At 38.2% G+C, this 68,473-nt stretch overlaps 2 protein-coding genes across 4 annotated transcripts in view; both read right to left on the bottom strand.

The window, feature by feature from the left end:
- The window catches only part of tnfsf11 (TNF superfamily member 11), a 15,806-nt gene extending 6,042 nt beyond the window's left edge, over window positions 1–9,764 (bottom strand). Inside the window, exons 1-2 of the mRNA XM_067444927.1 lie at window positions 9,558–9,764; window positions 4,094–4,129 (exon numbers count right to left, since the gene is read on the bottom strand). Coding sequence (XP_067301028.1) covers window positions 4,094–4,129; window positions 9,558–9,743 — 222 coding nt within the window. The 5' untranslated portion in view covers window positions 9,744–9,764. The remainder of the gene's footprint in view (window positions 1–4,093; window positions 4,130–9,557) is intronic.
- A 14,953-nt stretch (window positions 9,765–24,717) lies between these two features.
- On the bottom strand, window positions 24,718–59,641 carry akap11 (A kinase (PRKA) anchor protein 11). Of its 3 annotated transcripts, none has more exons than XM_067443345.1 (12): window positions 59,513–59,641; window positions 53,325–53,421; window positions 53,130–53,240; window positions 46,513–46,566; window positions 44,846–44,977; window positions 44,103–44,343; window positions 38,353–42,511; window positions 38,052–38,207; window positions 33,232–33,318; window positions 31,842–31,888; window positions 31,286–31,467; window positions 24,718–29,979 (listed from the first exon to the last, which is right to left on the bottom strand). In XM_067443345.1, the coding sequence occupies exons 2-12, from the start codon at window positions 53,385–53,387 to the stop codon at window positions 29,812–29,814; spliced, it is 5,400 nt and encodes a 1,799-aa protein (XP_067299446.1). In that variant the 5' UTR covers window positions 53,388–53,421; window positions 59,513–59,641; the 3' UTR covers window positions 24,718–29,811. The 3 variants fall into 3 exon arrangements, with proteins under 3 accessions (XP_067299446.1, XP_067299447.1, XP_067299448.1); XM_067443346.1 differs by having other exon boundaries at window positions 33,232–33,315; XM_067443347.1 differs by lacking the exon at window positions 33,232–33,318.
- Window positions 59,642–68,473: the final 8,832 nt, after the last annotated feature.

Genomic DNA, 68,473 nt, shown 5'->3' with positions numbered 1-68,473 from the left:
TTTCTACTTTCTGATGAACACAATCAGAGTTATGTTAATAAATATCCTGATGTTTCCAGGCTTTATAATGGAAGTGAACGGGGCTCACGAGTTTGAAGCTTATACAAGTGCATCCATCCATCATAAATGTACTCGACACGGCTCCAGGGGGTTAAAGAGTAAGTTCACCCAAAAAAAGAAAATGTGATGTTTATCTGCTTACCCCCAGGGCATCCAAGATGTAGGTGTGTTTGTTTCTTCAGTAGAACACAAATGAAGATTTTTAACTCCAACAATTGCTCATATAATGCATGTCAATGGAGTCTAATTTTAATTCTGAAGCAATGCATTTGTGTAAGAAAAATATCAATATTTAACAAGTTATGAAGTTAAATAGTCACTGCTTCATAAAGCTTATAAAGGATTATAAACAGGGCTTGACATTAACACCTGCCAGCCTGCAAATGCTGGTCGATTTAGGCAGTTACTCCCACCAGCCACTTTGGCAGGTTGAATATAATTTCAGGCTACAGCCAAATTAAATGGCAAGATTGTCGTATTGCAAAATTTGTCGTATTAACTTGCAGTTAGCGAAGGTGGGATATGCAGAACTGATATTTATTAATATAACTCCGATTATATTTGTCTGAAAGAAGAATGTCATATACACCTGGCTTGAGGGTTAGTAAATCATGGGATCATTTTCATTTTAAAGTGTGCTAATCCTTTAATGGAGGGACAGAAAGCTCTCAGATTTCATTAAAAATATCTTAATTTGTTTTCCGCAAATAAACAAACGTCTTGAAGGCGAGTAATAAATGACAGAATTGTAATTTTCTGCTTAAATTATCCCTTCAATGTGAGGTCACATTTTTTAAATTTCCCTCAATGCAGATTTTGCATTGGGTTCAGTGTGTCGAATTTGGCCAGTTGACAAACAAAGCTGCTTGGTTAGAAACTAACTTCTGTGCGAGTTGCGTTTATAACTAATGTGACTATGCAGGAGATCAGCACCGTGTCTCAACTTAAATACTGCTCTACTATATAGTATACCAAAAAAGTAAGCCAAAAGAGTAGTATGTCCGAATTCATAGTAAAACAGTAGGCGAAAGGAACCCAGATGACCTACTTCCGACTACTTCCAGCCCAGTATGCAAATACCTGCAGGCAATAAATCAGATTTGCAGTTTCCTCTTTGCAGTTTTACTTGTTCAGGTATGAATGAAACGCCTCTTTCTTTCAAGCGTTTTTTGAGAAAAAAAAACAATGTCTCCTAAGGTGTTCAAATTGCAAGTGCCTTTAAAATGAAGCCAATGATCCAGCAATTTAGGAAAACACCCAATTTACACTTACACAACTTTCAATACTTGACTACACTTAAATAACTGTGAAATCTAGTCTGACTTGTGGGTATATGGGAATATGTCATGCATAAGTTTCATCCCACAAAGAGATTTATATAAGTGGTAGTAGATTATGGCCAAAGTAAAAGCTATATTTATGAAATATGAACTAAATATCAAAATTTTATAATTTTAGGCTTTTTGTTCCAGACTAGTAATAACAAACAAACACAATAATTAGGTCTTTCAAATGCAGAGTTCTGGTTTTTGTTCGATACTCTGATCTTCTTAACAACTTTGGTACACCGCGAACAAAGCAGGCCAGTGCAAACACGCTCTCAAACTAAACTGCATTTGAGCAGCATTAAAAAAGCCAAGATATAACATATATTTAAACACTTAATACGTTGTCCCAGGGTAATGATAAAAACAGTACACTTCTCCTGACCTGGGAAAGCAAGCCATCAGAAAAAGACTTCATAAAGCCCAGGAGAATATGAATAGAAATTTTATATAGCATTATAGCCACAATATAACAACACGCCTTCACATCCTAAAAAGACTAGTTCATAAATGTATTTATTTTCACACAAAGTCAACACACCTAATCTCTCCTCTGATCTCTCATCACAGTTTCGAGACTCTTTTTCTAAACCGCAGCCAAATGTCTTTTACAAATTCCACTGTAAACACAGGCGAACAGAAGAACTGCATCCACACGTACCATATATAGACGTTTAAGCAGGTAATGTGTAATTATGATAATATAATGCAAGATTATTGCCTGTAGCCACGAGACATGGTTAAATATCCTAACTGAGTTCCTGACAAAGAAGTTCTAAGAAGTTCCAGAAAAGTTCCAGGGTATTCTGCGTTGTGCTTATGTTTATCAATGGAACATGGTACTGTTAATGCAAGAAGCACATTATATCAGTCCAATAAACACTATTTGCCAGTCATCGTTTTGGAATACATTTGTGTTAATAGGAGGAAATGCCATGTAATGATCAAGTGGAATGGATATAATTCTAAGAATAAATGCCAAATTTGCCTAAAGGAGTTTTTAGTAGACCGGGTCAACACCACAGCACATGGAGTGAGGGGGCTTGTATAATTTTTGGAGTTGCGTCTGGGAGGGTATGGGTGATTCGTCAGTTTCCCCTGTTTACTTTGAAAAAAATAACACCTGTTTCTGAATATTGATCTAAATAATGTACACTACTTAGATGAAGCAATATTCATTAAAAATATCACAAGCACAAAACTTAAATAATAACTTAAATAAGTAAAATGTGATATAATCCCGTCTCCGGCACGACGACTCTGATCTTTCAAATATTCATATTCTTGAGTAATCGACACGCCATCCTCAATAAACCCGTCTCTTGCGTGATACTCAGAAATGTAGACTATTTAAATCTAATATGATTTATGACCTGTAAGGTTGCCAGAATAATAATCATACACTGTTTGTTAATAGGCCAGAGGAGAACTGGCACCCCGACTGAGTCTGGTTTCTCCCAAGGTTTATTTTTCTCCATCATGCCCTGATGGAGTTTTGGTTCCTTGCCACTGTCGCCTTTGGCTTGCCTTGCTCATTTGGGGACACTAAAATTATGATCAAAGTTATTCAACTAAATATACAAATAAAATTAATAAATTAGGTCTTCTTTAATTCTATAAACTATAATACTGATCTGCCAATATTGTCCCTGTATGATAAATCACTGTTTTCTCCAGAACGACTGTACAGCCAAATCTAATTTTGTTGCAATATTGTCCTGTTTGACACTGAGAAGCTGCTTTTAAACAATCGTCATTGTAAAAGCGCTATAGAAATAAAGTTAATTGATAAACACAATTGAATAACAGTTTTATAAATGCATTTGTCATTCGTCAACTGAAGGCATGCGGTCCGAGTTTCCAGTGTTGACAGCTCCATACAATAGTCCACTGGAAATTTCACAAATAACTACTGTTTAAGATAATAAAGCAGTAATTTATGTCATAATACACAAGCCTGATTTAGTTTTAATTGTCAGAATCGTACATGACGAATAAAACAAAAATCACAAACTTGATGCTAAGCTTGCCTAATAATTTAATAAATAAATCAACAATACAATTGCAAAAATTGAATCCAAGGAGCTCTAAAAGAATTTTAGACTCATTATATATAGCTAACGGCAGCATCCATAAAATGTTAAATACCTACACAGATTATTAGCAAAATACTCATTATAAAGCAGATGCTATTTTGTTCTCTGGAACCTGAATTCCTTTTTAATCTATGTATTTGACAGTCTACACCCATCCACTTCTAAGTGGGAGACTTTCCCAGGGCAGTACTGCCTAACAAACTGAAATCAGATCTGGGGGGGTTTCGATCAGAAGTGAGGGGACACAGTGACTGAGGTGGCCAGGCCGGGACCCTCCTTGGCACCGACGCTGTTAGTAGATCATCACACCCCAATATCGGTTAGTGTTAGCTATGTTAAGTATCACTGAAGAGCAAATATCAATTCAGATCCTCACAAAGCATATAAAAAGATCTAAAGACTAGGGCCAGGGTTAGGATCAAGTGAGATTCAAGATTTAATCATTGCATTTAATTCCTTTTAAACGATTTCAAAACCCATTTTGTGTTGTGTACGGAAAAAAATGAGGAAAAGAATATTTCTGCAAACTGATGCCGCTCCAAGATCTGAGTCTGAGCCAAACCGCACAAACTTGAGGAAAACAGACTCATCTTTAGAAGTTTATTAGCTCACCTCATTAGGATTCTGCTGGGCTGAGGCAAGGTCGACCTGTAAAAAACAACAAACACACTTCAGTTACACAACTGCATCCAGCTGGATTGCTATTTACTAACAAGTACAACTGCACACTGCATGATTTTAATGAACTTACAGGAAAGCAGCATTATTTTTAACTGCCAAAAGAAGAAGTGATTAAAGATATACTTTATCCAATACAGCGTGAGCTAAAACAGAGTCCTAGATGGCGGAGGCTGATAGCTCCTTCACTCAATATGTTTGCAATTACACCATTCTCTATAGGGCACAGCTGATTGGTTCCTGATGTATCAGTAGCCAATGAGCTCACTGCTCAACCTTCAAATACTCTGTCAGCCTTTTCTGTAGCAGTTGCAGCACGCTTTCAGAAACACGCTTTCCCTCCACCTTCCCCAGCCCCACCTGTATAGATCTACTTCAGTTTATTTGTGTACGCTCTATTGTACAGCAGCAGCATGTCTTACTCGCTCACAGCAGCGTGTCGTGTATGTATTGACAGTAGAAAGTCCTTTACTTGGTCTGCAGAAGCAGCCATAACAGCAGTAGCGTAGCAGATCTATTCCGCCAAAACCAAACATATCAACATTGTCATATCCAACACTGTCATGACAGAAATGCGTTAAGCAAGGTAAAACATCCTGGTTATTCTCTTCAGCACTGTCCTTCAACATTGGCTGTAAAACAGAATGGTATTATCAAATGGGGTTTAAATAAGCATATACAAACAATTTTATCTATAAATGATGGATAAGGACAGTGTTGCCAGATTGGGCATTTGTATTGACGTCGCCAATGAGCATGCACTTTTAGCCAACCAATCAGCATACAGATGTGATCATTCGTTTTTGCAACTTGCAGCTGTATATTCAAGTGGCCACTGTGCCAAAGCGGCATTAATATACAGTAATTTGTATCTACAGTAACAAGTGGGACCCAACTCTTAATTTGGATTAGACAGAACTACCTCTGAGAGCACAGCTGAACGACTTAATTGAAATCGAATATTGGATGACTCCAGTCTGTCATCATACGCGCACTGGCCTGACCTGGACATCTGCAACTTTTAATCTGTCTAGACTGCACACTTACTTGTCCTGACCAACACATTCTCACACCCAACTCGTCACATATGGACGCTTGACCAGGACCCCTTGTCGTCACTTTTCAACGAACTGGGCGTACCTTTATCATGAATTTTCGACGTGCTGGGTGCTCCATTCATTTCAATGAGAAACCTTTGGCGTCATACACAGACGCACTGGGAATGGGAATATTATTGTCATGGTGAAATGTATTAATCAGCAAGCATAATTTCATTTACATTTATTTTATTTACGCTATTTAGACGCATTTTAACATGATTTCATTTACATTTATTTTATTTACGCTATTTAGACACATTTTAATATGTAACCCAACCCCACCCCATCCCTAAACCTACCCATTTGTGTGAACATGATATAAAACACAGGATATAACAAACGTCTGCATCCACGAGTTATTCAAAAAAGTTTAATAATCCAAGTTTTCCGAGGCCAAACGATTGATTTGCATGAAGAAAATCCCCAAAAGCGATCAGCATCTCCATCCGCCGAAGATCGTGAACAAACACATCAAATTTCAAAGCCGCCCGTACTTCAGATTTCATAGTGAAATTGCATTGGCTCTCATATGCCTTGTGACCAATTGCCTCATTACGTCAGCATTGATTGTAAAATGTCATTGGCTCTCCTGTGTCTTGTGACCGATTGCGTCATGCTCAGGAGTCTTTTGAATTATTTGAATGAGTTATGAATGAGTTCGTTCACGGGGCAGCGGGATCATCATTTCAGCGATTAAAACATCAAAATCAACTCTGTTCTTCACATGAAGACATCGTAGGACTTCAGAAGACTTGAAATGCAACATGAGCTAATACTTTTATACTGTTTTGGTCAGATTTTGCAATAAATACTTGTGCCTGGTATGTGTTTTATATTGTTAAGATGTGGGTAGGTTTAGGGTAGGAGTTGGGTTAGTTGCTCCAAAATATAAAAGTAGGCTTTAAATATTAATAAAATCATGTCTGCTTTTACAAACGCAAAGAATTAAATGCGTCTGTGTATGACGCCAAAGGTTTCTCATTGAAATGAATGGAGCACCCAGCGCGTCGAAAATTGACGATAAAGGTACGCCCAGTTCGTTGAAAAGTGACGACAAGGGGTCCTGGTCAAGCGTCCATATGTGACGAGTTGGGTGTGAGAATGTGTTGTCCCGACAGCTGTGAAAGAGGTCTGAATGAATGATTAATCAGTTTTGACTGTGCCAAGTGTACTTCAAGAAAAGAAAAAAAAATACGTACTTGTTCTGTTTGAAGTTAAAGTGCGACACAAAGGTAGGTGGTTACTATTTTGTTGTCAATTTTCTGAACTCGAGTGACACATTTTTGGCTTTTAAAGTGTGTGTGAGGTTTAAAGTCTTACTTTAAACTTTAATACTTTAATAGGTCTTACCTGTTTGGAATTTGACTGCAGTTCGATCAGTTTTCCTGTTCTCCTGGCGGGAGATTTAATTCATTTTGTATAATTTTATTCTGTAATCATTTTTTAGCTTAAAGGAGATAAATGGTACTTCTACACCTTTGTTGTCATGCGAATAGAATCACTTTTGGCGATGAATGATTTGGGCTGGTTTTTAAGAGCTTTTGGTCTGGAAATCGTCGACATATCTGGCAACACTGCATAAGCAGGCCCACATAGAATCTACACCCGCAGAATGCAGCAAAATGTTCCAGAATTCTGCAAAATTGGAATGCTTGCCCTTCATGAAATCCAATTGGTGGTGTAAATTCACTAGTGCGTTCACTTGTTGCATATTTTGGCTAAAAATGAGACATGACGTCCTACATGCATGAATCCATAGTGTTACAGCGTGAGGTAATTTAACAGCGTCTCTCGTGTTGTATAGGAGGTGTGGCATTGGCGACGCTCTAAGGGGAGGGAGAGGGATCTCATGCTTTCAAAGCTAGCTTGCTATTGCTAGCCTGTCTGAAAGTACCCACCCTACCTTTAACTATAAGGGCCCTATTTGAATTATCTAAGCGTATGGTGAGTGTGCACTTAGGGCAGGTCCGAATGCACTTTTGCTAGTTTAACGACGGAAAAAAAAAAACACACCTCGTTTTCAGACCAGCAGACCACGTGAAAATATGATATATATATATATATATATATATATATATATATATATATATATATATATATATATATATATATATTATATATATATATAGCTGTTATAATAGCAAAATATATATATTATATATATATATAGCTGTTATAATAGCAAACTAGCAAAAAACTATTTGCCTGGCGTCGCATTGCGTTGGGTGTAAGGAAAAAAAGTCAAATCTATGCTCAGAATTACACAGATCTTCCCTCAACAACAAAAAAAAATCCCTTACCTATCACTAACCTAACCTTATTTGCATTTGAGTCTAATGAAGGAGGAACACTAAAGTATTTCTTCCTCAAGTATATCCTCAAGCACAAACTAGTTTGTCTACTATTTTTACATCGGCCACATTTCTGGAAGTAAAATGAACCATTGTCACAGACCTTGGGCTACAATCAGGAGTTGATACGGTAAAACTAGAGCCTAAAGAACCCATCTTAAACTATAAAAGGGGCAGGTGCTCAGTCAGGATGTAACATAATACACTGCAAAATTCTTTAGAAAAAAATGTCCAAAACTTAGTGTAACAGTGAGTGATGTTATTCCTCTCCTTTGATAAACCGAAGTGCATTTGAAAGCATTTGAAGCATTTCGTTATCATATATGGTTTGGTTCAGTTAAGTACGGTCTTCTGCATTCATTTCTGAGGACAACATGAATCATGCGCCAAACACAACTGACATTCAACTTCCTTGCATCTGTTTCTTTGGCCCTCCACCAGCACACAAGAAGCCTCCGACATACACCGCTACGTCTGTGCCAAAGCCTCATCACAAAACAAGATGTCATAACAGTGTCCACAGCTTTCACACTACAGGAGAGAGATCTGGGCACGACAACATGTGAGAGCTCTTTCTCAGCATCCCATTCTTTGCAGCTCTGCCAAACATTTAAGCAGACCACAGGATGAGCACATGAAGCTGGAGGGAATGTTTTGGTCCTTTGTAGCAGCAACTACAGTGCCAGTCCAAAGTGCAAACGTTTTGAATTCCAGGAAATTATGTTCAGTACTCTTCAAAAGCATCTCAGGATGCAGTTCATAAAGTTGGTTGAGGAAATATTTGTCCAGGATTTGTGCAGGGTAAGCAGAGATGAAATCTAGACAAAGATGAATCTTTGATTTGTTCAACATGTTTAGGTCCCATTCATCACTTTATGTTATAGAAATATTATAAACTTTAATTTATTTATTTTTTCTCTCCTAAAATTGACAATTAACAGACATTTCGACAGACCTTTTAACGACACTGTACGTGTTTGTATCACTTGTGAGAGACCCTCAAAAATATTCGGTCAATCCCTGTTTTTTCCATATTTCTGGAAAATGTGAAAAAAGGAAACCAGTGCTGGACCAAAAACACATTCATGAAGATCAGCATTGCAAAACCAAAATGTCCTGTGTCAGCAATTGGATTAGACTGATACAGTTCCTTTTTCCCCAGAACAAACTTAGAGTACAAAACTAAGCTTTAAACATTCACTGACCAGCAAATTAAACGACATTAACGTTTACGAGTGAATTTGGAGAGAATACTACAAATAAAACTTCGCATATTATCTTTTTGAGGTAATATTAGTGTCAGCAATGAAACGTGTTAGGCAAAAGTGATGCTTTTTTATATATAGTTAATTTAATAACTTGAATCAATCAGTGAAGAATTATATATATATATATATATATATATATATATATATATATATATATATATATATATATATATATATATATATATATATATATATCCAGAAAGCATTTTTATAACTTCAATAATTCAATGTCAAAAGTCATACGCTGGAGCGACAGTGATGCGAGAGTTCAGATACCTGATAAAGGTGGGATTCAAAGAGACGGACCAAATTCATACTTTTCTTTTTCTTTTTTAAGTCAAACACTTTTACTTTCCAACAGTCGTACAGCATGTAAAATATAGACCTTTTTTGAAAGTTACGTTCAAAACCCACTTGGCACAAAAAGCACTGAGTGGGCACAAGACGCTTCAGCGAGAGCGCGCTCCTTCTGATGTTCAAACAGAACAGACGCGGCGCGTTTCACACACTCTGATCCGTCCTGCAACGCTTGACATTCAGAGTTCACAACAGGTTAAACGGAACCTGGTCTCAAAACTGCTGAAACGCACAGATGCATGCAGTGCATTTGTACCAACTCCAGTAGGCTATAACGGTTGCACTGAAAGAGTTTATGAAGAATGGGTACATGTTTTCTTACCTCTCGGAGATAACCGGTTAAGTGCAACAAAATCGCCACACTCGACGCGACCTGCAGCAGTCCCATGACAGCGAGCGTGCCGAATATGAGCGCTCTGTGCGTGGAGCCCGTCTGCGGAGCGCGCGCCGGAGCCTCTTCCATTTCGATATGATTCCGCAGGTACGCGCGATAATCATTAGCTGCCATGAGCGCTCGATCGCGGCACAAATCCTCTCTCAGTGGGAGGACTCGACAAATGATCAACGATTCATATAAACTTGGGGGTGGGCAAAGCAGTTGGCTTCGGAGACAGCCAATCAGATAATAGACACAGATGATCTCGCTTTTCATGCGTCTTTTTTTCTTTCCTCCACTTCTTTTTTTCGCGAGTTCAGTCAAGAGCAGGTTACATTTCAGAGCACATTTCAATCTAAAGAGATTACTAACTTTCTAACTTTGATATTACTTTCCATTTATGTTTTTTTTTTTTTTTTTTTTTTTTTATAAATCAAGGCAGATTTTGTGGTTATTAGTAATCTTTCTCGCCACAAAATAGGCCTACCATGCAAACCGTACTGAGATTAAATTGATAGCTTCCTAAAACCAGTGAGATTAGCATGACTATAGAGTAATAATAAACCACGTGTACTTTAAACCCACTGTAATGGCTCTGTGTTTTTGAAATAGCCATTACTTCCTGGAGTGATGTAATATTGTTGGCTCATGTCTGAGACCACACACTGTGTCAAGAAAACCTGTCTACCTAGGCTACTGCATTTTTTGGATGTCATGCCTGCCTAGTAATCTGCCTACCAAGACAGCAGTTTTGGGCATCATGACTAGTTTGCTGCCTATACCTAAATCCATCTTGGCCATCACATCTATCTGCCAATGTAAACAACAGTTTTAGACAATGAGTTGCCAAACTACACATTGCCAAGATGTCTACACATAATTCTGATTGAGTGCTTTATCAGGAAAAAAGTTTTGGGCATCATCCCTAGTAAACTGCCTACCTATCATTTTTGGGAATAATGTCTAGTGGGCTGGCTACATAGAGATCATTTTGGATGTCGCACATATTGACCCAGCTAACAGAGAACGCTCTCATAACTTGCACTAACGTTCTTTATGACAAAATGTTCTTAAATCAATGTTTATGGAACGTTCTTATAATTTTATCAATAGTTAATATACATTTTCGTAATGTTCTTAGAATAATATTCTTGGAACATCCCTATAATGTTATTTTTCATAACGTTATAAAACATTTTGAGTGCAGCATTCATAAGATCGTCCTTACAATGTAATTTGTACTTAATCAATGCTCTCATGATTTATTTATTTATCCTATTGAGATATTAATATTGACATATTGAATATTCCTATTCAATAATTGTTTACTCGACACGTCATCCTAAATAAACCTCCGGTGTGATGACTCCGATCTTTCAAATATTCATATTTTTGTGTAATTGACGCTTCATCCTCAGTAAACCCGTCACTTGCGTGATACCTCAAACTTTTGAATATTCCGATCTAATATGATTTCTGACCTGTAAGGTTGCCATAATCATAATCATGCACTGTTTGTTAATAGGCCAGAGGAGAACTGCAACTGTACAGCCAAATCAAATTGTGTTGCAATATTTTCCTGTTTAACACTGTGAAGCTGCTTTAAAACAATCATCATTGTAAAAGAGCTGAAATAAAGATGACTTGACTTGATTAGATCTCTTCTTCCAGGAAGACCTGGCCAAGAGAGTTTCATACATAACCACAAAAACAATAATCATACAAAACCATTAATAAAGATAAAATCATGAAAAGCACTTACAAGACTCGTTTAAAGCACTTTGCAAAAGGCATTTAAAAGTACTCGGAGTCGGCGGTATCTCTCGTTTAACTATATTTTACAGATCATTCCAAGCCCAGGGAGGATTAAAAGAAAAAGCATGATTTCCAAATTCTGAGTATACCTTTGGAATTTTTAAACAAATGTACAACAGGGATCTAATACAATAACTATTTGAATAAAAAGTTAAAAGTTTTGAAATATAAGAAGGCAATTTACATACACTGTAAAAGCATTTTTTAAAAGTAAGTTACCTGGTTGCCTTAACATTTTCAGTTCATTAAAATTGAAAAATTTGAGTTAATACAATTAACATTTTTGAGAAATGACATCACCTTTTATTCAAACGTTATTACAAGACTTTGTAAGCATATTGGATAATTGTGTCCATTTTATTTGTGAAAATGCAGTGAAGCATGCCAAATTGTTCTATTTTTATGATTTATCAAAAAAATGTATGTGGTTTAGATACAATCATATTTTGAGTTTCTATTCATTAAACCAATTTCATTGTATCAACTCAAAAAAAATATTTCAATAAACTCAAAATTTTAAGGCAACCAGGTTACTTACTATTTAAGTTTTTTTAAAGTCTTTTTAAAACAATCAACAATATTTTTTGACAGTGTAGACAGTGAAGACATGCAATTTCCTCCTGTGGTCTAAAGATGTACATGCCAATGATTCATATGCAATGATGTAAGTTTGCACCACTAACAAAGCGTCATGCTGCATGATAAACCGAATTCAGTTTCCTTAATAAAGATAAAGAAATGTTGAGAGAAAACCTTGTGGACAACATTCATGGAATGTCGTTACAATGCTATCTTTACAAAGTTTTCTCTCGCTACTCGTCATTGCATACTATATGAATCATTGGCATGGACATCTTTAGACCACAGGAGAAAATTGCATATGCAAATGTTCAGAGAAAATGTTGTGAGAAAAATTTTCATGGAATGTCCTTACTTTTACTTGAACATTCTCATAACATTGAGAAAATGTTCTTAGAATAACATTCCCGGAACGTCTTTAATGTTATCATAAAACATTCTGAGTACAATGTTCTTACGACGTAATTTGTACTTGATTAATGAAAAAAACACTGTGAGAAAAATGTTCATGGAACATCCTTACAAGGATATTTTTACTTGAACATTCTCATAACATTAAAGCTGCAGTCCGTAGTTTTTCCTCTTTGTCGCCATCGCTGTTCGAAAACTGCAATTGCAGTTTGTACTTTGTGGCTTGGTCGGTACAGCGCGGAGGAATCCAAAGTTTAGAGGAGAATGTGCAGCTGTCACTTACCGCACCGGTGTGGATACTGTCATTCAAAAAACACAGACTCTACTGTTTGAGAGTATGACAACATAATAAGGAACACGTCTAAACATGTAAGTAGCTAACAATCACTTTTGTTTTGACAAACTAAGCGGGGAAAGCATTGCAATAAATCACGATGATTAAATCTGACAATGTTTTTTATCAGATCACGTCAAATCATGTAAATTATACTTCTTCAATGTTAATGTTAACATCAGCAATGCGTGACTACATTTAATGTCCATTAGGGCTACCAGTAGTTCAGTTCCCATTTCTGTGCAATGTGGAGTAACGTTAGAGGTGAATTGCTTCCTCTCAGAGCTAGCACAAAATAATTGATGTTTACCATAACGCACATAGCAAAATGAGAAAAATAATTTTAAACCCCAAAAAGTTACGGACAGCAGCTTTAAGAGAAAACATTGTGTGGCTATCACCAGACCAAACTCAATTTAAGATTGAACATTGGTCTGGGGAGTCTGCTCTGTATTTTCTACTGCACAAGAGGCGTGATAAACGAGCATTATTCAAATGACGCAGTACGCAATTGGATAGTCCTTCAGCCATTCAGACCACAAGTGATCAACAGACAACGACCCATCGTTTCTCTATTCGGCATCATGTTAAACCCGCCAGATGGATAAGCCGGTTTGTGATTGGTTCCTGAAAAAGTGTAACAGAAGCAGTAGAAATGAATAAATCACCCGGCAGATCAGGCTCGTAGAAAAAACATTCTTTAAAAAACATTCTCAAACGTCTTTAAGTAAAATGTATTTAAGTAATTTTTTAAATATAAAAAAAAAAAGTTAATTAATACTTGCTAAATGTTGGAATGCTGCATAAAAAGTGAGAATTTCTTTTTAACATTATTTTTATTTGCTGAATGTTTTCATAATGGTATCAAAAAGTTCTGAGTGCAACGTTTATGTAACGTCCTTATGATGATGTAAATTGTTCTTGTGATGTAGAGAAAAAGTTTTGAGAACAATGTTCATGAAACATTTTACATTTTTTTGATAAGTTCCATGTTTTGTATGTATTTACGATGTAATTTGTATTTAATGAATGTTCTTGTAATGTGGGGTAAAACGTTGTGAGAACAACATTCATGATTCCTTACTATGTTATTTTTTACTTGATGAACATTCTCATAACAGAAAAACATTCTTGGAATGTCTTCATAATGGTATTAATATTTGCAAAATGTTTTTAAATGTTTGGATAAAACATGAGAATTTTTTTAATTAAACATCCATAGAATGTTTTTTGTCAAAGTCTAAATCAAAAAAATATGTATAGAACTTTTCAGAATATTGTTTCAAAGCAGATTTACAGAAAATGTATCTTATAATGTTTATAATATCTTAAAATCTTCATGTTTTAAAGTCACATTTAGCAGATTCCCGGCTAACTGGCAAAGTTCTGGCAAGATTCTCTGAACTATCGTGAACAAACGTTATTCCAATAAAGCTAACAGAACATTTGTTCAATGTTATCTGGCCTTTAAAAAAATGTTTAAAAAATGATATATTGTTCATGTAAAAAAATGTTTTAATGGTTTAGTTAGATGCTCATCTAACATATTTGAAATGTTACTAATTGTTCAATCATTAAAGAGAACTGAAGAGAACATGACGCCACAAGACACATGCATAAGGAACAAACAATGAATACAAGTTGTACATAAAATATACCAGCATCCCAGCTAAAAATATGTTCTTAGAATGTTTAGCTAATGTTCCCATTAAAGGTGCGGTATTTAGGATTGAGCTAGTGGTCGAAATTGGTACTGCAGTCCAAATGTGAAATATTGGAGGCACTGTTTCCACCACCCCCTTCTCCTCAGACTCAACACTCATGCGGGTTGCCAGCTTGAGGACCCTAAGAGCGAGCGCAACTGACAATGAAATCCACACTGTAAGTTGATGAGTTGGTTTTTCCGCGTTTTAATATGCTCTCGTTCATTGAGATTTTTAGATGGATGCTGAGGCTTTTTAGGTCGGGTAGAATCTGCGATCTCTGACCCAGTTTGTTTGCTGACTTCCATGGCTGCTGCAATACACTGTGTTTTCTGCCAACTGGCAACCTGTGGTGGCGAAATACTATTGGGTAACATGCGGTATAGCATAGCCCAAAAAAAAAAAACAGACATTCCGACACGGAATGCAATTTATTTTAAGTAGAAAAACTGGCTGTAGCATTGGTTTTCTGAAAAACAAGTAAGGCAAGGCAAGGCAATTTTATTTATATAGCACATTTCTTATATATACCTGCATCACCCCTATCTTGAGTGGAAGAAAAAATGAGATTTTACTATTTGTATTTATCAGCTACCTGTGTGTTTAAACAGTACCCTTGCAGACAAGAAGGTAAATTTAGTTTTCCTAAATATCTGCAAGCATATTATGATATTTTTATGCTTAAGTTAAGTGAAAAAAGTACAGCCCCTTTAAGTTATGAAAATGTTATTTCTGAATGCTTTTTTGACATAAGAACGCTTTTTTTCTTGGTTTACGTGAGCGTTAGAGGAACATTTCATTCTATCATTTTGACAATGTTATGAAAAAATTATTTTAAAAATGAATTTACAGTCCAAAAAAACTGATTTTCTAAATAACGCCCATTTTGCGGATCAGCATCCGTGATATTCTTGAAGAAAATCAACGAGCCACTGAAAGTTTATCTGAACTTGTAAACACTTGAAATTCCTCTTTTTATTGCCGACCTAAAGCAATGTAAAAAAAGAACAGAGCTTTGTAAACGAACGCCTGTTCACGCTCAAGTGATTACAAATTCCAGCAGAGAAACCTGTTTTAAAGCAGCTACTTTAAACAGCTGCGGAGAAAATGCGAGTTTGCATAAGAGAATTGATGAATATCAACAGAGTTCATGTGCTTGGCTTTCCCCCATTCACCCAGCCTCCAGCGCTGAAAGCTTGTAATGCGCCGCCATTATATCACAACCACAATTATTACTCTGGTTGCAAATAGCACCACACTGGCGTTTGTGTGACTTCTGCGTTGACTCCTGTACGTGCGCAGTGTTCTGCCAATGCGCATTCCTGCGGATGACGATTGGGTCACCTGTATTCCCCTCACGAAATAAGGGCAAGGCCAGACATGCTCGAGCACACTTCATAACCTTATGAACTTGGCTGACCTCGCAGGGACCGCCATCCCGCAGCACGCCACGTTCGCTCCAGAGTCATTAATATACCGTGAGAACCCTTGTTTTGCCGTGGGTTTCTCGTGCCTTCAGCTATTTTCCACAGAATGCAGGCGCTGTGGCAGGAAGGTTTGGGTGGTATTTATACCCTTTTGTTTTGCCATGTGAGCTGTTCTTGCCCAAGCCAGTAGGTAGTTGAATACGCCGAACCCAGCACTCCATCAGAATATGACAGACGGCCAAAACCAAGCAGTGTTGAGAGCAAAGCAGCCGAAACCACTGGCAGGCACTTTCCTTAGTGCTGAGCAGGCCCCGGGAGCGTATTATTAGCTCTCCTGTAAGCGTGGTAGTGTACACACAGGATGAGCAAGAGCACCAGGCCAGAATCCTTCCCATGTTTCACAGACTGTGGAGTCACCGTGCGGATGCTTTTTTTCCGGCTGCAGACTCCATGCGGCTATGTCTCGGGCCGACTGCTTTTTTCTTTTTTTTCGCATGAACTTCACAATATTTCAGCACTCAAGGAGAGGCAGGAAGTTCGATTTGAAATATTAGCTTCACCGCAGAGCCGCGCTCATGGGAGTTTGAATCCCATGGAAATTTTCATTGTCCTTTTAGCCTTTGAGATTGCATATTCAGAGCCCTTGAGGTGCTTAACAGAGAATCGGCACTGCGCTCATCGCTCATATTCATCCGTGATCGGGGTCAGGGCTGCACAGGCACCGAATTAAGAAGCCGCCATGTTACAGACTGCAAAAAAATAAGACATGAAAGAGTGCAGTGTTGTCCTTTCCCTTCTCCGCCACATCCTGTGTGGTAAGTCATCCCAGAGCACACAAAGAACACCCGCCTCTTCCTTCTCTCTCCTTCCTCACTCTCTTTTATACACCATAACACAAGAGGTCTTGAGAAGGGCACTTAAACTCTGCTCTATGTCTCCGCGTTATATATTAAGGCTAATGGAAATATAATCATACCCACATTAACCTTCGCATGCATATTGCACACAAACTTGGCAGGTGCTCCAAAATATGTGTTGTGACTGGCTGGGTTTGTGCAGGATTTACAGGTTTTTAACAGTCAGATGTCGAAATCGAAGTCTCAATGTGACTGCAATAAGGAAAAACCAGCTGCTGGATTTGCCAACGTTTATTGAATTGATAGGCAAAATAAATTCGCTTTGAATAGAGATTGGTCCCCTTAAATGTCGGTCAGACGGCCACTTCCTGTCTAAGTGGGCTGTTCTTGGCCTACTAAAGTGCTAAGTGGACTAGACATTATGTTGTTAGTAAAAAAAAAATGTGGCTACTTGAGGTCAAGGGGGAATGCGGTTTTGACCAAGCACTGATTTGAAAACATCACTTGCGAAATAAATGTGCCAAAAATATTTAGGCGTAATGCATATATTCAGTTACAGTTTATGAGTAGTTTCAGTAGTTGGAACACAATGCAGATTATTAGAGCAAAAGTCAATGGTTTGTCGGACAAAGACTGGTGTCATGCCAGTGGAATCACAATAGTCTAAGCTCAGTCTAGGGATTATGTCTAATTGCTTCTAGTATTTCTAGGAACTGTTATGAATCTTGTGCCAGCCAGCCTGCGCTGTGATCAGGTTTACCATTCTGGATGGGGAAAATGGCCAGCAGAGTTTTGATATGTGATATATTGTTATGGTTTGTAGAAGACAGCCCATAAGAATACTTGGATTTAATAGTAGGGCCTACAAGAGCTTTCAAAGATCACATTATATTGTTCATTGAGCATTTGGACAAAATCCAATAGTAAAATTTTGTATTTAGGAAAATATACAGGCAATATAAAAAACCGCTGGAAGGAAATATTGAATTAAATGAAACTTGATCGTATTAGATCGTATCACATATTTGCTCTGTTCCAAAACCGGCTGAGCTGCCAACAGAAGAAGCATTTTAAGGCATCAGGCAGGCTTCGACGCTAAAGCCCAAAGTATATTTTCCCCTGTCAATGTTTTGCTCTGGTTCACAGACAGTCCGCTTGACATCATTTTCTGTCATCAGCACAGTCCGCTGATGTCCGCATGGTACAGCCCATTTTATTTGGTCTACGCGGACAACAGTGCACGTGGGAGTGATTGAGCCACTACAGAAAAAAGTCCACTAGATATTATTATAAACAATATTTTTGTATCACACACAGATCTGTCACTCTGTGAGGTTTCAAGACGGTAGGCAGCAGACAGCGAGGCAGCACAATAGGTTTTAGAACAGCGCTAATATAAATTCAGGTGGTGCTTGCTGTATCACTATAGGGCGATGATTTTAAGATGAACAGTGCGGAATAGGGCAGTGGTAGACCATTACAGCTAAACCGTCAGTTAGAGGCTGACCAGTCTCTTATTATCCCAAGATAAATTGCAACTGGCTCCTCAGTGAGTGCGCAGCCGCATCCACGACTCCTCTCGAGACCGAAGCATGCTGCTTGTCACCAGTTTAGCACTGCCTCCCTGCCTTTTCCTGCACTCCCCACAAACGGCTTCCTGCTTGTTTTTCCGTTAGTTAGGGCCTAATTCAGGTTGCCACAGCGCTGCCCATTTAAGCCACTGACAGTTTTCCCCAGCCCGCGTCTCTAGAGCTTTCCAGTTGGCAAAGAGTTCCTGCACTACTGACCGAGGTATTACCACTGTGAAGATGCGGCTGCTGCATGATACATTACTGGTTATTTACTAAAATTTTTGGAGATATGATTCATGCGCGGTGATTAAGAACGACTCCCCGTTCATTTGAAATTCCCCCCAAACTAATCCGTACCATTAACATGTCAACTTGCCCTTTAGTATTACAACTGGGACGACTACAGGAAAGTTGATGTCATGATAGACGACTGTTTTTCATATTATGACATGTATGAGTCAGGAATGACTTCGTCAGGAAAGATCAATATCAAAGGACTGATATTATGATATGTCAGACTGATGTAAGTCCGGTGTCTACGACAAGGTTTGCCTTGTCTCACCCACACGAGATTAATGTGTTTTCAGTCACTTGAATAAAAACATGTTCGACCATGGGAAACACTGAGTCTTCTCCACAGCAGCAAGGGGTCACTTTCTCATGTAGAGCCCCAGTAAACACTGATATTTTGAAATGACTCAGCTGCTCTTCGAGTGAACGAGGGGTCTTGAAGACCTCTTGAAGCTGACGCTCTCCCACCGTGGGACGATTCCATGGTAAACAGGGCCAACATTGCAAGCTCAGGGCTGTGGGAGAGCCCTGTACCACCCACACAAGAGCTCCGTTTCAGCCCACAAACACAACTGAAACCACTGCCATGTGCGTCGTCGTGTTGTCTGAGACGTCCTGGTTACGGCCACTCGATACTCCTTGCTGTGAGGTAAAACAATGGGCTGTGGTCACGAATGGAAATTAACTGCTAATAGATTCAAAGACATTGGCACGGGGTGTTAGCTTACAGCCGTCCTGCCGAGTTGCTGACTCCTTTCACGAAAGGTGATGGGTGACGATCATATTGTCATGGTCAAATGCCATCTGGTTCATGTTCTGAAAGGCAGAAACAAATCGGGTGGCTGTTGGAATCTCCTCAAGACATTGCTATCTAGCTTACCCACCAACCTTTAACTAATATGGAAAACGCCACTGCACTGACTTGACCTTATTGACTGGATTTTTTTGTGGCAGCTATTGTATTCATGTCGAAATGAAATGTAGTGTGCCATAAGAAATTACTTTTATGACTGTTTATACCCTTTATGAATGGAGGAAATGAATCTGAAAGGCTTTCTACACCCAGCTGTCATCAGAATTTCGGCGATAAATCACGGCAGCTTGACCGTCGCATTGGACCGCGTGCTAATTATTGCGAGTCAGCGCATAGCCAAATGTGATTTGTCAAAATCCACTAAGAAAACATACATCTGGTGCTGCTAGTGATGCAAACTGAGCACGTTCCAACTGTGTGTGGTTAAGTGAAGTTTTATTTTGAACAAAACATTCATTAAGTCTCTTTTATTGGGGAGACAAAATAGAAAGCGGTAAGAATGAGGTAGGTGGAGATTATTTACCATATGCCATGAATGTCAGAGCTGCTTCCCCTCCACAAAGGATTCACCCAGCAACACAGCCGTTGTGTTCGGGTTGGGAAGGAAGTGATATCATAGCCTGAATCATGGCAGACCCAAAGGGGGGATTCCAGTCTAAGCCTCTGATGTCAGACCACACCAGTTGGGACGTGAGGCCAACCTAATAAAGTCAATGGGTCTCTGCTTGGGTTGGCTGAGCCGCTGCTGAGAGTCACCTTGTGTAATTATGCGAGGGCTGGGTGTGGAGGACAGCACCGAGGGCTTTCATCGGCGCGTTAATGGGCGATTCATTGAATCTGCTCTATTGTATGTCTTGCTGCCATTTGCATTCTTTCGCCAGCATGTCATTACAAAGCCTGAAATTACCGTGAACCTCATCTCTGCCTAACAAACACCGAAGCTGTTGTTTCAGCTCCGGAGGATAGCACATTTTTCCAGCTTTAGTTACAGTAAGGAGTGGCGGTACTGGGTGAAAAACAATACTTGGCAGCTTTTGCTTGAAGGGGTATTGTCTTATTTCTTTTTTATTCCTCTAGAGGTCAGCTTATAATGTTAGAAAAGTGTTTTTCTGTGTTGTTAGACTTTTTTCCTCCCTCTCACTGACCCTAAGAATAAATGTTTCGTTTTAGTGAATCATGAGAATACATTTTTCCGTTTTAGTAAATCGTGACCACAGTGAACTAATAGATAAATGGAATATTATGGGTTTTTTTTGCTTTTTGCTGCTACCATGCAAACGTATATATGCACTGCAATACAACTCCCTTTACTTGCAAGCTGTGGCCAAAAGGTTAAACTTTTAATCAAAAAAAAATCAGAACTATAATGAAAGCGAAATACACTGGTGTGTACACCCCCCCCCCCCCGATTTTTGTTTTGCTGCTCCTAATGACTTGAATTTAGTACAAAATTCACTGAAATTGGAATCATATATTTCAATTTCAGCATTCAAAAAAATACTAAGAAGTGTCTTTATTACAGAATGTAAATGTATTAAATGAATGTTTTATATGTGTGTACTGCAGAATATGCTTGCATGTCTTTCAGAAGATCTAATTCTACTGCCAGGCTGTTGTTGAAAATAAGAACTTGTTCTTAAGTAACTTGCCTGGTTAAATAAAGGACATAAATTTAATGAATGAGCTGTTCAAACTGATAAGATCAAGGTCTGACCTAAATGTTCTCACATTTCACTCGATGCTAGGTCTACATCTAAGTATTAACATACTGTTAGAGTATCATCATCTATCTACTTTATTGCTATTACTATCACTGGTATGCATCTTGAGACAAAACAGTGGCACCAACATTTAAGATATGTCAGTGCAAGTTGCTTTCAGCTGTAATAACTCAAACATGCATTGTCTGTGACTCTTAAGCCTTGTCTGTCAAACAGGGGTAAAAGTTCAATCTTTTCTACAACAAAAAAACCTTTATGTCAAACAGAAATTGTCCCAGTTTAATTTTTTGCACAGTTGGACTGACATAAGGCAATTGTATTTCAACTTCATCCAGCAACTACACATGCTAGTTGCATTACAATTTTTCATTGTGTCTTATATACTTGGGTAGCCTAGAAATCTAGACGCACCCTAGCGGCAGCAAATTTAATCTGCCCGCAAGTGTTGTCTAGGAACTCTCAATACCCTTCTGAGCTGTATTCCTCACAATCTGGACGGGCCAATCACATCATGTATAGAGTAGGCGGGCGGGGCCATAATGACGACGACCGAGTTGCACTTGCGTGCTTCTAGTAAACACAGAAACTGGCGGACGGCGGCGGTCTTTCGAATCAGACTTCAGTGCCAAGTACGGCGAATGTTTAATCTGTCAGTGAGCCCTGCTTCACCTTCGTTGCTCTGGTTGGTGTAGTGCTATCCGATCGCGTGCAGAGGGAGTTTGAAAGACAACCGTTAATCCCGCCGCTCGGATTGAGCCCTGTCTATGGTGAGTTTCCAGAGTTGGTGGGCGGGGCTTAGCATGATGACGGCAGAGTTGCGTGCTACTAGTAAACACAGAAGCTGGTGAACGGCAGTGTGGTGTGGCAAGCAGCGGGGCGAGGGACCGTGAGAGCGGGCCGGTGACAAGTGGTAACGTTAATGAGTACCACCTGCGTGACACACCGATCTCGTCTCACGGCCAAGGGACTGGAGCATAAAAGAAGGAGCGAAGGCAGCGGAAGACGAGAGAGGACCAGGCCTGTCACCCCACCTCGACCCAGGGGCACGGCAGGGAGCTCTCTGTCCCATCGGTCTTCACTCGCTCCAGCACCACCACCTCAGGTAGCCACTCGCAGTCTTTCCTCATCCGCGCTGGCCGAACTCCTCAGCACCGCGATCCTCCTCAGCAGCGAGTGCTCTCCGACAGCGCATCCCTCCTTCCTCCCGGGCTTCGGCACCAATGTAATAAAGTTTGTAGATGGGAAGGAAGGAGGCGGGAACCGGCGAACACTTAACTTTTATTTGAAAATAAACAAAACGAAAGTAAACCGCGGGCAGCCCCTTATGGACGACTGACTGCCCGCAAATAAACGTAAACAAAACATAACGTAAAGTCCAGGCCTGGTCCTCTCTCGTCTTCCGCTGCCTTCGCTCCTCCTTTTATGCTCCTGTCCCTTGGCCGCGAGACGAGACCGGTGTGTCATGCAGCTGGTACTCATTAACGTTACCACTCGTCACCGGCCCGCTCTCGCGGTCCCTCGCCCCGCTGCTTGCCACAACACAGGCAGTTTTTCGAATCAGCTTTGGCCACGACTCTGGAAAACTTCCGAGTTTTCCTTGAGATATCAACTATCTCCGCTTCATGTTGTTCTGGTTGGTTGAAGCATTATCTAATTAGGTGCAGAGATGCGTTTATCCCTCCCCTCGGATTGACCCCCTGCCAATGGTATAAAGGATAAAACAATACAATTTTAAAAGAATGCCTGTTTTCCCATTCATGATTTGTAAAAAAATAAAAATGTGTAGGGTCGCTAATGACCCGAGGTGTGTAACACTAAGTATTTTTTTTCCTGCACAATATTAATTGAGTCTTTGATGACTGAATAAGTGCAATGTCTGATACACAATGACGAAGTGACATCTCACTCATAGTTATCTCAGGCCTAAAAAAAAAAAAAGATTAGAAAGTATCATCAGCAAAACTTGAAATGGCTTGATTCAACGCATTCAAATATTAGTGTCACTGTCACTTGGTGGATCTGGTGAAGAGGCTGTCCTATTTTGAGAATAGGTTTGAGATGGCATTCATGAGGCATATGCTGAATGTACTGGGAAATGAGACAGTGGGGATGGTATAAAACATCTGCTCAAATTAACACCTTCCAAGCTCCAAAAGGTAACAAAATATGCCTAAATGTATTCTTCTGTACTTGTTACTCTAATATCAGGAGTTTTATGAAAGTAAATTGATGCCATAAAGAATTGCATGCGCAGGGTAAAATTTGTGAAAGTAAACATAAGATTGCAAGTGTAAATTAAATTTGCATGCGCAGGATACGCTTTGTAAAAGTGTAAATCGTCTTTCAAGTGTAAGAAAAAATATTTCTAGCGTTTTTGTAACAGTTTTTTTTACACAAAGGTTGGTTTTACATGATCAATCAATTTTGCAGTTTCTGACTGTAGTTTTCACATGCACGTTCATGTTCACACGCGTGCAATGATTTTGGCCGAATTTTGGCAAAAGTGTTAGCACAGAATAATGGAAGTCAGAAGAATACAGATCATATTTATTTGCGTTAGCATGAAGCTGCAGTTTCACAATACATGAATTACACTTAAGAATAACAGTAAAATGCTGCAAATATTTTTTTTTACACTTGAAAGACGATTTACATCTTTACAAAACTTATCCTGCGCATGCAAATTTAAAGGTCCCGTTCTTTGTGTGTTTTCAAAGCTTTGATTATGTTTACAGTGTGCAATATAACATGAGTTCATGTTTCGCGTGTAAAAAAACACAGTATTTTTCACACAATTTACTTATCTGTACAGCGCTGTTTCCTGTCCTAAAAACGGCCTGATGATTTCCTTGTTCAATGCAGTCCCTCCTTCAGAAATACGTTACGAGTTCTGATTGGGCCAGCGCTTCCTGTGTTGTGATTGGACACCAGCTTAGCGCACTTTGCCCGGAAAGGTCCCGCCTCTTACCATAACGGGGAGATGCAAGCGCTGAATGCGCGCTCTTCTCCACATGGGAGAGCAACAAGACCACGAACCCTATTTTGCGTGTTCTAGTGACGTCATTACATCCCTGCACTTCCTGCTGTAGTCCAAACCGGCCGTTCGCTGTAGGCTTTGAAAGGGAACTTCTGATAAATAAAATATCTCGCTTGGCATTGAACTTTGAGCTTTATAATTTTACAGGTATTATTTATGCTCTAACAGCAACATTACACACGGGACTTTTAATTTACACTTGCAATCTTATGTACACTTTCACAGATCTTACCCTGCACATGCAATTCTTTATGGCATCAATTTATGTTACTTATATTATCATGACAGATAGAGATCCGTCTGCATTAGATATAGGTCCGGGTCACTAAAGACCCAAATATGTAATAATAAATGGTGAAACAACGAATTCTGTGATAGGCCCCTGAAGCTCAAAGAATTCTTTATCCGTGTTTCACTCCTTCTTGTGCATAGTGCACAACGCAATTTTTTTGTCACAAGCACACGGCAATGATGTCTGTACATGATAATCGAGAAAAATATGATTCCTCGTTACACGAGTCAAAAGTAAATAAGCACACATCAGGATTCAAATGAAAAAGCTTTATTACCCACAGCTTTTTACAGTGTACAGGTGTAGTGCATTAAGCTTTAAAGTGTAAACTACTCAGCAACTTCACTGGGGGGACAAGTAGTGTAATCACCAACGCAACTTATACTTACATAAATTATTAAATATCTTATTTGGCAAGATTATACAAATGGGCAGGAAGAAAATAGAGGAGTCAGTGTGTCATTTGCCCACCGATATACTATAAGACAGAATGGAGAAACACTGCACAAGTAACAAAATATTCATCTGTTTAGTATGGTGTGTACTCTTTCATTATACATGTAGCATTACTTAACAAAATAGCAATAGATCATTTGTGAAAGATAGGAATGTACACAAAAATAAGGTGAATAAGAACACAAGGGCAGAACATCTATAGCATTAATGTTTACAATTACTGCAAGAACACGGATGCATGTACAATCCCACTAATAATGAGGCAGCGCTGATGGTCATGACGTACTTGTGCCAACTTCTTTTCAAGCTTCAATGTTCATATACAGTATTAAACTTCTTTTGCCTCTCTCACGTTACAGTTCAAGTGATACTGCGATCATATGAAAATGTCTAACTCAGCAGTGTACGGCAGTTTTTTTGTTTTAACATTACATTTCAAAACGAATGTGAACAAATACTGTGTAAGTGCAGATCAAAACATATTTGGCAGCGCTCATGTTATAACAGCATGAATACAGAAATACATTTTTTCCTCATTTTTTTTTTATAGTATTGAGTGTTAGCATATATGGTGTCAGCCAGATTTAAACCATGCACATGATAATGAATCGCCATTGAAGAGCACATCATGCACACGTAAAGAGAAGTACATGAAGCATGGACTCAAAGCGCATCATGCGTGTTACAGGGCAAAGACGTGAAAGAAACCAGAAGATAAAATGATCTTTACAACTCTGATTGCCTGTATATTGTTTCTCTTACCATCAAATCACACTGTAGCCCGTATCTGGGCAAGACAAAATCTAAGAAGGATCATGTAAATAAAACTGAAAGGAACCGGCCAGAATTCTGTCATTATTTACTCGCCCACATTGTTTTTCCAAACAACGGACCCCCGCACATGACACACGGATAAAAGTATATTTATATCGTGACCACAAATGAAAGGCACAATATGTAATTTTCGCCACCAGAGGGCGCTTATTCAAAACAAAGGCGTATCTTGATGATGATTTTGCGGAAGTTGTTCACCTCTACAGTCGGTGGAAAAGAATCCGACGGGACTTGGGCAGAAATCATATTCATCGATGAGCTAATGTATTAAAGATTTATTAACGTTACTGTAGTGAGAATCTGGGTGGGGCTGAAAGCTGTTTGCGCAGAACAAGACAGCTGGAGCGAGTGCTATTGAGAGACAAGTGGCTGGAGAGCAGCCGAGCTTTTATTATACAGCAGACGAGCGCTTCCGCTTCTTTTGGTCACGGGGTAATGCCAAAATGCTTTATCATATTAGATAAAACACTAACGAGTGTGTTGAAAGTTATGCTACCCTGTGCATTTGCTGGGCGGAGACACTTGTAGCACCCCGCAGTGAGCTATATCAATATTAGGCATGGTAAAACAGACTAAGACAAAAAAGAATAAGACTTACTGTGTTGAGCTACTATATAACAATAATTCGTTTTCTGTTGATGAATGTATCTAAACAGTTGCTCACCTCTCTAATATAACACATAATATATTAAAGCGTCTTTGGTGTTTAACCGGAAATAGAGGGTAACACGGAAAGGATGTCATTGATGGGCGACGCACAACATGGTTCGTTTTAAACAGTCTTGGAATCAGTGTTGGGAGTAATTGGTTACTAAGTAATTAGTTACTGTAATTTAATTACTCTTCTCTTGAAAAAGCAAGGGATTACTCTTATTTTTTACTCTGTAACTTAATTACAGTTATATCTGATGTAATTGAACTAAATACTAAATTTAATTATACATAATACAATAGTGGAATTAACATCAACATTAAAATGCATGTTTTTATACATCCTTTATACATTTGTAATACTTTGGACAGTTAATATTATGCATTTGAATAAATTAAAAGCCGTTTCATGTCTAACCTTGAATTGCTTAACTCGAGTTTGATATCGGATTTAGAAAGTAATTAAAAGTAATAAGTAATAAGGAATTAAATACTTTTTGGAGAGAGTAATTTGTACAGTAATCTAATTAAATTCTTGAAGATGTAATTAGTAACTAGTAATCCGTTACTTTTTTAGAGGAACTTACCCAACACTGCTTGGAATCATTTAATAAAATGCAAGTACACAAGTCATTTTTCAAGTGTTTTTTGGATATTTTAATAAAAAAATCATACATATTGTGCCTTTAAGAATCTATTTTTCCGTTTTAGTAAATCGTGGCCACAGTGAACTAATTTGTTCCTCTGTTTGGAGTTTACTAAAAATAAGCAACAAATTTGTGGCCACAATTTAGTAAGTCAAGGGAACAAATTATTATATTGTGTGCATGGCTTAATAAAACCAAGTGTGCCGAACAAGTCCTGAAAAATGAAGCAAATACGTTTCAGGAGGCTGGATGCAGTATAGCTAATAAACCCACACTCTTTATGTAATCAAACTAAACAATCAAATTACACTTCAAATGATTTTGTTTCAGTCATTTTAAGTAGTTTTTATCTGATGCAAGTTCATGTGTTGTTGTTGTTTTATTAAAAAAATAAATGTGGTTTTAGTTAGTTATTTGATGCTATAAGAATAGGAGTGTGATGTCATGATTGACAGCTTCTGTAAGCGAAATAGTCACTGAGGCATCAACAGACTTTTTTGGGATCTTCGCGAGGAGATTGGAGCTTTAATTTCTACATTTCCATAAGTTTACTTCTCACCGATGTGTGAGCGGTCCTTGATAACGTGGCTCCACTTCACTAATGCGCAGATATTGGACATTGGTGGCTTCACTTTTCTACAACGGTAGAGAGTGAAGCTGCGTCCTCCATCTTTTTTTACACTCTATACTAAAAACTAAACAAATCCGTAAAACTGAGCCGGGCTGATGTATTAGTAAGTCATAGGAACAAATTGTTAATTTGTGGTCACAATATAAATTTTTTTTTTCCTGAATGTCATGTGCAGGGCTCCATATCATATCCATATGCTGTTTTATTTTTCAGTGGAACGCATAAATACATTTTTTGAAAAATCTCAATGTATCTCCTCTATACTATACAAGAGTTCAAATTGACCAAAAAACAAACAAACAAACTTGTGCACTATATTCCAAGATTTCTAAAGCCACATCTTTATTTTTCTTTACCATTATATCATATGTATATCATCCACTCTGCCAAAACTCATCTACAATTCATACATTCAAAAATGACCTTGTGATTGTGTAATAACTGAACATCATACACAATTATTTAAATCTTGGATGCAAATTTGGCCTATATAATTTAAAGTTTGATAAACAAATTGTATTTTAATCATTTTAATTTTAAGAATACTGCTCACAAGTCATATGGACTACTTGTTTTTCTTGCCCTTTTGCAGTCGTGGTCAATACAAATGTCTTTTTTAATGGAAATAGCGGCATTAAGTTTCCAAAATGTACGTGTTCCAGAAAAAAAAGAAGCAACATACAGAATTAGACTGACATGAGAACGTGTAGAAAATGACAAGGTTTCCTTTTAACCCAAAATTGCAGTGAAAATATTTTTCATACAGGACACTTGTCCCTTGAAGCTACACGTGCAAACACCTGCTAGCTGTTGGCGAACTGTTGTTTATGCATTGCTATAATACGGCGTTGTTTTTTTGAGGTCTAAACAAAGATATAGGGAAAGGCCTGTCTGACCGTTCCTCAGTAAAGTGCAATATTCGACGTAGTGCACACTAAAGGGCAGGCAGTGAGTAAGAAGGTCCACGTAGAAGACTGTAGCGGTGGTGACTAGCTCAGATTATACTCACTGCAGATGTGTCCTCATTTAGTAATGCACTGCCAGTGCGTCACAGTAACCTCCAATGAGTGGACGACGCCAGGAGGAAATTAGAGAAAAGTCCCCCGTAGAGAACGCTCAATAGTTTAAAAGCTTACTGTGGGTTTCCTCTTTTGGCAAAGGGGGTTTACATGTTTAGCAGCTTTTTGAAGTAGGCTTAAAAGTATAGTTGTGTTTTTCTGTAAGTTGGCAACACAAACCCCTCCACTTTTTAGTGATCTTTATGGGCGTTGGATCACGTGGAGTCTAATCGAAGCCTCTGCTGTAAACAATTCATTTCAATTTGAACTTCTAGAAAAGCATATTTACAGGTATACCGATTCATTTCAAACAATTGTGAATGTACATAGCTAAAGGATTTTTATCATCCAGAAATGAATTGAAAAATGTCTGAGTCACAACAGGGGAATGTAAAAGAGACTACATATTGATGGGTTCATTCAACAGCAACTATCTATAATGTCTAATTATCAACAGAACAATATTTTTAAACTGTAATGACTGGTAAGTGTTGCTGCCAAAAATGTGAAATATAATTAGGTAATTATTAGAATTACTTCTGGCTGTGTTCTTATACGAGTTATGTGTCATGAGAATACTTTCCAGTGACCTGGAGCGCTGCTGGAACGCATGGCTGGTCCCTTCAACAAGTGCAAACATCACCGTAAAGGAGAGGTATGGAGATGACATAAGCTTTCCTGCGGCCATGGGGATTCCTAACAAGAAATCAACTCATAAATCCCATCAGTCTTTTGAGTTGCGGCAGGGTGCGAAAGCAAACCTCAGTGATGGCGTGCCAAATGTGTGATATGCAATCTTATCTTAATAAAAGAATGTAAGCAACAATGAAAAGCAAGCAAAAAGGGACTCTCGGTCACGGCATGCAAAACACACTTGAACGAACGGCTCTTAAGATTACTTCAGTTGTTTCTATGGCGCCCCCTGGGTGGCCACTGGTGCACAAGCAATACACAACACAAACACATTCCACTGGGTATGCCTCTAGGTTTGGCAGATACATGGCAAATCACTGTAAAGTGACAGGAAACTTCATCTTTAACGGCTGACGGGTGTCAGTGTGTGATGATAATTTACGCTTGTTCTAGGAGCCACTGGAAGAGGTTCTTGTGTCCACGCCTCGTGTCGCAGGTCTCAGGCACTTCCTCGGTGCGACACTCTTCGAAGTATCTCAGCAGAGCCTGCAGGAGGTCGGCGACCCGGAACTCCCTCTCCCTCAGCCTCTGCGCCACGGCCGGCAGCTGGAGCCAAGGAAAAACACTCATCAAATCAAGCTAAACTTTTGGACTGAAATCATCCTGATAGATACTGATGGAGTTGGGTGATGGAGATAAAACATGAACTTTAAGCCTTGTTAAGTGACAGCTGACTGGCTTTAAGGCTTTTTAACGATACTCTGGATTTTTAATTGTGAATATATTTATTCAACAATTTGCATTATTACTCAAAAAAGCCCCTGTGTGGAACGTTACATATACATGTGACCCTAGACCACAAAACCATAAAAATATATATATGCATATTACTACTATTATTAATAGTAATATGCATTGCTTAGGACTTCATTTGGAGAAGATTAAAGGCGTTTTCCTAATGTTTCGATTTGTTTGCAGCTTCAGATTCCAGATTTTCAAATAGTTGTGTCTAGGCACAATATTGTCCTATCCTAACAAATCACACATCAATGGGAATCGTATTTATTCAGATGATGTATAAATTCATATACAAATACATACATACACATGCATACATGTATATACATGTATATATGTATATATACACATATAAATGTATACTTTTATTCAGCAAAGAAGCATTACATTTATCTATAAGACTTCCATTTCCGATTTATCAAACAATGTGAAAAAATGTGTATCAGTTTCTGCAAAAAATATTAAGTAAATCATCATATCAGAATGATCTTTGAAGGATCATGTGACACTAAAGACTGGAGTAATGATGCTGAAAATACAGCTTTGACAATCCAGGAAGAAATTAAATTTTGAAATACATACTAAAATATATGTAATAGATTATTTATTTTTAGATTATATATACTTTTTTTTTTTTTTTACCGACCCCAAACTATAGCAGTATACTGTATCATTATTAAACAAGAGATGATGTTAAAAATCTATTAATTCTATATTTATGTAATCATACTCTTAAGAGAATTAAATTTCGATTTAGTTAAATTTAGAATCTTGTTTAATAATGTTACAGTATACCTCTATATTTTGGGGTCGTTAAAAAATAGTAAAAAAATAAATAATTTAGACTTAATTTTATATCACCAAGAAAATTACTGCAAATATATAGTGATAGTAATATAAAAAAAAACATTTCTAACTAGCCTGACACATAAACAGCAATCCGATCAATGTTTATCGTTCATGTACGTTCGGATTCATCAATTGGAATGAATAAATTCAGATTGAAACAAAAGCAAAAATAGCCAGTGTGGACAGCCAGTAATTAAGATTAAATTCCAATTAGACACAAAAATAATGGGATTTGACAGTGTGAACATAGCCTAAGAGTTCTCACCTGCTGGAGCTCCTGCCCCGAGAAATGGCTAAGCTGCATCAAAGACAGATCAGCAATAGAGGCGGCGATCCACTGGAGCACAGCCGTCAGCTGCGGGTCCATAGCCCCACCCAGGACATCGGTACTGACCACCAGCAGAGCTCTTTCTGCCTGCCCATGTTCCCTCTCCACACGCACCGCTCCTGCACATACAAAACACACACTCAGCTCAGCTCATACATAAACACAAAAACCATCACAGCAAACAGTCTACATCAGCAAACCAGTTTCCCACGCTCTCTCTGTTAACTAGGCCAGACACAGAACTCTACTTGAGCTCATCTGTTGACCCACACGGAGCCGGTCTGACAGTTAGACAACTAAGAAAGAGCATAAACAGTCTTGCGGCTTTGACCGGGGCGCACTGAAGGTGCTTGGCCAAGTAAGACCACTTTAAATGAGTGGCAGCAAAATAAGAGATTAAATTAGTTTAACAGTTGAGGTTTAACTTCAGACCACAGAATAAACAGTAGCTTTGGAGGAAAATACAAAGAAGAGAAATGTAGTTCTCATTTACCGCCTGAATCCTCTTTGGCCTCAGCTTCCTTGTCTTCAGCGCAGTCACTGTAAGGTGAAAATATTACAGGTGTAAGAGTCTTACTGACAGACTAAAGGGAACGACACCACAAACCACATGCAAAAGAGAGTGACAGAGCCTCCCAGCATTCCCAATCCTCATATAAACCAGCTCCAATACTGATTCAGCTGGAATTCATGCCACATTGATGACTTGTCCATGCTAAAAGATACTGATGCAATATTTTTTTAAAGATGTTTTTCTTGTTGCCTTCGACTGATTTGGAGTGGGGCATTATAGCTAAAAAACAATCACTCAATATTTTTCAGGCTTGCATACTGATATTTAAACAATCTGAGGAACCACCTTTTCTTCCTCTATTTTGCTAAACATTGCTTAATTTAATATTGGCAAATAAATCAGCAGTAATCATAAATATTTGTTGACCAGCTCTGATTTGGATTAGCATTTTCTCGCTCTTTTTTTAAAAAGGAAGTGTATGTAAGATTGTGGTCAAAAAATGTAAATGTGGCTCCACTGAGTGCAAGACAAATTCCCCTCGGGACAATAAATGTTCATTCAAAACTGGTACTGCAATCACTTTAAAATGATTCTAGAGCGGTGTATTCCCTCTCCCCCTCCCACTGACTTTGTAATTGGTCGATAGGTGGAGGGTGGAGCTTCAGGCCAAAACACAACATGACATCATCAACATCAGTTGAGGGCTGCAACAACAACTTTTAAATGACAATATCCTGGCCGGACTACTGTTGTCAGTAATATAAGTATTTAAAATTAACATGATTTCTTAATGTCTAGTGACATATCAGGGCCATTTAATGATTAATTGAAATACATTTCTTACATACAGTTCCTTAAACAGTAAAAGTAACAATCGTGATACAATTTCCTTTTCTGTTTGTTAATGCAGGGGGAAAAAATCCCCAGATATATTTTCTGTGTATGATGTAATGAATTATAAAGTGTTCTCTGCTAATTTTGAATGGGGCGAGTCATTTTGTACTCAAATGCACGTGTTTCACGTTGTGGACCTGAACTCTAATGAGAATTGGGGACTGGGACATCCTTTTTTCACTCAAACAGGAAGCATGCAGCAAGATAGCTCATTCTTTAGTAAATACATCACAAAACACTTATGAAGTCAATGACCCAACCCCATCACTTCCTACACCCACAATTCTACCAACACATACACAAAGATTCAGTTGACTAATTCCAGCCACGGGATGGAGAACAACAAAGGGAAGTTGTTTCTAATAGGCAATGTCAGACGCATTTTCAACGCTTGCTGATAAAAAAGTTGCATGACATCATGCAGTAATTAGAGCCGTACAAGCTGGCTATGCTACACCTCTTTCCATAGACCAACCTGTCTGATGGAGAGAAGGACAAATGTTCTTCATAAACCTCGCCTTCTAAACCAAGACTGCTCCAGCTACTGCTGTTTCCATTACTGCTGGGGGAGAGAAAAAGAAGAAATACTACAAAATCATTTCTACGCAACACTAGACAACCAACCAGGAGCTTTTTTTATATTTTTGATACTTTTTTTGATATTTATGTCGATAGTAATCTTTTATGCTTTTGAAAGGTTGGTTTTATTTTTTAATTCAGGAGAACCATAATTTCAACCAGACACCAGTTGCAGCCATAAGTTTCAAAATGTTCGATGCAAGATATAATAAAACACATTAGAACTAAGAGCTGAACGATTGATTCAGAAACACCCACTCAAGTCTTATTTTCAAATGACGAAGATTTGTCTATTAAAACTTTCACAAGTACGATCACAGCGAATATTCAAAATCTGTGTTCGCACTGACCCTGACCTAAAGATAGCAGTTGTCATGTATAGGTCTGTAACAGCTTCACAAATAAGCTTGTTTTCAATCACATAGGCCTGGTTTTACAGACACTTATTTACAGATATATGTGCCTTAGAAAAAAAAAACATTACAGGTGTGCATCTTGAGACAAAAAAAAAAAGTATTGCTTTTTTTAGATATGCTAGTGCAAGTTGTGTTCCGTTAAAACAGCTCAAACATGCATTGTATTCTAGGTAGGACTAGGCTTAAAGGGCTAGTTCTCCCAAAAATTAAAATTCTGTCATTAATTACGTACCCTAATGTCGTTTGACACCCGTAAGACCTCCGTTCATCTTCAGAACACAAATGAAGATATTTTGGTTCAAAGCTGATGGCTCAGAAAGGCCTCGAATGGCCACAATGCCATGTCACTTATATAGTGATGGCCGATTTCAAAACACTGCTTCGTAAAGCTTCGGAGCTTAATGAATCAGTGTATCGAATCAGCGGTTTGGATCGCCAAAGTCACGTGAATTCAGCAGTTTAGCGTTTAACGAATGATCCGAATCATGAATCGATACACTGATTCATTAGGCTCTGAGGCTTCCGGAAGCTGTTTTAAAATAGGCCATCACTATATAAGTCGTTATTTAGTTGTTTTTTCCGCACAAAAACTATTCTCGTCGCTTCATAAAATTATTGTAGAGCCACTGTAGTGAGATGAACTTTGTAACAACGTCTTAACCGCCATTTATGGAAAATGACAATGGTGTCAATAGAAGCCTTTCTGAGCCCTCTGATTACAACAAAAATATCTTCATTTGTGTTCTGAAGATAACAGAAGGTCTTACGTGTGTCGAACAACATTAGGGTGAGTCATTATTGACAGAATTTTCATTTTTGGATGAACTAACCTTTAAGCCTGTCTGTGAAACTGGGGAATAGTCTCAGTGTTATAGGTTACAATAATTCAAATGATCACAGAAGAACTGGGATGGGATTAAAGTATATGTAAGGGATAATGTACACCCAGCCGGTTGTTATCGCAGAATAAACCCCGACAGAGTGATCAGGACCCCGATGCGAAGCGGAGGGGTCTTGCATCACTCTGAAAGGGTTTATTCTGCGATAACAACCGGCTGGGTGTACATTTTCCCGCTTATTACACGGCTACTATTCTCAAATAAATAATTATTAGACACAAAATATTGTCTTGAGATTAAATATTTTATTAGTTCTTACGCAAAGCTTCCGCGAAGAAAAACAGTTCCAACCTGCTTTAAGCCTTTATCTATTGCTGCTAAATGTTGAAAATTAATGCTGAAAGGGTTAGTTCACCCAAAACTGAAACCAAGCCTATGATTTACTCACCCTCAAGTCATTATAGCTGTATATGACATTCTTCTTTCAGACAAATACAATCGGAGATATATTTAAAAAGTCCAGGCTAATGTTAATCCAAGCAGTAGCCTAGTTGTAGTTGTGTTTGAAGTCCATAAAAATGCAGCTGTCCGTCAAATAACGTGCTCCACACGACTCCGATGGGTTAATAGAGCCTTCTGATTCGAATCAATGCGTTTGTGTAAGAAAAATATCTATATTAAAAACATTATAAAGGAAACCTGCCTTGAAGTCTTCCATTGTAACTAGAGGATGGATACCCGACCCGAGCCCGACGGGTTCCGACGGTACCCGACGGGTCGGGCCAGGTTCGGACAGATATTTAGATATGACGTTCGGGTTCGGGTCGGGCTCGGTCACGTCAGCGCGATAAGGCATTGAACCTTTTAAATTTAAAACTGCTTATTATGCAAGTAGCCAATGGGCCTGTTTAACTTGATGCAATGGTTTGTTTTTGTGATTAAAATAAATGTAAAATATTACCCTAACATCCGTCTTCCTGCACGCGGAAATTTGTTTATGTCGCCGTGACAACAACGCGCAACACGTGCCTGCATATTGCCCGCGGCATCCTTGTCATTCCAGTGAGCGCAACTTCAGCGCTGCTGGCAGCAGGACAGCCTTGAAGCCGTCCACAGTTGATGCAATCCTTTTTCTGCATAAAACCTCGATTAGCCTAAACTTTGATGGATAGATTATGTAAATAGATCCCATGTTGCAGTTTAGGAACCATACAGTTTGAGAAAATTGGTAAGATGACTTTCATTTCAATAAGCATTTCAATTGTGTTACGTTAATGTTTTGTTCTGTTAGCTTGGGCCATTTTTAGCAGACCTTTGTTAATTTAATTTCAGTTGGCTATTTGATTGGGCTCTGTGTAACGTTTGATGCCCCGTGTGCGCGCTGATGCGCTCGCCTGTAAACATTTCAGAATGCCTTCCTTATGTTGCTTAATAAAAGCGGGCTTTCCACACAAACAAACGTACGTGTCATTAGTATATGAAGGGAAAAAATAGATTTTAACTGTCGGGCTCGGGTCGGGCTCGGACATAAATATTTTAATGCCTGTCGGGCTCGGGTCGGGTTCGGTTACTGCTCTGTCGGACGCGGGTCGGGCTCGGACAGAAAAATGCGGCCCGATCCGCACTCAAATTGTAACCCACGGCTGTTTAAGCCACAAGATGGCGCCAGCGTTAAGCATAGAAGTAGTACCGGTCAAGATAACTCGTAGTACCCGTATGAGCGGGTGTTATCTGGAAATAACGTACCGCTGGAATGCGCGATTGACCAATCAGAATCAAGTATTTCACAGAGCCGTGTAATAAAGTTTGGTAATAAACACTGATGTCTACGGTAGTGCACAAAACAGAGGAAATCCCCTTTTGAAAGATACTTGATGCTTCAAATAAAGATTATATCAATTACACTGCCGTATCAGTAGATGGCGACAAGTGACTGTTAAATGTATTTCTCATTGAATCAATCATTGAAGAGTTTTGTGTAAAATGCTGATTCGTCCAGTAATGAAACAATTTAAGTCTTTTTAAGTTACGAACAAGTCATTGAATCATTCAAACTTTTCATTTTTTTAATCGTTTTTTTAATTCATTTTTTCAAATATTTTTTTAATTAGACTGCAGTAAAAAAAAAAAATCAGAAAATAGCAAATGTTATTTAGTTTAGTTGTCTATTTAGATCTCTATTTAAAAAGCTCTAGAAGAACTGTAAATATAAGAGGCATTTCACTAAAAGAACTTTGACGCAGAGATGTGATGACGAGTTTTAAAGAGTCAAATCACTGAAACTGATTCACGTAAATTAAATAAATGCAGAAATTCTATAAAAACATCTGTATCTCATACTCATCAATACTGTCGTGAGACAAGAAAGAATATAAATATTTGTCTAATCAAACATATTTACAATGTTGCATAATGTACGTATTTTTGTACAGCCACAACATAAAAATGTAATGACCTAATCCGAAACATGTTATGTAAAAATGAATTGATTTAAACAGACCTTGAGGACATGAAACTAAAAAAAAAAGAAAACTGTTAAATATCATCTATATCTGGACACACTGAGAAGTTACAGTTTCTAGGTTACTCAAAAACACTGCCTAAAGCTGACAACCACACCTTTCACAAATATTTTGATACCTTCATGGTATCTTGGGATGTCCAAAACAAAAATTGCTCATACATTCTGACTTTCAGTTTCTTGGGAGATATTAAAATGTTGATAGAAATTGCTTCCATTGAGACACTGCAGCCAAAAACAATACTCAACAATTCTTGCCTTTGAAAGAAAAGACAGTGTGAGTCAGCTGTCATGTTTTCAGGCCAAAGACACTTACATTTTTCTTAGAATGAAAAACAATATCCCTAAATGCTCATCTGGGCAAAGCACTAGGTGCTCCTAAGCAATTTTGGAAAATGGTGAGATAATCAGCAACTCTGGCGTCAAAGAAATTGTAAAATGGTTTGTGTATAAATGAAACCGAGAACAATAAACGTTCTTCAGCAGTAATGAGTCATACAGTAGGTTCTTCTAAACTTCTAATCGAAACTGATAAAACTCAGACTAAACATGTGAATACCGTCAAAATATCTCAGCTGAAAACCAATCAGGACTGCAACTGGATTGAAAAAACAAACAAACTACTATACAAATTATATGAACGTCTCACATTGACACTACTTCACAAATTGAGTCTGAGCACAGATCTCTCCTCTATATGTTGTATTGAGGGTTTGCAAGGGTTAGGTCACCACAAAGGCAGTCCTTCCCATGTTAATTAAACAAATCATACTTTCCACAATGATTAGTTCCACATGCTTGTGTAAGGTGCACAAGAAAAGAAAGTACAGTGCTTTGAACTTGAGTGTGGTATTAGTCGAGCAATGCTAGTTCGTTTAATGTTTAACTAAACTATTCTTTAGCTTGTGTATTGCTTGTAAGTGCGGTGGGACTTGTTCACCTGTCACTTAGATGGTGAAAGCTGCTGCTCTCATCTGGGTGGTCTTCTTCGAAACTCAGATTGGACCAACTACCAAGACTGTCATCACCAACACTCAAACTAAGCTGTTGACTCACTGTTGACTCAGTCACATTGACGCCATCCCTTCTAGGGGCACTGAAACACACAAAGTCATCAATAATGATAAGGAAATGGATTTCCTAGATTTGGAAACTTTTTTCTATGTATCGTGAGTAACATGATGAGCAATTAACCAAGTGATAGAGTGTATGTATGACTCTGTATAAATCTGTCACTTTACCCAATATTGACGGTTTGGCAGACGTTGGATAGTGCGGACGTCATGATCTCTGTGGTGAGACTTTCTGCAAAGCTTGCGCCATCATGACCAATCCCACTGTCTGCATTCAAACTGGTGCAGCTCAGCTCCTTTTTAGCTTTCTCAATGACACTGGACACCATGTCTTCAGCAAAAGCAGCTCTCTTCTCCAAATCAATGTGAATTCTAGGAATTTCCAGTCCAGTCACTGCATCAGATTCTTGTTGCCTTCTTATTTTCAGTCCCTGGAAACCACGACGACCATCTTTACTGCAAAACAGGCATTCTCGACCTTGGCAGTATCGGCAGGCTTCATATGCCTCAGCCAGCTTTTCTGTGAAGGAATTGGGATCAAGTGCCCTCATTTCCCCGGCTGCCTGAACGCTTGCTGGCCCCAGGGTAATTTCCAAAGTGTCATCAACAATTTTCCTGGCATAATGTTCGATCACTTGCATGACACCGCTGTTGCTTTTGCTTTCGTTCAAGCTGCTTGTACTATGATACAGCCTGTTAGTTTCTGTGCATGTTAAAAGAGAACATGAAAAAGTACTTTTGATGAGATTTTCAGGTACGTCATCTACACCTGATTTCCTGTATAGGCAAGAATCAGTGAGCGATTTAGGCAGTCTAACTGACGACATTCTCAGCTTTCTTGTAACGTCACATGTGATGTTGTAGGCAAGCGACTCTGCAAAGTTCACAAGTTCAACATATTCGTTACTGCTCAGGTCTTGACCATCTTGACAAGCACATGGCAGAGATTCACAAGAGGATCCATCTTTTGTATCAGTAAGTGCAGTGTGTGATGACTTGGATATGGGAATTTGAGAAACATCAGGATTACGATCATTGTGTAAACGCCTAGAGGAGTGTAGCCTTAAAGGAGATCTCTGCTTTATTTTTCGTGCCGCATGAGCCAGGCCAGATTTAATAGATCGATATGCCAAACGAGTGGCGTACTGATCCAATATAAGCTCTCGGTTGCCTCCCTCTTTCTTGAGCACCTTAATGAGGTATCCTGCATATTCGTCAGTGACACTCTCGCAACTTGGATACTCTGATGACATCCCACCTGCTTGGACGTCACCAGACCATTGACAAGTCAAACTTCCCAAAAGACCGTCTCCACTCTGGCACTTGTCAGTAGAGTTTACAGATCCTCTTTTACCCGTTTTGTGACGACAGTGGGTTGAACTCATCATCCTCTTGACATCGTTGATGACTTCTCCAGCCACTTCTCCAGCATATGTCCACAAAGAATTCAAAGTCTGTTCAGAAAACTGTGCACTATGCAAGGAAACACTGCCTTTGCTCTCATCACCCACAGGCTTCTTTACGTCACAGAGGCTTAGTGTGTCCATCTCAGTTGCCATAGAAACAATGTGGCATGCTAAACGCTCTGCATAATGGAGCGCACTCCTCTCGAACATTCTGCTCCTCATGCTGGGACTCAGCTCTGACTGGCAGTTTCTCGTGTGTGGACCATCTTTCTGGGTCTCCTCCTCATCTTCATTGCTGCCAGCCTCTTCAGAGAGAGACCTAATGAGTTTCAGCATGAATTCGGCTTTGTCTGAAACTAAACCAGCTTCTTCGTTGTCGGTTGCAGGCGGGTAGTAAGGGGTGGGTGGAGGAGTAGCAGGAGAAAATTCTTTTGCAAGCGTACCTTTGAGCTTCTTCGAAAACTGTCTGACCTGTTTGTCACTGTACTCATCTGATGGCTGCTGAGGACTTGAGGGTGGCGTGCTAGGGACTTCAACTGATTTCCTTCCAGAGTTGCTGCTTGAAAAATCTTCAGCACTTACTTTTCTACCACCACAGGAGGCAACTTCAAAACTGGGCACTTCCAGTGTGTCCCTTCTCACGACAGATCGGACCTCTGGGCTGAGCTTGGAGACTGGACATCCACTTTTGGAGGATGGGTCACTAGAGACCTTTGACACCAAGGGAAAGGGAATCTGAGAGGAACCTCTCTGAGTCGACACATGTGATTGAACAATTCCATGGGTTGGAGTGGATATCCGTGCTGCTATTGTTTTACTCAAAAAGTCTGCACAGTCCTCTACTTTCTTCTTTACTTTTGTCGAAGAATGCATTAGATCAAATGCCTCACCTACTATAGAGTCCACCATATTCCCAGAGAAGTTTTGAAAAGTCTTTCCAATTGAGGGCTTGCCAGAATCACTTTCAACGGACATGCTGTCGACAGTTTCCTCACCATCGGCATCCTGAAGTCTTGAAGGACCTGGCGATGATTCAGTCTGAGTTGCTGCTGAGGTATCTGAGGTGGATGATGTCACTTCCCCTCGGCAACAAATGGTTCTTTTCGGGCTGGTCTGACACACGTGACCAATACTGGATTTATACTGAGAAGGTTGGTCTGAATTGTGTGCATGGGATATGACCTTACCAGCCACGGGAACTGGAACACAACTGGCGATACCTGACACACAATACAAGGCTTTCTTCACCGTGCAGCCATCCTGCTCTTGATTTGCAGCCTCAGCGACGGCCTGAGATCCATGATAGCTTGTTTGGGCACTGCAGGTTTTTGTTATGAGAGAACTATCTTCAGCACTCACGTAGCAAATATTGTCTACTGACACACTGATAGCTGCCTGGGTAGTGAATGTCACATCAGCTTGTGAGAGCTCTATAAAAGCCTCTTGGAGAACAGACTCCGAAAGATCAGAGGCATAGGATGAAACCACTTCCTCCTCAAACGACCAGTCCCTTGGTGTGAGTGGTGTTGAGGGATGCGAAAACTGGCAAACCTCCATAATTCCTTCAAACACTAGTTCCTCAGCAAGATCTGCAGCAAATCGTGTGACAGTGTTGTTGAAAATCTGCTTTTTCACAAACAAAAATTCTTTGAGAGCTCCAGAAACAGCTTCCCCTACTAGGAAACCGGCAAGACCGTTTATGGCATGCTCTTTTAACACGTATGCATGGCGCATACCTATCTCTTGAAAGGCCATTTGAAATACTGAAGATGTCAGCCTTGCAGCCAAATGGCAAAGCGTAGTGGTACAGGAGGACATACCTTTCTGCAAGTCCCTTAAGGCACTTCCAAGGCTCATTTCGACTAAGTCTGTAGCAAACTTCTGAATTCCATCCTTAAGAGACTGTGATTGGGATTTAGTGATGGTGACTGTCTCCTGGATGTCTGAAAGCTTCATTAGATGCCCATTAGTGTTTTTGAACTCCTTATGACACACACAGCTCAAGTTCTTATTAATGTTAAAATCAACAGGGGAGGAGTACCCACAGACAGATCCAAGGATTTCTTTTGACAGATTGTTGGCAAAATCAGAGTACGTTTTGTACAGTGAGCAAAGGTCCTGTGGTTTACGTAATTCTGAGCCATCACCATCTGCCTTCCAAAAATACTCTAAAGACCCTCCTTCTCCCAGTGGGCTAAATGCAGATGAACGAACTGGGCTGAAGAGCGGCCCGCTTTCCTCGCAGGGAGTCCTCACTGGCCGTGGGGAATCTGGTGCATCAGAGTGAATACTGTACGGTGATCCTGGTTTAAGTGGAGTTGGTTTCTTGACATTGGCTGGAAGAGTCCTATGATCAAACTTGTGAGGATTCATTGCTGTGGTCGAGCACCCCCTTGATACAAATTTACATCCAGGGTTGTCAACATACTTCTCAGGTTGACCAAGGAGGGGCTTTTCTTTAAGGACCTTGATTTTGGAATCAGAAGACTGGTCTAGTTCATCAAACTGATCAAAGCTGTCGAAAAATTCACTGACTTCTGAGTCAGAGTCTTCTACTCCATCCTTCAGAACAGGGATCTTGGGAATGTCAAGTTTTGCTTTAAGACTCTTCTGATATCCAACTTCATCCAGGAATATAATAGGACTGGGACTTGAGCAGTCTGACTCATCTGACTCGGTGATGGATGTGGATGTAATACGTCCCTTTGGTAGACTGCTAAGTCCATATGAGATCTCTGAAATTTCTGACCACACTGTTGACTTCAGGACAGTTTCTGATACTTTTGCAGTTGCCATTCCCTTGCGCACTGACTTCCTGGGTATGGAACTTATAATAATACGAGATCCAGTTAAGTCTTTTAAATGAGTGTAAGGGACTGTCTGGGATCCCACATCCCTTTGGCTCCTCTGACTATGGGACCCTGCAAGATCAGAGAACAGTTTTTAAGAACAGAATTGATTGTAATTAACATAGGCAATTATTTATGTAGGAAACTTGATAATCTAAGGGTAACATTTTTTAAACATGTTTTAAAATGTGTTTAAATTAAAGTTTATTGTATTTTAATTCTTTTGATTTATTTACACTATAATTCAAATGTCTGGGGTTGTTACAGTCTTTCAAATGCTCACAAAGGCTGCATTACAGTAAAAACACCAATATTGTTACATCTTATTGAACATTTTAAGTAAATGTTTTTTATTGTATAATTTTATTCTCAAGAATCATTATCAATGTCGGTGTTTGTTCATTTATTATGTATTTAACACCATGTTAGCATTAGGACTATTTACAGTGCCTTGCGAAAGTATTCGGCCCCCTTGAACTTTGCGACCTTTTGCCACATTTCAGGCTTCAAACATAAAGATATAAAACTGTAATTTTTTTGTGAAGAATCAACAACTAGTGGGACACTCATGAAATGGAATGAAATTTATTGGATATTTTAAACTTTTTTAACAAATCAAAAACTGAAAAATTGGGTGTGCAAAATTATTTGGCCCCTTTACTTTCAGTGCCTCAAACTCTCTCCAGAAGTTCAGTGAGGATCTCTGAATGATCCAATGTTGACCTAAATGACTAATGATGATAAAAAAGAATCCACATGTGCATAATCAAGTCTCCGTATAAATGCACCTGCACTGTGATAGTCTCAGAGGTCCGTTAAAAGCGCAGAGAGCATCATGAAGAACAAGGAACACACCAGGCAGGTCCGAGATACTGTTGTGGAGAAGTTTAATTCCGGATTTGGATACAAAAAGATTTCCCAAGCTTTAAACATCTCAAGGAGCACTGTGCAAGCGATACTATTGAAATGGAAGGAGTATCAGACCACTGCAAATCTACCAAGACCTGGCCGTCCCTCTAAACTTTCAGCTCATACAAGGAGAAGACTGATCAGAGATGCAGCCAAGAGGCCCATGATCACTCTGGAGGAACTGCAGAGATCTACAGCTGAGGTGGGAGACTCTGTCCAAAGGACAACAATCAGTCGTATACTGCACAAATCTCGCCTTTCCGGAAGAGTGGCAAGAAGAAAGCCATTTCTTAAAGATATCCATAAAAAGTGTCGTTTAAAGTTTGCTTAAGGGGGCTTCTTTCTGAGAAACTTTGATTCCAAAAAATTTTGCATGGCCAATTTTTCAGTTTTTGATTTGAAAAAAAGTTTGAAATATCCAAAACATTTTGTTCCACTTCATGATTATGTCCCACTTATTATTGATTCTTCACAAAAAATTACAGTTTCATATCATTATGTTTGAAGCCTGAAATGTGGCAAAAGGTCTCAAAGTTCAAGGGGGCCGGATACTTTCACAAGGCACTGTATATGTCAAACACAATGTCAAAAATCCATAATATTTTAATTATTATATCAAACATTTCCACTTGAAATCTCAAATACATATGGGTGATAGAATCTGAAAAAGTCGTATCAATGCTGAAAACAGTTTTTTCTTTTTTTCTTTTCTTTTTCGGTGAATAGAAAATTAAAAGGAACAGCTTCTAATTACCTGTATATTCCTCTTCAAGATGTTCAAAAGCAGTAACAAAGTCCTCTTCGATAGAAGAGACCGACTGATTGGTGTCATCATCCTCAGCTTGACATGCTTCTGAAGTGCCTCTCTGCAGAACCTGTAACTCCAGTGCATACCTTATCCCAGCTGTGTATCGAGCCAACAACCCCAGCATGGTGCACACGCTAATCTGAGGAGTGGGGCTATGTCTCAATATGCACAAGGCTCTTGAAAAGGTCTGAGGGTGAAAGAATACAATATTTTTAAAGAAAACGAAGGAATAAAAAAAAATGAATCAATCACATGCTTAGATGACATGATATTGTTTTTGTTATGATAAACGTAATGTTAATCTGGAAGATAAACGTAATTCACTAAAGTCTGCGAACGGTCAATTCCTGAACTGACATCATTGCTTGAGAAGTTGTGATATTTAGACTTCTCACGGCACTCTTATTTTCCCTAACATATGTGAAAGAAAGCATGCAATCTCTTGTTATGTCTGAAAATCACTTGTGGTTTGATGAAACGTTCAGAGTACTAAACTTAATACCATGGCTGCCTTCCACAGGTTCATTCTGTTTAGACCAAATTCCACACAAAACAATATCACAAATTAAGAAACCCAGACAAAACAATGAAGGACACCTGATATCAAAATAATGACAGCAGAAAACACGCCTCAAACGAAACAAAACTTTCAAATATTTAAGCATAATATATTTTTTAAAAAAGCAAACCTGAGAAACTGTGTCTTTCCTTTCAAATGGTCTTTTGGGGTCTTTGAGGAGCAGAATCTCTTCATCTTTAAGGGTATGTACATGTAGTGATCTAAGCAACTCCATCATCTCAGTGGAGAGGGACGTCAGAGCCTGTAGGGATCAAAGAATTCATGACTTTAGGATTCAACAAAGAATGTTGAGGCACCTATTTTGTGCTCTTTGCTGAGCCACTCTATTCTTTACAAAGAAGCCTGAAGTGTACTGCCCACGTTACCGACCAACCCCCCCCCCCCCCCCCCCACCCACACACACACACAAAAAAAGAGAAAAAATAATAAGAAACACCTGAATGTAATAATAGTATATAGCTATTCTAAGTCTAGAATCTGAGCTTTTCAATGCATCTTTCCATTTTGACTCTTAACGAGCGCCGAGTTATTCCTCTAAAACGGAGTGTACCACCGACGGGCGCCACCTAGCTGCAAAAAATATAATTTTCATAATTTTCAAAAATCTTGCATGGATCAACATAAAACAGGTGTCATTTGAAAGCTTAAAGTCTAAACTTTACAATGAATGTAGCCATTATGAGTATATCCAAAGTAGTGATGAGTTATTTGCTAGTAAAATGGAAATCTGTGTACAGTAGCTTTGTTCTCTCAATGGATGCAGACGATTTCCTGAAAACAATTAAGAAACGACCATCACAGATTTTATTATAATTATTGTATTATAATAATTTATTTTATAATAAAACAAAGCTTAAAATGTATTAATGATTTATAGTTATTGACTCCCTGCATCTTGGTCAGCTTGATCAAATTGTATAGATGCATTGGAAAGCTGAGATTCTAAGCTTTAAAATGATATATATTTTGTGTTATATTAAATATGTAATAGTATATAATACAAATAATATAGTAATAATATAATGTCTTTTATCAGCAGTTTCTCAGCATTAGATTGTCCAAATGTAATAAAAAATTATATTTTTTTAATATAAAAAGTGTTCTACAAACGATACCATCCTTGCTATAGTTTGAGTTATGAGTCTTTAAATTTGTGAATGTTAGTCAGAAAACAACAGTTTTATAAATGTCAAGGATTGAACAAAAAGGCTAACTTTGTTCCCAATGCTGTATAGTACTTTGTTATATCACCACAAAATTTGATCCAGATGCAGGACACATATAGGGGAACATCACCAAAAAAATGTCTACATATTTACTTCCTAAGTTATTACATGTCAAATAAGAAATATTTGTAAAATAAAAAATTAAAATAAAAAAAAATATGTCTTTCTTTTATCAGCAGTTCCTCAGCATTAGATTGTCCAAATATAATAAAAAAAACCTACATTTTATTATAGTTATATTATAAAAGTTTGTTAACAAATGATACCTACAATTTGACTCTCCTTGCTAGTTTTGGAGTTATGAGTCTTTATTTGACTTTTTTGTCATTCAGACAAAGAAACTCTAAAAATATCCTCAGGGCTTCAGGGGTTTAAGAATAAAACAATAAACTTATTCCTGTGATGCAAAGCGGAATTTTCAGCATCATTACTCCAGCATTACTCCATTTACTGTAGCTTGGGATAAATTAATGTATCCTCGCTAAATATTTTCTTTAAAAATATCTTCAAAATGTTGCACATTAGTGTAAGCAGCACAAACAACACTTACCTGTAGAGTGAAATCCTCCCCCTCAGCATGACTAGGTAAGCATACGTAATGCACCTATGAAAGAGAAGAAACAATCATGCCAATCATATTTATACAGTTACATTATAGACTGTTAAAAAACAGGTGCAATATATGCTGATTTTGTGCATAATTAAATGAAGTCAGTTATTCCCTTCAGTTCATGTTTCGTTTTTATGCACATTCACCTTACCTACTTTAATTAATGTTTGTTTACATTTTCTATTGATCATGGCTGCAGTAAATGCATGATGATCAAATTATCACATTTTACAAAAAAGAAACTACAAGAGAAAACTGCAAGCTGACCAACATGCAGAGATTCAATGACTATAACTCATTAAAACATTCTAAGCTGTGTTTTATTATAAAATGCTAAATTAGTATAATACAAATCTGTGACGGTAGTTTCTTAATTTGTGTCAGGAAATCTAATGCATCCATTGAGAGAACAAAGCTACTGTATACTGCTCTACACTGGAGAGAAAATTAGGGATTTGAATGTTTAGATCAAACATATTTCTTTCCGACCCAAAATAGGTTGTTGTGAGCATTAGTCTGTGCACATATAGTGTAATGTCAGTCATTCATAACCGTAGCCGGAGGGCACCCTTGTGCAGAAAGTCCACAAGTGAGACTGTGTTCAAAATGTACCCTCATTAACTATTCCCTAAATTGGTTTACTAATATCGCTCACTTGAAGGAGTGAATAAAAACAAGTGAGTGAATTCGGCCTTTTGCTTGCGGTTTAATAATCATTTGAAACTTAGCAAACTGGTAGCTCCAGTAGCAATGAAAAGATATATTACATTGAATTGTGGGTATTCTCTAGCTGCTGAAAGAACATCAGTTGTACATTCGTTACTGCGGTGCATTATGGGACTGAATGAGTGCACTCAATAATCTCGGACCTTCGGACACCACTACAAATGGCTGTTCCCACTAAAAGCCCCCTAAGGGTATAGGCCAGGGGGTGACTTCGAACACAGCTTAAGTGATCTGAACATGTCCCCTCCCGGTCACTGTAAACACTCAATTAAATGTTCCCATTTTGATGGATAACAAGAAGTTTGTAAACATTACTCATTACAAGTTTGGAGAGATGTTTGGCATGTTTAGCATTTCGGTTTAAGCAATTTTGAGCATGGCATGGTTGATCGTGCCAGACAGGCCAGTCTGAGTATTTCACAATCTGCTCAGTTACTGGAATTTTCAGCAACAACCATTTCTAGGGTTTACAAAGAAATGTGTGAAAAGGGAAAAACATCCAGTATGCGGCAGTCCTGTGGACGAAAATGCCTTGTTGATGCTAGAGGTCAGAGGAGAATGGGCCGACTGATTCCAGCTGATAGAAGAGCAACTTTGACTGAAATAACCACTCGTTACAACCGAGGTATGCAGCAAAGCATTTGTGAAGCCACAACACGCATAACCTTGAGGCAGATGGGCTACAACAGCAGAAGACCCCACCGGGTACCACTCATCTCCACTACAAATAGGAAAAAGAGGATACAATTTGCACAAGCTCACCAAAATTGGACAGTTGAAGACTGGAAAAATGTTGCCTGGTCTGATGAGTCTCGATTTCTGTTGAGACTATGGTAGAGTCAGAATTTACAGAATGAGAGCATGGACCCGTCATGTTTTGTTACCACTGTGCAGGCTGGTGGTGGTGGTGTAATGGTGTGGGGGATGTTTTCTTGGCACGCTTTAGGTCCCTCAGTGCCAATTGGGCATCGTTTAAATGCCACGGCCTACCTGAGCATTGTTTCTGACGATGTCGATGTCTTTATGACCACCATGTACCATCCTCTGATGGCTACTTCCAGCAGGATAATGCACCATGTCAAAAAGATCAAATCATTTCAAATTGGTTTCTTGAACATGACAATGAGTTCACTGTACTAAAATGGCCCCCCATAGTCACCAGATCTCAACCCAATAGAGCATCTTTGGGATGTGGTGGAACGGGAGCTTCGTGCCTTGGATGTGCATCCCACAAATCTCCAACAACTGCAAAATGCTATCCTATCAATATGGGCCAACATTTCTAAAGAATGCTTTCAGCACCTTGTTGAATCAATGCCATGTAGAATTAAGGTAGTTCTGGAGGCAAAAGGGGGGCAAACACAGTATTAGTATGGTGTTCCTAAAAAAATTTAGGTCAGTGTATTGATTCATTGCACAGACCTATTTTTTCGTAGCATGTTTACAGCCCTGTGAAGTAATTCCCAGGAAATACGGTACCTTTTGGACATGTTTGCATGATCCGATTTCCTTTAGTTAAAGTAGACAATGTGTGCAAATAAAGTAAAATATCAGCAGGAGCAATTCACTCTTCTTCATGAGAATTACAAACCCACATAGATGAATGCCACCTCAACACAAAGAAAACAATCTGCACTGCAACTGCAAACCAAGATTTCTTTTTTTGAATTTGACAATTCACCCAAGCTTCGTGAGATGAGCTCATGTATAATAAGGTGAGATGCAACAGTCATACTGCTACACTGTCCCAGTTGCCTCTAAACGCTCTCTTATCGCCAATATCTTGTCATGGAGGCTTTCAAAATCACGCAGCTCAAAAAGAGGTCACAAAACATTCAACCTGACACAGCAGTATGCATTATTCAATCAAAGAAATATTGGGGATTCAATACATCCAGTAAAATCAACAGCTTTTTTTGCTTATTTATTCTGATTATTAGCACAAATATAGTCTCGTTTTCTCGAACAAAGTAAAAATCAAGGTTATTTAGAAATTACAAGAAAGTAATGTGGTAATTTTCTGGAAGATTTAAAACAAAGAAATTTGAAGCTTAAAATGTTATAATTCATGATTCAATGATCATTTTTAGTCATGGCGCTAGCAACGCCAAGGTCATGGGTTCGATTCCCAGGGAAAGCAAGAACTGACAAAAATGTCAAATGTGTACCTTAAAATGCAATGTAAGTCGCTTTGGATAAACGCGTCTGCCAAATGCATAAATGTAAATATGCCTTTATTTTATCATGACAACAAGGTTGTCCAATTGAATATAACTTTACACAGAATACATATGCAATATTGTATCACACTACTATGTTAACACATTATGCTTGCGTCTTGTGACTATAGTATTGAAATATTGGTAGCAATTTATTTTACAGTCCTGTACTTATTGTAGTAATGACACTAACTGTGTAATAACTAGGTACTAACCCTGAACCTGCCCCTAAAACCTAACCTTAACCCATGTGGTTACCTTAAATTACTCAGCACTTTTATGGGTAAGTACACTGCAATCACTTCGAAAGTGCACATACTGTAAAATAAAGTGCAACGGAAATGTTTAACATTTACTGATCAGCTTAACTCAGTTCTCAATCAGAGGTGGTAAAAGTACTCAAAAGTTATACTCGAGTGAAAGTATATATACCTACATAAAAAAATACTCCAGTAAAAGTAGAAAGTCCTCCATTCAAACATCACTTGAGTAAAAGTACAAAAGTATCAGATTTAAAAGGTACTCAAGTACCGAAAGTAAAAAGTAAATATTCAAATTAACTGTAAATATCAATAAGCAGATAAAATCTTTTGGGACTGATATGCAATGCTTTAATTGAACAAATGTTAAGATTAGATACTGCAAATAAGAATTTGTTAGATTTGCAATTAATAGGAGACAATGAAGCACCTTAACGCAGTATAGGGGTTAAACTTAAAATAGACATGTTCCATAACATTAGCTCCATAAAACAGATGAGGAGCAAGATACTATTAACTAATTCAAAATTAATTCAAAAGCCATAACCACAATGACATATTACGTAACAATTAGTTAATAGTCATGTGCCTCAACAAAAAAGTTATGATATAATTTTGCCAATTGTTATGATTAATGATTAATTAAACAGACAACTGAGAGTTGGAATGCATGGCTTTGAATACATGAATTTACATTATTAGTTAATGTAATATGTTATTAGGGAATTAATGATGTCATTTAATTAATAGCAATTCATATATTACTTAATCTATTAATCATAGAGAATGTTCATTAGTTGCTGATGCAGTAATCATTAATAAAGGGTTTAGTTCTTCATTAGTAATACATTAACTCATGGTTATCTGTGCATTAGTTAGGCATGAATTATAATAGTGCACCTGTATTGTAAAATGTTAACGATGTTTTCATAGTAAATAGTGTGCCGCAAAATAAAAAAGTTGGGGAAACACTGAGCTAAAGTTAGTGTGGCAAACCTGACTTGTCAGCTTTTCCAAGTCTATACCCGACTGGATCATCCATGACCGACCAGACCGGTTTGGAAATCAAGTGTAATAAATACTTAATACTTGGAGCGGGCATGGGGAAATGTATTGGAGTAAAAAGTACACTTTGCCTTTAATATTGTAGTGGAGTAAGAGTAAAAGTAGATGCAAATAAAATATACTCAAGTAAAGTACAGATCCCCGAAAAAAATACTTAAGTAAAGTATCAAAGTATTTTTACTTGAGTACTTACCACCCCTGTTCTCAATTAAAGAAAAGGGGGAACAAGTGGGGCAAGATTTAGGTTATCTTTTACTGAACCTGGAATATTCTTTAAGAGGTTAGTTAACCCTAAATGGAAAAAAATGAAAAAAGTCACCATTTACTTACCCTCATGTCAATCTAAACCTGTACAACTTTCGTTCATCTTTGAAACACAAATTAAAATATTTCAAATTCCTTTCAATGACGGTCTACGCAACTACCACTGTCATTTCAAAAATGTAATAACGAGATGGTAAAACTAAGCCATTTGAATCAAGTGGTTTAGTTCAAATTTTCTGAAGAGACATGATCACTTTATAAGATGAATATATTGAATTTAGGATTGTATTCCACATATAAACATTGTTCAGCGGACAAACAAAATTTTAACCTTACTTGCTTGACGTGCGTAAAACAAACCTCAAATGTGCTAGCATTATGTGTGCTAAATTAACCTCACTGGATCTTGCGGAAGATCAAGCGTGCTGCCTAACACAATAATGAACCTCATTGTTTCTTGCTGAAGTTCAAACGTGCTGCCTAAAGGTCCACAAAGGTCTCACACTGGACGCGATTTTGACGCGTAAAAAATGTAACACGATGGTTTTATTTTTTAGATCAGCTGTTTGCGTAATGAGTGATTCCACACCAACACGAATGTGCTGTAGCGAAAAAAAACGTCTATTTTTTTCAGCTTAGATGTCAATTTTTATTCATTTATTCACACACCTGTATATAGGCGCACAAGTTAAAAAATATCTTAATATCTTAATCTGTGTTTCGAAGATGAACAAAAGTCTTATGGGTTTGGAAAGACATGAGGGAGAGTAAATGATGACAGAACTTTCATTTTTGGCTGAACTATCCCTGTAAATGTTACATTAGGGCTGGGCGATATGACGAAATATATCGTCTGGACGATAGAAAATGTCTATCGTTTTATATTAGGCTCTATCGCTTACGCCACGATAAGGCGTTTATGGCAGAATTTTACGTCAAGATGCACCTCACGCCACGGCATGCCCATGCAATACATAAACGCGCTCCCTCTGTCTCTCTCACACACACACACACACACACGCGCTGCAGCCTCCCTTCCACTCACGTCACTTTTTTTAAATCCCCCACAGCGCGAAACACGAGTCCCGCAAACGCGCCGCAGAGGAGCTTGTTTGTAATCAGAGGACAAATGGCTCCTTAGTTTCGAAATGGTTTGGGTACAAGGTGATCGCGTTGAAAATAAAGGCGTTTGTCCAGCCTTAGAAGCTCATTTGAATCATTGCCGCGGCTCATTTAAGAAAATGACAGCTCCGAAGAGACGCCGCTTTAGTTCGAGGTAGTGCTAACAATAATAAAGAAAGACGATCAACACCTTATGTGTTACCACTGAAATGAAGATGTAATATATTTCCAAATGTAAGCCCATCTTAAGCGAAATGCACGCTTCATACTGTCGTCTGCCCTGGCTCTAACCTCGAGTGTTTACTTTTTGCAAACCTTGTGAGCGCGCAAACCCAAACGCTGTGACCTCGCTTCAAATGTTTTTATTGGTTTATTAAGTACAAACAGGCGAGTTATGAAAAATTCAGTGCGAGGGATATGTTCAATCACACAAAAAGATTTTGGAATGAGACGGCCAACTGTAGTAGCGTTTAGTCCACTGTCTATAATAGCCTAATTTAGAGATCACTTTTTTATTTATTTTAACCGACAACTTTGATCGGTTAACGTTGATACGGTCAGCCATCGGTCAAACGGTCATCGGTTAACATCCCTAGGCAGGTGTTAACTTTACCAACAGTCTTGCTTTAAAAAAAGGTTCTAAATAAAATAAAAATGTAGTCCATACTACCTTTATTTGTTTTGTATATCATTTCAAACTGCATTTCCACATTGCAATTTTGCATAGACTATTCATAAACTGAATTAATAGAAAGGTTGCTATATCGTTATGTATATCGTTATCGGGATATCAAATGAGCTATATCGGGATATGAAATTTTGGCCATATCGCCCAGCCCTATGTTACATATAAAAACATGCATGTGGAAGTCTGAAATGCACGGCAGTGAGGGACCCTTACTTCTGATAAACACTGTGGTTCTTTATTATGCAGCTCCACTACCACATTGCACAGTTCCTTCTTGTGTTTCAACAGGCTCTTCAGGCACAGGTTTGAGCCCTCGCGGATGATCTGCTCAAACAAACATAAAGCTTGTTGGAAATTGCAGGACATTTAAAAACAATTAATGCAACAGAAATGTTTGCAACATCATACCTCTTTTTTCATGGTGGCACGGCTCTTTAACGGGACGCCTCTGATCCGTGCACAGGCGTCCATGACGTTGCAGGTCTGGCCAGGAGGTTTTCCTCTCCTTTAAAAGAAAGGGTTGCGTTGAATGAAATGTCTTAACCATTTTGATTTTAGCTACAAAGTCTACAGTAGTTACCCTTACATGCATGCACCTAAATATATATATAAAAGCCTTCATGTACACACCTCTGACTTATCTTGATCTGAATGAAATCTTGATTAGATTGACTGGGATTGTGCTTAAAAAAATTCCATTCAATAATCATGTACTGTAAACGCTCAAGCAGATTCAAACATGCCTGTACAGTGCCATGATGTATGCATTTATATGTTTTATGTCATGCAAATATAAGGTCATAGAAATATAAATATCAGATTGGATTAATTCAGACTGAGGGAAATTAGCGCATGTAAACATACTTCGTGTAAACAAGGTAGAAAAACAGATTAATCACTTTGCAAAATGTATTTTGTCATGTAATAAAGAAATACGGTTTGGAACAACATGAGTAAGTAAATGACCTATGAACTACGCCTTTAAGGTGGATTATGTTGGAGATCACATGACTTATGGTTAAAATATGGGTTTTCCAGCTGCTCCAGTAAGACAGAAACACAGGGGCGAATATGAGAAGACTGAAAACTACCTAAACAGAGAAAATTGAACAGTCCGTATCTTTAACGTTACACAGCCTACAGCAGGCAAATTATCTTGGCCATCTGTGCGTGTGCGGTACACCAATATGATGGAAAAATGTAGGTCAGGGCTACATGACGGCCCAATGTCAGGCTGTTATCACATTCTCACATAGCCTGAACTGAAACAGTGTGCTGTAGCAGTGAGATCTTATCTGTGACTGCAGAAGCTTGTGTGAAAGAAGCGAAGAGGGATTTGAAACACAATCTGATAAACTATTAAAAAAAGAAGCAAGTGTCATATGCAGAAGGCTACCTCTGAAGTAGCAGTTTGGGTGAGTGTATTCATCTGTTATTGTGGGTTAATAAGGCTTCAGAACTAAAGCTCTCCCTAAATGCTTGCTCAGACTCATTATAATACATTGTTTGTTTACGGCCTGACAAACAAGTTTGTTTAAGGCCTATGATGAACTGACATTGACATGTTTGCTTTTACTAGAAAATCAGTTCATAGCTGCCTTGGTTCCAGAAGTATTTTTCCCACACGTTTTCCTCATCAGAATTTAAAGTCTTCGTTAAAGCGTTAAAAGCCATGAACCACACCAACCAGCTAAAAGGTCACATCACAACATGACACACTTTGATTTAAAGCAACAACAACAACAACAAAAATCAGAACAAAAAGACAAAATGTCCATTAAAAATCCCTACAATCCATGAAGCACTGTGAACTTAGGACAGGATGGTCTTCCCCAACTTGCAGACGGATTTTTACAGGAAGAAGAGTGTTGTTCCACTCAATGTTAACGGCTTCCAGCAGTTCATGAGAAGCTGAGAAATGTCTCCCAGTCCCAGTTCATTTGAGTTCAATACGAGACCAAATATTCACTATAGGATTCAAATCTGGAGTCTGGCCAGGTCAAAACATGAGCATGACGGACTTGTTCTCAAAGCCACTGCTTGGTTGTCTTTGCAATTCAGGCAGAAAATAACATCTGATCATTACTCTTTAGAAAACAACTTTTTGTTTGTGGGAAGCAAGCTATATTATTCTCCTGCACTCCAAAGCATTAAATGACTTTTCACAGTGAAGTATCTCACCAACACCAGCAGCTAAAAGGGCTTCCCACACAATGATACTCTTCCTCCATGCTTCACTGTGGTAGAGATGCATTTATTATTATATTTCTCAGCAGATTTTCGAAAAGCACACCGCTCTCGGGAGCATGCAACTCGTGTTTCATTGTGATTCATCACTCCACAAACAACGTCCCATATTCTGCCAAAAACTTCATTCGGTCTTTGATGTTTTTCTGAGACAGCGATGGCTTTTCAAGTAGTGAATTTGCTTAAAGGTGCAGTGTGTAATATTTATATCTATTGACAGAAATGCAATATAATATGTATAACTTTATATTATGTATAAAGTTATCTATATTATATTATATAATGGTTCAGTGTGAACCATTGTGTTTTTATTACCTTAGAACGAGCCGTTTCTATCTATATACACCACGGGTCCCCTTACAGTGAAATCCCCATTTTGCATCGCCATGTTTCTACAGTAACCCCTCTGGTGTTTCAGGCCACACATGAAGCCAGATCTTTCCCCATCCAATCTTTTTTTCCGTCATCTCAAGAAATATCTGTGTATATACACAATACCACTTAAACCAGCTCAAAGGATGTAGTATACCTGCCAGACCAGTATGTGGCACTGTAATTCTACCACAGACAACGACATCTTTGTCCTGTGTCGGACAATTTAACTTCTCTATATTCTTCAAAAGGGAGGGGTGAATAGTTGCAATTGGCCACCTCACCACTAGATGCTGCTAAAATTTACACAGTGCAGTTTTAATTTTAGATCATTTTCTGACTAATAATTTGTGGTTAAGACAATTAAAAGCTTAGCGTTTAGCCATTTTGGGAGGCAGGAGTGTGTGTGACACAATACTAAAATTATTTTGCAGAATAATGGGTAACGTAGTTTCTCATCAGGAATCCTGGTTATTTTAGAAATAAGTTGAAATAATGCTGACTGATGGTGTCTGTCTTTAACATTAAATAAGTTAACTTTAAAAATCTATTTCCCTATGGAGAAAATGTATGGAATTTTTGATCAAGTTCTATTTTAATAAAACTGGATGCCTTATTGTCATTCTTTTCCGATTGTCAATACTGTCAATGGTAATTGCAAAAATAAAAGATGATATTTAAAATTTGGTTACTAATTCTTGAACACAATATGCACTTCTATTATACAGGTTTGAAATGAGGGTAAGCAAATAATGAAAAAACAAACAAACAAACAAACAAAAAATGTGGTTAACTATCTCTCTATCTTAAGAGGTGTGTTGCAACTGGTTGCAAGCCTTTGATAAAGCAAAAGAAGTTTGTTTCTATTGGCTCAGAGCCTTTCCACAGTATTGAATCCTGCTTAGTGCAGCTAGCCTCTTTCACTAAACAAGCATTCACACCTGAATGCTGAAATAGGTCAGACTTTGATGCATTTCAGCATTACTGTGCGTGGGTGGGGATTGCAAAGGTAAACATTATTTCTAAGAATTCAGCACACAAAAAGAGCAAGTTTACCCCACTGGTATTTTTAAAGGGGTCCTAAAATGCCCATTTTCACAAAATGTAAATTAAGTCTCTGATGTCCCCTGACATCTACACACGTATGTTAAGTTACAGCTCAAAATACCCCATTGATCATTTTTTATAGCATGTTACAATTTTGTGTGTCCCTTTAAATGCACATGAGCCTCTTCTCACACCCCCTTTCAAGGAGAGGAGCTTCAAGAGCTCGTGTTAGCAGCTTCGATTACCTCAGGCACGCACTGAAAATTTCAGAAACTGTTCACCCTTTTGTGTTCAAACCAGAGTCGGACAATGATGGAGAGACTCATGGGAACTGTTGTAAGATGCCTTCAGAGCCAGAGAATATATGCTTCATGAAGATGTGCTCCCAAATGTGCTCTACTACAACAACTCTTCCTCTTCTCTAAAGCAGCCCTTTGTTGTGTGTTCCCGGGGGCAGGGTTCATGGAAATCTTAGGGTCTGTAATGTCACAGACCCAGGAAGTTGTTGTTATAGTTTATACCAGCTGTTTAATGCAGCCTTTAAAAAGTGATTTCTGTAAAAGAAAATATCTCCGTTTTCTTTGAACATCACAACTTTGCAGATGTTGTTTATGCTCAAAAAGCAACATTACACTAACTAAAGTTAAAAAAAGTTCAACCATAATCAAATCACCCCTCTAAAAGAAAGAGGAGAACATTAAAGTCAACACGAAATGGAATTTGGTATAGTCTCTTGCCTTCCTTATCGTATATATAAATGTGATGTTGTCAATTGGGAATTCACTGGACTGTTGGATCATTATGGTTTGCTTTTGCTGTGATGTCATGTGAGTGACAGGTTGGTCCCGCCCTCACGCCAGTAAACACATCATCAGAGAAGAGATGCCACTGCAAGAGGAAGGGGAAGGGTTATTTTGGTTAAAGGTGCACTATGTACATTTTTTCCAGTAAAATATCCGAAAACCACCAGGCCAGTTTTATATATTTTGTTCAGTTGAGTACTTACAATATCCCAAATGTTTTCAACTATTTGTAAATCGTCAGAAGATTACTATTTTAACAAAGGACGTCTGAGGATGTCGCCTATAAATTCCGTCATATCTGCGTTACCCTTGGTTTCTGGTTTCATTTAGCAGAAACGCTTTACTCTTAGCATTGGAATTCTGATTAAGTGAATTATAGCAGCTGAGTAATGTCATAACATCATTTTAAACACACTCAGATGTATCTAATAAGGGTGTCACGTTTTCGATTTTAAATCAAAATTGACCGAAATCACAATCTTGAACTTCGAATGAAAAAAAATGGAATTGTCGATGCTTTCACGCCTCCATGTCACGTCCGTTTGCTTACCAAGCCGGAAAAAAACACACGTGTTGAAGTGCTGCGAGTCAACCTCCTCTAACTAAGCTTTGTTTTGTTGTGAACTTGAATGTCATCTTCTGTGAAGAAGAGAAAGAGAAACTAGAAAATAGATGGCAGTTTATGTTGCTTAAATTTTCAAATGACTGAAGATATAAGTTATTGTTACATTATGTTGTTAATAAATGTTTTAAATTTGACAACGTAGTGAGGTACATTGCGAACAAAGATCAGATTTTATATTGCATAAAAGTCTAGTGTAACAATGGCATAGCAACCTGTGCTTTAAAAAAAAAAAAAAATTATTGAGAAGCGAATCGAAACCGTGACCTTTGAATCGAAAATTTTACCGAATCGAGGATTTGAAGAATCTTAACACCCCAGTATAAAATATGATAAACAGAGCTGAGTTACCTCATACCCTCATGACCGGAAAGGCGGAAATGGTGCCGACAACCGTGGTATAATAAAAGTCCCGCTGTGTTGTGTCTATCTTATAAATAATCGCTCCAGCGTCCTTGCTCAGCTCCCACAACACTCGGTCCTGCCCTGCTTCACACTACAGTAACGTTAATAATCACATCGATGACCTTGATTTCTACCCGAGTCCGATTTATTTTTCACCGGCTGTGAGGTGAAGACCACATGTCCCAAGATTCTGCGCTAAGACTTGCCATCATCAAACTATGCTTTTGTTTTGAATAGGCAACCTCTAGCAGACAGAAAATGTACGTAGTACACCTTTAAAAAAGACATGTGAATAAAAAAAAAATGTGCACGGACAATCCATTTATAACAAATACTGCAATATTCCATGAAAAAAAAAAAGATTTGTCAGTTTTGATTTCATGGTGACTTTAACATTAGCATCACAAGTGATGGCGGCTGCACGTGATCTGTGCTGAGAGCATCAGCAGGGTCAAATGATTTCCTGAAATCAACAGATGTTTATGAGATCTCACTGTTCTTTCACTCACTGTTCCCAGCTTATAAAGGGGAGTGGCTGTGTGTGTACAAAACCTCATTCACATCATTCTTGCCATAAATCCTGATTATCATTATTTGCAACTGTCATTCATGCTTCAAACGTGTTAAAATCCGAACCATCACAAACCTCCAGCTCTGACAGTCACAGATTACCATGACAAACCGCCATTTGACTATTATAAGACATGTTTTGAAGCTCTTCGCGGTATCATTTCATTTGCAGTCACGTAATTGTATGTAATATCTGATATACTTATCCTTCATTTTTGGTTTGATGATTCATTGTTTTCATTTTCAGGCAGTCACGGTACAGGCAATATGACTTATGTGAATCACCGTATACTTTATTAAGGAACAATGGATGTAAAAGCGTTATTATCAGTAATATGTTAATGTTTATGTTGAATGCTAAAGCTTTATGATGTCATCACAGACGCAGCTGGCTCGCGCATTAGCATCAGGCCTGTGATAACACCAGACGTGATCCGCATCTTTGACACCAATTTTTGGTTTATAACTGCTCTGTGATAAGTGATTTATGCTGGAAAATGACATGCAAATGAAAAGGAAGCGCCTCTCACCTTGTAGTGACAGAGCCGTGCAGTGGGAGGCTTAGCTGCTCTTTCCTCCGTTCATCATTTCATGAAAACATGACGAGCAGGCGAGATTAATCAAACCTCGAGCGGTGGCTCGGAACAGTTGAGCGCAGAGTCACTGATGGGAGGAAGATACACGCACAATGTCTGTAGTAGTCTATTTTATTTTATTTTTATAAATGATTTATTGCACAATGATAATAATATGTTATATTTTGCTATATTATTATTCATTTACCTGGGGAAATCATATTGAGACTATAGTCTCTTTTTTTAAATGATCCCTGTCTAAGAAAGGCAGAACGTTTTTTGTTTTGTTTTATTAAAAATATTTTTATGACCACTAAGCATTTGACATTATGTTCATGTCACTTAAATACATCAATTTATGCCATAGTAACACCAGCTTCTCTTATTGGCTGGACTTGTTTCAGGATTATGGGTTATGTAGTTCTGCGAAGTTACCATGAAATTAAATATATATTATATGTATTACTATTAAGAGGTGTGTTGCTATTTATTACTATTATTATTTTATTATTCATGTGCCCTCAAATTCTTTAATAAAACATTAATTCTTCTATTTGTGTGGGCGGGAAAACCTGTCACTCAAATGAGATCACAGCAGTAGCGATTCAATCAATTCCTGATTGATAAAATCAAAGTAGCCCATTTTGTCAAAAGGACAGTCCCTGGTAACACCATAAATGACTTTCGCTTCAGGATTTTCATTTACACACTCCAAGTGGTATATGTGGACATCAGCAGTTCTTAAAACAAAGTCAGATTCATTAAACTATCTCTTAATGTTGCTATGTGTGGCCATGAGTATCTGCAAATTCTACCAACATTAAATGAGATGCTGAATCCACGTGAGAGGAAAGGCTATCAGCAGATACAACTGCAACAGCTGCACAAACTTTTTTTTTTTTTTTTCCACACCATCAACAAGTACATTAATTTACCATCAGTCAATGGCTTCATCAATCAAAATTTCATCTAATCCAAATAGTTTTACAAGGCTATAGCGAGCAAGTAAAGCTAAATTAATGTGTTTTAACCGTGAAAATTACTTTGTACCTATATTTCCAATTGCACACAGTTTGTGTTTGTTATGTTTAGAACCCAGAGGATTACACACCTCAAATTCGTCTTCATAAAGATGTAGTCTCAGGGCTTGTGGGAATTTGTGGTTTTTGAAATGAAGTCCATCTCGATAATCTTTTAGAACAAGTTCATCTTTATCAGTGCTCAACTCAGTTTGTATTTGGTCCCAAATGTCCTCATGGGAACAGTATAGGAACGTACGAGTAACTTCCAGTCTTGTTACCATATACGAGTCTCAGTGTATGCACAGGCTCAGTCAACTCAAATCGATTACTGTACGTCACAATAGGAAGAAAAGAATATCACACCTTCCATTTCATGCAGATTTTAAAGAGATAGTTCACTCAAAAATGAAAAGATCATAATTTACTCACCCTCAAGTTGTTCCAAAACTGTATGAGTTTCTTTCTCACAAAAGAAGATATTTTGAAGAATGTTGGTAACCAAACAGATGATGGGCCCCATTGACTTCCATATTTTTGTGGGGTCCATTAACTGTTTGGTTACCTATACTCTAAAAATATATATTTATTTAGCAAAAGAAAGAAATTCATAGTTTTGGAACAACTTGAGGGTGAGTAAATGATGACATAATTTTCATTTTTGGGTGAACTATTCCTTTAACCTCTATTTATTAACCTTATATGAAAAAATAAAATACAAATAAATTATTGCTTAATTAAAATGAGCTAAAACAACACAATTGCTATACATTTTATCCTAACTTAATTTGATTGTGTTCAGTCCACTTAAATATAAGTCAAATTAAAGTTTACTTAATTAGTTTGTGTTGTTACATGAATGATTTGCATTAACTGAAACTGGGCGGGGCTTGTTATTTCCCAGCATGCTTCGTGTATGGCTAAATTAAGAGAGTAAATGTTGTTATTTTATATTTAAGAGTGTAATTGTACACTGTAAAAAATAAAATAAAAATAAAATGTCTCCACATCTAAACATTTTTGTTGGCCGAATTGAAATTATGTGAATTGATGCAATTTAATTCTCAGAAATTCAATTCGGCCAACTGAAAAATGTAGATGTGATCAGTCACTTGAAATGTTTCAATTGGAGACCTGATTTTTTTTTTTTTTTTTTTTTACAGTGTATGTATTTTTGAGCAATTTTGTTTGCCAATTAACTAGTGTATATTTTAATTCAGTTGTGTAACATTAAACTATATGAATTTGAAGTGGATAAATGAATATATGAAATTGAATGTCTGAATCATGACACGGTGCCATATTAAATTCACTTTGAAACTACTTAATCGAGTCACTTAAAATGTTTTCATTCCATGATGTTAAAGTTACATGAACAAATTATGTTTAATTTAATTGCTTCATGTAAATCATGTAAATCCAACACACTTTTTCAGTGTACATAATCACTTAACACTTATGTTTTATAACTTATTATCAGAAAATTTACAGGGTTACTTAATTTCTGAACTTGCTATATTCTATTTCACGATTTCTCACATTAATTTACCAACCAGATGTCTGTCTCCATCTCAGACATGAATCTGTGTAATCTGAAATGTCATTTGTACAGAAATGAAATGTGTCTGTATGGATCAGTGATATGTCAGATTATCGTAGGTATAAACAGGCAAAGGAATAGCCTTTATATAGCCAGATGAACATCACTAAGGGCATTCTGCCCAGCGTTAGTGAGTTCATGCTTCCAAAAGAGTGGGCCGTGTCCCCTTGTGGACGGCAGAGGTATTGCAGAGAGGTCATGGCCTTGGCTAAATCAAATGAAAATATTAAATTAAGATCATTCAAATATGTTATGATATGATATGTTATCATTCTCTGTTTATATAGTGCATATACATATGTGCACAGTTTCTGAGGTATATGTCTGTAATTATTATACTGAGGCTAAATTGGAATGTATGTTTTTATAATAATGTTAACCTAACTCAGATCCTTACCTTAATATCATAGCAGTATTGAAAAACTATTCTGTAAATTCAGTGGTGTGTTAAGGCATTATCATATTTAATTCCATGTATAATAAGTAAATAAGTCAAATACACAAGACAAAGCAAAGTGTACTGTGTATGCATTCAGTTTTATTGAAGAAGGAAGATATCAACCGGCAGCATTTTACCACCTCAAAATTTACATCAAAATCGAAACACTTATTTCATCAGGATACAAAAATACACATCTCAGTGACCTCCATATTGTAATAAATAGTTAACCATGCATCTACGATAAAAAGGCACAGAAAACAGTCACTTAGTAGTCATAAAAATTACCTACTACTTACCAAAATCATCCAGATATCAATACAAGTGACTAGCGTAACATTATATCCCAATAGTGAAAACACATACACATCAGTTGTTTAACCTTAATAAATATGCAAGTATTGTAAATATACCTATACATGTAGTCTTAAAAATGAAACTGTGCCATTGTAAACACAATGTAAACAAATGAAACCCACATCACACTTCTCTTAAATGGATATAAATCATGTCAAAGATATGTGACCTTGCTCTACAAGTTCCTCAAAAAGAATTTGTTTTTGAAAAACCAGGCAGTTTGCAGCTTTTACGTTCGCCATCGTCGATGAGCCCGAAGCCCACCGCCACTCAAAGTCCAATAAACATCACTGGTGTGGTGGCTTGAGAACTGAACTGAGGTTCACGTGATCGTGTGCACATGTATTCAGTGTGGCATGAGAGGAAGACTGCACTTGTGTGTTTCGAGTCTGTTGTGAACAAATGAAGAGGCACCATAGACAAGGTCGATCTGCTACAGCTGTCAAACAGAGATCATGTAAGGCCAATTAAACAGGGAGCTTCATAGTGTGAGCATCAAGTGTTCTCAAAATGATCTTGTGTCTTTGGTAATGATTCTAGCTAGTGGGGAAATTACCTTTATCAATGCAGTCACTCGGAAATGCATATCTGAGAAGCATAACACTACATTCAGTCTTGTTTCGGAATGCGTGGCGGTGTGTGCACTTACGTTTCGATATTATGTAATATAACCACGAACAGAACTGTTGCTTTAAATGCACCATTTGATTGTCAGATGTGATCACAGCATGATGCCTTAGTTTTTTTTTTGCTGCGCTGATTTTTTGAGAAAATGTCTGGAATTAGTTCATTTAAACCTGGTCAAATGTGTTAAAAAGAGAGTAATGCACACATAGTGGTAGTTGAAAGCATTATATTGGCCAAGATATTTAATAATAATAATTAAAAAAAAAAACACGCAAGGGAGAGGGGATGTGTAAAACTCGGCGGTTTTTGAAGAGTTTAGCTGGCGGCGATTCAACGCGGGCCTGCCGATGGAGTAAACGGCCAACCAATAATGCCTACGGGTACACACCGAAACCTCAGTAGGTGCTCAATACTGAGAAAACATGGGAAGTGAGAGACGTTTAGTTTCCAATTAAAACGCAATGGACAAATAACATCGATTGATGTAAAAAAGCAGGCTGCAGACATTCAGTATTCTGCACTGTTGTGCCTTTATTATGGACGCCAGTGGTTCTCAACTGCTGGGCAACACATACAGAATGCATTTAACGGTCACTTTATATCAGATGTCTTTGAGTACTATGTACTTACATAAAAAAAGGGGGGAAAAAGTTGGGTACAATGTACTTGAATTCAAATAGTATTGCAAAACACTTTTGCAGCTACTGAGGGGGTTTAAGGGTGGGTTAAAGGGGTTACAATCTTTTTTTATAATTTTACGCTGATGTTGTTCCAAACCTGTTTGAGTTTCTTTCTTCTGTTGAACACAAAAGAAGATATTTCATAGAATGTAGGTAACCAGACAGTTCACGACACCTATTGACTTCCATAGCATTTTTTTTTTTTTTTAGTCGACGGCTACCATCAATTGTTTGGTTCCCGACATTTTTCAAAATATCTTCTTTTGTGTTCAAAAATTATATCATTTTCTTTTTTAGGTAAACTATCCCTTTAAGTTTTAAAGGAAGGGTCAATATTGTAATTGTAGATGTAATTATATGCAGGTATTTTTAAAGGTTACATTTTATATTAAGGTGTCATTGTTACAGTGTAATTATAAATTTAAAGCTGCAGTCCGTAAGTTTTTCCATCTCTGTTTGAAACTGCAATTGCAGTTATTTGCAGCATGATCGTCTTTATGTGGTTTGCGCAGCAGCACGGATGAGTCTAATGTTTTGAGGAGTAATATGTGTAGGCTGTTATTCATTCACTGCACCAGTGTGGATACTGCACTTAGGAATCACAGACTCTATGTCTTGTACATTGAAAAAAAGCATTACAATAAATCACGCAACCAACGGTGACTTAATCTAACGATCGCTTAACTCACATTACATCAAATATACTTTGTTCTCTAATTGTGAACAGCATCAGCATTGTGTGACTATGTGTATTTTATGTGTATTAGCATTCTGTTAGCCTGACGTGGTTATACTCAATTCTAGTCAGAATATGAGTCTTATACTGCTCCACTGGGCTGTGATTATGGGGCGTGTTTCAACCCAACCAGGAAAGACCTCAATTGGATAGACCTACAACCAATCAGAGCAACGGAGCGACGCATAACGTTAGTTGTCAAATGTCAACAAAACTCAACTGCACTGTGTTGCCAAGTCTGCGACCTCAATTATGTGATATATAGACCCAGGAATGAGAATTTTAGCAGGCAAACTTACCAATATAACACACATTTTACCCCCCAAACACCATTTTTTCCAGAGAAACACCCTGAGAAGCTATTGTTTAGGGCTAGTATTTGGCGGGTTTTGTTGTAAAAACTTGGCAACCCTGTCTGCACACGCGCTGGAATAAACGATCTTTACCGGTGTTGTAAAAATAATAATTTAAGGATACACTGAGTACTTACCAACATGATGATCATTTCAGAGAGAAATAGTGAAGGTGAATGCATATAAAAACAAGCTCTCCGTTAGAGGTTAGATCGGGCTCAAAAAATCAAGCCCGACCCTACCCGAGCCCGTGCACGTTGTGTCCGAGCCCGGCCTGGCTCGACACATTAACTGTAATTATGAGCCCGAGCCCGGTTTAAACCCGACCATTGTTCAATACGTGGGCGTTTTGACGAGAACGAGCCTGTAATGAGCAAAGTGCAGCGAAGCGGACTGGTGAGGCTCATGATAAAACTACATTTAGTTTTCAGTTTTCTCCACAGCGACTGTACAGCCGAATAACATTTTGTTGCAATATTGTCATGTTTAACACTTTGAAGCTGCTTTGAAACAATCATCATTGTAAAAGCGCTATAGGCTATAAAATAAAGTTGACTTGACTCCGCTCAATAATCCGCAGGCGCGCGCTCATGATCCGCTCACCAGTAAACTGATGTTTGCTCAAATCCAGCTCAGACATTTATCTGTCGCTTACTTTGCTGTAGCCATTAAACAATGTGTTTTTTCCTTCATATTTATGTTTAAATATTATAATATTATTTTTACATTTCATCTGATTATGATGAGTGAAAAGATGCGAGTGGGTCAGAAATGATTTTGGTGGTTATATTTAGTTTAATATTAAGTTTTGTTTTGTAGAAAGCATTTATTTTGTTTTGTTTAAATTGTATCTTAATTTTAAAAAAGGTTTCTTGGGCTAGTTGCCTGGATTTAATAAGTAAAAAGCAAATAGCAGACTATAATCGCGAGGTGGTGGGAGTGATTGCTTTCATTTCATCTCATGAACTGGAGCGCGTCTCATAAATAAACCGAAACTCAGCAGGCTATACTTGCCTCACAGACATGAGAAATATGCGTATAGAAAGCTTGAAATGTCCACTTTTAAACGAAACGATTCGAAGATATTTAATTAAGCAAAGTGCAGTGTTGACGCGAGCAGCTCTTGACTCAGAGCGCTTCTGTTCAGACGCTGCGCTCCATCACTGCTCGAGCTGTGAGTTTAACGCGCATTTTTACACTAATCCTGACTTGTGCAACCTTGTAGCCTACACATTTGTTTCTTAGTTGTTGTAGGCTATTAGTTCTTACTTTGCTAAATATACATATAATTTCTGATTATAGCATAGCTTTCTGCCCACCCAATTAGACTAGTAAAGTAGGCTAATGATTAAAAAAACACACGTTTGATCACGGGCCCGGCCCAACCCGACCCGAGGATAGTGCAGGGAAATCTCAGCCCAACCCGGCCCGCGGGTCGGTTCGGGTCAGGTTCGGGCTCGGGCTCGGGCAGAGAATCTAAACTCTACTCTCCGTTTATGATTTGAACAAATTCAATACAAGCGCCTTTGATGACATCGATGAATCGGCTAATACCCGCCCTGACAATTTCATTGGTCCGAACAGTTTCTGTTCAGGCATAATTACTCCTCTATGGCTCAAGTCCAGACCGAACTGCCCGAGCTCAAATGTTGTGGGCGGAGCTGAGTTCGGCTGGTAGGCTACCCTTCTGTACCATCCGCCATTACAATTATACGTTTACTTATTCCAGCTGCTGTGAGAAAAGGCTATAAATGATCCGTGACCTGCAGCATCCTCACATGCGATATAAGCCGGACGCCTTTTTTAAGTACATAGACATGATGCAACGACGCAAAGACAAATGGTTCTTTTGCTTACAGTTGTGAATCGGGCTAAGGAGATCGCTTTGAACACTGGCTGGTTATGTACTTGCTCAAAAATGTATTTTGGTGTTAAAAGTTATGGACTGCAGCTTTGAGTACTAAGTAATATCAATTAACAACATGTATTTACTATAGGGTTAGGGAAGGATTAGGGTTTGGTTTAGGGTTAGTATGCATTATTTACCTTTATTATGGCAAGGGCATGGTAAAATAAAATGTAAAACCATATATGTACATGATTAGTGCTTTGTATTAAAAGATTAATTCAAATGTTAGTACATAGTAGTTAAAGACACTATATATAAGGTCCCAAAAATGTAATCGATTTGCGATCGGGGGCTTGACCTGTTCGCCGCGGGGCCTGGTGCAATCTGTTACACCGTCCTAAGGACAGCCTTGGTGGGAACAAAATAACTATATAAAAATAGGCTCATCAACTTTAAAAAGCAAAGACAAAATGTTTTCCTCGTCTTTAATGCTGTGCGTCCAGCATTACAAACCCAATCAAACTCTACTTTATTAAGTTCGTCTTTGGTTTGGTAAGAACTAGACATATTTCACTGCTGCCAATATGGACAAGGCCAAACTACATTAAATCTGGGTTCACTTACAACAAGAATAAACATGGTTTGTGCCGACCACAATGTGTTTTGTGTGGTGAATTATTGGCTGCCGAGAGAAACTCAACTGACATTTAGAAACCAAACACACAAGCTAGAAGAAGTGTAAATCACACTTCAACTGTTTGCGCATTTAACAAAAGCGTCAATATTGTATGATAATATTAATGACCTTTTGGGGGGGTTATTAGTGTACAATAAACGAATCAGCCCTGCGTTTGGCGCCATGTTGAATGTTAAATCCTGGAGCAAAACCAGTTGAGAACCAGTAATGTAATCTATTATTGATTAATGGATGCTGTCGTGCGTCCTTCTTAGCCCTAGCATTTGATAATAACGACTAAACTCTCACGAACTCTTCAAATGTGTATTTTCCTTTTTAAAAACATCCTGCTCGGTTTCGCCCCAGCAGACCAAACCCAGTCCTCCAGGCCTCTGCTCCTTCTCCACATTTGTTTGAATTCTCACTTCAGGTAAATTGTGGGTAGAATCGCATTTCTTGGTAGGGACCACATCTTTTCCGACACTACTCTCTTTCTCTCTGTATATTTACAGTATCAACGACTACTTTGATGTTATCGAACACCCTCTAGAGGAACATTATAATATAACATAAACTAAAA

This window comes from Pseudorasbora parva, chromosome 5, assembly GCF_024679245.1.
Source record: "Pseudorasbora parva isolate DD20220531a chromosome 5, ASM2467924v1, whole genome shotgun sequence".
Classification (NCBI taxonomy): Eukaryota; Metazoa; Chordata; class Actinopteri; order Cypriniformes; family Gobionidae; genus Pseudorasbora; species Pseudorasbora parva.
Note: the sequence above shows the minus strand (reverse complement) of the source record. Positions and strands in the feature narration are given on the sequence as shown.

Excerpts from the sequence above, each read along its gene's own strand:
- akap11 (XM_067443345.1), bottom strand. The coding sequence starts at position 53,387 with ATGGACGCCTGTGCACGGATCAGAGGCGTCCCGTTAAAGAGCCGTGCC. Across the intron at positions 38,208-38,352 it reads TGCCAAACCGTCAATATTGG|TGCCCCTAGAAGGGATGGCG; the intron begins GTAAAGTGACAG and ends TGTGTGTTTCAG. Across the intron at positions 29,980-31,285 it reads CGGGGCAGGAGCTCCAGCAG|CTGCCGGCCGTGGCGCAGAG; the intron begins GTGAGAACTCTT and ends CCTTGGCTCCAG.